Source organism: Perca fluviatilis, chromosome 14, assembly GCF_010015445.1.
Source record: "Perca fluviatilis chromosome 14, GENO_Pfluv_1.0, whole genome shotgun sequence".
In the NCBI taxonomy this organism is placed as follows: domain Eukaryota; kingdom Metazoa; phylum Chordata; class Actinopteri; order Perciformes; family Percidae; genus Perca; species Perca fluviatilis.
In genome coordinates, this window is record NC_053125.1 from 19,780,332 (window position 1) to 19,851,833 (window position 71,502).

At 38.9% G+C, this 71,502-nt stretch overlaps 7 protein-coding genes, 1 long non-coding RNA gene and 2 pseudogenes across 10 annotated transcripts in view; all 10 read left to right on the forward strand.

Annotated features, from left to right (window-relative positions):
* The first annotated feature begins 1,035 nt into the window (after positions 1-1,035).
* On the forward strand, positions 1,036-15,590 carry LOC120572306 (GTPase IMAP family member 7-like). The gene is made up of 3 exons (XM_039821568.1): positions 1,036-1,115; positions 1,761-2,709; positions 14,525-15,590. The coding sequence occupies exons 1-2, from the start codon at positions 1,109-1,111 to the stop codon at positions 2,669-2,671; spliced, it is 918 nt and encodes a 305-aa protein (XP_039677502.1). The 5' UTR covers positions 1,036-1,108; the 3' UTR covers positions 2,672-2,709; positions 14,525-15,590.
* On the forward strand, positions 5,989-15,590 carry LOC120572307 (GTPase IMAP family member 7-like). Its single transcript, XM_039821569.1, has 2 exons — positions 5,989-6,105; positions 13,552-15,590. Exons 1-2 carry the CDS (start codon positions 6,099-6,101, stop codon positions 14,436-14,438), a joined length of 894 nt encoding a protein of 297 aa, XP_039677503.1. The 5' UTR covers positions 5,989-6,098; the 3' UTR covers positions 14,439-15,590.
* Positions 15,591-19,127: 3,537 nt separating this feature from the next.
* Positions 19,128-20,687, forward strand: LOC120572305 (annotated as a pseudogene).
* A 1,894-nt stretch (positions 20,688-22,581) lies between these two features.
* On the forward strand, positions 22,582-23,738 carry LOC120572232. Its single transcript, XR_005641405.1, has 2 exons — positions 22,582-22,636; positions 23,509-23,738. It is a non-coding gene; the product is annotated as an uncharacterized LOC120572232 (long non-coding RNA).
* Positions 23,739-31,097: 7,359 nt separating this feature from the next.
* LOC120572335 (GTPase IMAP family member 7-like) lies at positions 31,098-34,524 on the forward strand. Its single transcript, XM_039821611.1, has 2 exons — positions 31,098-31,171; positions 33,396-34,524. Exons 1-2 carry the CDS (start codon positions 31,165-31,167, stop codon positions 34,439-34,441), a joined length of 1,053 nt encoding a protein of 350 aa, XP_039677545.1. The 5' UTR covers positions 31,098-31,164; the 3' UTR covers positions 34,442-34,524.
* Positions 34,525-37,070: 2,546 nt separating this feature from the next.
* LOC120573435 (GTPase IMAP family member 7-like) lies at positions 37,071-39,018 on the forward strand. The gene is made up of 2 exons (XM_039823162.1): positions 37,071-37,119; positions 37,851-39,018. The coding sequence occupies exons 1-2, from the start codon at positions 37,113-37,115 to the stop codon at positions 38,870-38,872; spliced, it is 1,029 nt and encodes a 342-aa protein (XP_039679096.1). The 5' UTR covers positions 37,071-37,112; the 3' UTR covers positions 38,873-39,018.
* Positions 39,019-42,109: 3,091 nt separating this feature from the next.
* LOC120573141 (tripartite motif-containing protein 65-like) lies at positions 42,110-47,976 on the forward strand. 2 transcript variants are annotated; one of them, XM_039822621.1, is made up of 7 exons: positions 42,110-42,468; positions 43,299-43,673; positions 43,849-43,944; positions 44,196-44,429; positions 44,737-44,902; positions 46,579-46,638; positions 46,758-47,976. In XM_039822621.1, exons 1-7 carry the CDS (start codon positions 42,235-42,237, stop codon positions 47,267-47,269), a joined length of 1,677 nt encoding a protein of 558 aa, XP_039678555.1. In that variant the 5' UTR covers positions 42,110-42,234; the 3' UTR covers positions 47,270-47,976. The 2 variants fall into 2 exon arrangements, with proteins under 2 accessions (XP_039678555.1, XP_039678556.1); XM_039822622.1 differs by having other exon boundaries at positions 43,855-43,944.
* A 1,572-nt stretch (positions 47,977-49,548) lies between these two features.
* LOC120573139 (protein mono-ADP-ribosyltransferase PARP14-like) lies at positions 49,549-59,053 on the forward strand. The gene is made up of 8 exons (XM_039822618.1): positions 49,549-49,743; positions 50,768-51,130; positions 51,684-51,802; positions 51,978-53,795; positions 54,171-54,410; positions 54,544-54,768; positions 55,045-55,114; positions 57,289-59,053. Exons 2-8 carry the CDS (start codon positions 50,953-50,955, stop codon positions 58,302-58,304), a joined length of 3,666 nt encoding a protein of 1,221 aa, XP_039678552.1. The 5' UTR covers positions 49,549-49,743; positions 50,768-50,952; the 3' UTR covers positions 58,305-59,053.
* Positions 59,054-61,270: 2,217 nt separating this feature from the next.
* Positions 61,271-69,684, forward strand: LOC120572525 (annotated as a pseudogene).
* LOC120573140 (protein mono-ADP-ribosyltransferase PARP14-like) overlaps positions 68,748-71,502 on the forward strand; it is a 7,500-nt gene continuing 4,745 nt past the window's right edge. Inside the window, exons 1-4 of one of the 2 annotated variants that reach the window (XM_039822620.1) lie at positions 68,748-68,866; positions 69,591-69,956; positions 70,506-70,624; positions 70,803-71,502. The exon at positions 70,803-71,502 is cut by the window's right edge and continues 1,112 nt beyond it. In XM_039822620.1, the coding sequence (XP_039678554.1) occupies positions 69,779-69,956; positions 70,506-70,624; positions 70,803-71,502 (997 nt within the window). In that variant the 5' untranslated portion in view covers positions 68,748-68,866; positions 69,591-69,778. The remainder of the gene's footprint in view (positions 68,867-69,590; positions 69,957-70,505; positions 70,625-70,802) is intronic. The other variant, XM_039822619.1, reaches the window with a different exon arrangement.

Genomic DNA, 71,502 nt, shown 5'->3' on the forward strand with positions numbered 1-71,502 from the left:
GCACCATATGAAAGGGAACTAAACAGGCTTTCCAACGGTATAAGATTTATTGCCAAAAATTATTGTTGCCACAGAAAAATAATCTACCAAACACAAATGTCCTTACTTTTTGTGCTACATTTAAATAAATGTTTGTCCTGTTTATTTTAAGTTATGTGATGGATTGTGTATGTACTGTGATTGTGATGGCACTGTGTTGTGGATTTCATGATGCAGTGATGCAGACAGTTGCAGCTCGCCTTTGTTGCACACTATTACCTTGTAAGGTAATAAAATGGGTAACAAAAAAGAGATGATGTGTTGGAGACACTTCCTGTGTCTCCAACACATCACAAAATACTCACAGGCCCTTGTAGAAGAATCAGGCAACTGTCATTCTGCACTTTTCTCTTAACATTATGAACTGTGAGTTAGGGTTACCTATCCTTTAAGTTTTTACCCTTTTAGACAGCATGACATCACAATTTTCCACTGAACGCTTGCCCAGATTTGTGTTCATGCCCTTACCCCGACAATCATAGCAACAGCTGTGTTAACCTATGCAGGGGTTGCTATGTTCATGTAAGCTACACAGAAGACGTTTCCCTTTTTGTCACTCCTACTCCGGAGAGATTGTGCAGACATCACTGTTATGTTTTATTACTGATTATATTCATGCAACAATGATTTCATGTTTTTTGGCAAATGTCATAGAAATGTGATTAAAAAAATTCAACATTTTCTGCAGTAGAGATACATTTGGAAATAATGCTGTGTGAATCTATTTTTAGCTGTCAGTGGTACTTTGTGTGGTACATGGTCATTATTTTCATGATATTAAGCTGTATACCAAGGCCTGCAAATGTATTTGATGGAAAAAAAGTCCAACAAGTCTTTCTGTTTTCATAATCAGATTATCACTGAACCAATAACGTGATGAAATATTACATGTAGTAACATGTAGTGAGACGTGCAAAATGGAGATGCGTGAAAACTCGTGCAGCATGTTTTTGTGTAATCAGGAAGTGAAAGCAGTGGCCAGACTCAGATACAGGAAACATATTTTACATTCTGGCAGTCTTTTCACTCTGACTTATAGTTGCTCCACAGTTACTTCACTTTTGACAACATGGACGGTAAGTTAATTTATTTCTGTTATTTCAGGACTGAACACATTAAGTTGCAAAATGTAGAATTTAAATAATAGCTGTTTTGTTTTAAATACTTTTTATAGTGCACAGGTGCTACACTTAGATGGCTGACATACTGTTTATGTTCTTTTTTGTTACAATCACACAATATGTACTAATACTTAAAATCAAGTGATGTACAGAACCGATCCTAAGTGTCATTATGAGGGGCTGTTCAAGTCAATTTGAATGAAATTATATCATCTTATTAAAGCGATAATTCAAGCTATGTGTTATTATTTATTTACATGTGTGTTGATATGCAACACTAATTTTAACTTAGATTAAAGGGGGGGAAGGGGCCAAAAAAAGAAAATTATAGCCTACTTGATCATCCCTAAAGCTGTTTACGAAATTGTCCTTAGTAGTGTTTCACACTACTTCCCTTTACATGTTAAAACGTCAAAAGACTTTAGAAACATAAGATATGCTTGTTGGCCTTTTTTAATGTATTGACATCATTATTCTAGTACTAACTACTTTTGAGCATTGATGATTTGTATTGTTATTGAGTTTATCTGTATTTTCATTTACAAGAAAACAACCAAAAGACAAAGGCATATTATTATTGATAAACATTATTCTTTTCAGTGTCAAACACAAGAATTGTCATCTTGGGAAAAACTGGATCTGGGAAAAGCAGCCTGGCTAACACCATATTTGGAGAGGAACAGTTTACAATCAGCCACAATCTCAACTCTAAAACAAGAGAATGTCAAGCAGAAACCAAATCTGTTAATGGAAGAAGCATCACTTTGATTGACACTCCTGCTTTCTATGACACAGAGAGGTCTGAGGAGGAGCTGAAGCCTGAGATAGTGAGGTGTATCACAGAGTGTGCTCCTGGTCCTCATGCTTTTCTCATTGTGCTTAAAGTGGAGAAATTCATAGTGCAGGAGCAGGCTGTCATCACTAAAATTAGCCAGTGCTTTTCTGATGAAGTCTTCAATTATGCAACAGTTCTCTTCACTCATGGTGACCAGCTTGAGGAAGGACAGACAATTGAGGATTTTGTCCACCAGAATAAGTCAATGAGTGATCTGGTGAAGAAGTGTGGCAGCCGCTGCCATGTCGTTGATAATAAATACTGGCAGAACAACCAGCAGGATAAATACAGGAGCAACCAGTTCCAGGTGAATGAGCTACTTAACACAATAGAGAAGATGGTTAAGTCAAACGAAGGAAGCTGCTACACCAATGAGATGCTACAAGCAGTGGAGGAAGTATTACAACAAGAGGTGGAGGCCATTAGACGGTCATCAGGAAACAAGTCAGAGAAAGAGATCATAGAGCAGGCTAGAATCAGCACATTTAAGCTTTTGATCAATTTTGCAGGTACTGCAAAAGATACATTGTTAGGGGCATTTACAGGGGCAGCTGCTGCAGTGGAAGCGATGATATGTCGTATTAAAGGATATAAAGTAGTTGAGGGAGCAGAGCCTCTTGTGACTTGTGGCACAGAAGACGCAAAAGAGGCTGTCGAGAATGTAACCGATTTGTGACTCTTCTCATGAAAAAGTCATATCTCCCTGTTTATTAAATAGAAATCATGTTCCAAGTTATCTTTAATCACTGAGCTGTTTAGGTATTCATATGTAATATGTTATAGCTTTACTTCTTGTCAGTCACTCATTCCTGTCAAAACCTATGTGTTGTCCTGTGCATGTACTGTACATTTTAACCACATATGGATACAACATTTTTAACAGCATTCATGGATAAGATCTTAAATTTTTTTTGAATGAAACCTGTGCATGCTGTTTAATGCATTTCTCACTGTTTCGTGTTGCAAAAGAACCATGAAATGTTACTTAATGTATTTACAACATTATTTTGTTGACAAGGTTGGTGCTTTTGGAAAAATAGTTATGGTTCTTGTGAATTAAAATGTATCACCAATGCAAACATAATTAAATTGAGATCTATTTTATTTAATATTATTATTACCGTTAATAAATGTTACTTGAACAAATTAAGTTTTTTACTTGGTAAAGTAGTATACCAAGTACCAACAAAGTACCACAAGCCTGGGTGGACAGAATGTTGTATTGACAATTGAAAAACAAAAAAACTGTAATACAAATCTCTTACAGAAGAAGTGCTACAGTGAAATGCCACAGAAGCTGCCTGTTGCAACACAGCCCAAACAGTGGGTTCAAACTAATGTCCCGCCTTCCCAATCCCTGGACACACCCCTGAGCCTCTTGTGCAAAACATTGGCACCTTCATCTCAAATCACATCACAACCTAACAATGATTTGTTCAATAATTATCTTTTGTTAATAAGTTACTGGAAAAAACTACTTTAGCTGTCCCTTTGTCTTGATAACAAAGTATCAGTATGGAAAGTGGTATGTGCTGTGATTGTGATTAGACAATGTGTTACACAATGTGTTGTGGCTTTCATGATGCAGTGATGAAGACATTTACAATGTTTTTGATTCTCCCTGTATTACTTTTTAGTCAGTAATGAAATGGGTGACAAAAATAAGATGTGGTGTCAGAGACAACAGGAAAAATACTCAGGAGATTCAGGCAACTGCAATCTCCACTTTTCTTTTTAATGACGTTGTGGACTCTTAGTTGAGGTTACCTCTTATCCATAAAAGAAGATATACATACAGATAAGAGAGTAGACATTCTGAATCACAAGTTTTGACCCTTTAGACAACTGCTACACTTAACATGCCTGAGTTTGTTGGAAAGGTTTTAATGAATAGTGATATTTTGAAACTCATATCTAAACCATCCAGAGAAAGTTCCTTTCAAGGGCAGATAAAACAACTGCTTATGGACAGTATCTGAATGTTAACATATATTATTAAATGTGAGCTTAATTGGTTTGGCAAAGAAAGGTGGATTTATTTGGACTTTCTTAAATTAAGAGAAGTCACTGCAATAGCAGCAGCAGCAGCTTAGCATCAACATGTGTGCTCCAGCCGCTGTTGTGTGGTTAGATCAGATTTGATTGTCAGCAGAAACATGAAGAAACAGTCCCACAAGTGTCATCCGACATTTATTCAAATATTGCTAAATTCTGATTAGTACGTACATGACTTTGTCACTCAAAGCAACAGCCTGCTTGAGAAAGTATACTCTTTACTTTATAGTTAACATATAGTTCATTAGGTAACTGTGCCCTGATGGGACACTTTATTTTTGCCAATAATTCACTATCCATGTTCTCCAACTACTCCTCAAGTCTGAGTACAGTAGTTGGACTTTTTGAAATAAGTTCATGTAGACTTACAGCTGAACTGTTTCTTGTTTGACAGAGTGCAGTATTTGTTGAGTTTTATTTTTAAATATACAGTTTCTGTTGAGTCTTAAAGGAAACATCTTCAGTATTTATTTGAGCAAAGAATTATAGCCAAGAAAACCACAGGGGCCTCATTTATAAAACTGTGCGTAGATTCTATTCTGAAAGATTTTGTGCGCAAAAAAGTCAGAATTTTCGTACGCAAAAACAATATTCTGATTTATAACACCTTGCGGCGCACACCGCACTCTTCTCGTTATAAATACGGACGTGCGTTACCTTATGCGGTCGTGCACGAGCCTCACGCTCCTCCCAAGGTCGTCCCATATTTGTCCTAATAAGGTCCATGTTAATCAATCAATGAATATTCCAGCCCTTGATCACCAATCACGAAACGGAAAAATGGGGAAAAAACACGATTCTGTGATTGTGAGATCGATGTGCTCCTAACAGAGGTAGAACATCAAAACAAAATCCTGTTTGGAAGCCGTAACTCTTGTGTAGTGTTCATATTGTTGTTACACAGCCTTAATACTTAACAGATTTAGCTCAATTACCAATGATATTCATCATTTATTGTTCCTATTTGCCATTTACCCCTGAGAGATCACATTTATGATCATATGATCATTTTCGTTTTTTGTGAGAAAGGAAATTCAATTATTAAAAAGGTAAAAAATAGAAACAAGATTTTGGATCATTATTGGTGCAAAACAGGTGAAAGTGCTTGAAATGTGACAATTTGGTAACTTGTATGGTAATTGTGTGGGAATAGCAGGTGCAGAAAGACAACATTCACACACAGACATCTACAATCAGACACGACCACATAAAGACGCACAGACAGACAACACACACACACACACACACACACACACACACACACACACACACACACACACACACACACACACACACACACACACACACACACACACACACACACACACACACACACACACACAGATACACATCAAACAAACAACGCATTTCCAGGAGCGGGAGCGGAGGAAAAGCGCATTTCCTCCGCTGCACGGTGTGGGAGGATCCCCTGCCTCTCCCCGTTGCTGGCAGCCCCTCGCCGGGCGCCGCGACCGGCTCTGGGTCGGTTTAGCAAGAACGGGATTGTTGGGTTCAGGAAAACAAAAACTGGGTTAGGTTCGGAAAACGGGCATACCATCGGAGTTCACTAAAACGCAGTCTACAAAACCTTGGGAGCATTACGCACGATCACACGTGTGGTCAAAAGTTTGCGGAAAACTGGGAACATTTTTACGCATGGAAAGTCTTTATAAATCCCGACAATTGCGAGGAATGTTGCGACGACAAATTTCACCCTGCTTCACGCAACTTTTTCTTGCGTAACAGGTTTTATAAATGAGGCCCCTGGTGTCAGCTGTCTGTCTTGCAGCTTTTTCGAAAATGTTTGAAAATGTTTGACTACTTCTTTTTTTTAAAAGGCCGTGCGCCTGTGAGCACCTATGGAGGAAAACATCAATTGGCGCCTTTGGTGGAAACTTTTATAGAATTTTTTTTGCACGTCGTGCATTGTGCAGGAAGTGAAAGCACGCAGGGCAGACTCAGATACAGGAAACATTTTTAAACACACTCTGATACAGTCTTGTCACTTTGACGTATTGTCGCTCCACAGTTACTTCACTTTTGAAAACATGGACGGTAAGTTAATTTCTTTCAGTTATAGCAGGACTGAACACTGCACATTATGTTGCAAGATGCAGAAATTTAAATAAAAGAAAGTTTTGTTTTAAATAGGCTACTTTTTATAGTGCACAGGTGCTACACTTATATGGCTGACATATGTCTTCTTTTTTTGTTACAATCCAACACAGTCTCACTCCCTACTCGTCAAATGTATGACGCATGGTCAAGGACCCTAGCGTCAAGTTTCAACGAAATAGGGGTACCCTTCACGTTATTTTTCGACGAGGGGGTCCGTCAGATAGACATTCATGTTATTCCCTCACCGTCAAATACCGACGAAAGAAAAAAACACGCCCCCCCGCCCCTTAACTCGAAATCTGTGACAGTTAGGCTATTATTGGTATTTTTAGCCAAATAACCACTGTTTTAATCAACATTATTCACGAGATATTATCATGGTTTATATGTATTTCTTTTAATGTTATTATTTCGGTCTATTTCGGCCAGGGAAGCTGGGTTGCTTTTTTGTTGATTTATATTTTTTAAACTATAATGCAACATCTATCAACATTTATTTAGATGTTATTATAGTATTCATTTCTTTACTTTAATAATATTATTTCGGTCTTATTACCGGTGAAATATCCTACATGAACATCCCGATAATATGACCCGAGCAGGACGCATTCAAAGCCGATGTCCCCCAATGCAATGCGGCCATTCATTTCAAAGAATCGGGCAGCGATCAGCTGGTCTTTAACGTCAGGATTGCTTTCAATATCCATATATACAGTCAGTGGTTGTGTCACCAGCAACAACACGATGCTCAGTTTTGTTCCAGTAAGTTATGAACCATAATAACGTTTAAACGAATCCGCGGAAAACTCCGGAAGTGACGTAGTACGTCCCGCTCAGCGGATACGAAGATAAAAATATATAATATTCGTAATATTGATTTTTTTTTCTAACGTTGTATTTGAGGAGTTAAACAATAAAGATAGTTATAATATTAAAATACAGTTTCATGTATTTGTCTACGTTTAAACGAATCCGCGGAAGTGACGTGGAAATTCCATATCTCGTCTGTGATAGAATGTTCCACGTTGTACGTGAGAATTTACACAATAAAATACTAATAATGAAAACATTGTGTTTTATATTTAGCACTTTGATTTGTCTTATATATACTATATAAAAAACCTACAGTTGAGTGTTTAGAACTACAGCCTAATGTAATGGCTTGTTTGACTAATTTGCATTTGTTTTGAATTGTAGGCTACTGTTGTGAAAAACAAACTATGTACAAAGAGAAGCATTTTTTATTTTATTTTCTATGCATAGTTATTTAAAAACGCAATTTTCAAATTTTGCAGTTGATGAATATTAATAGCAAAGACTAAAGGGAAAAAAACATGAATATATTTATGTGTGGGACTTAGTTTGATTTAAAATCACACTGCATTATTAGTTGTTTTAAATAAATTACTTTTTTGAAATATCAATTTATGGTAGGCCGAACATATTAATTATATTTAGAAGATGATGCTCATATCAATCACAGTGGTTACAGCTTGTAGCCATCCTAACCTTTGTAGCCTTTACTGAGACTACCTTTTTCAAAATTTATAAGGGACTAGTTTTAAGAAGCATTTTCAGGAAATTAAAAGGATAAGCAGATTGTTGCCGAGGTTTTTGTTCACAGATTAAGATGTATATAGCTTTGTTTGGGTATGTGTACATATACAACATGTGTTTTGGCATTTTTGGCACACTTCTACCTCAGCCCTACTGCACAAAGACAAAACTCACACATCTCATTCAACCATTTCACAAGCTGAGAAAAGGGTCATGACATGGGTCAGAGCAGTGGTTCCTAACCTTTTTTCCTTGGTGCCCCCCTACTCATGTCTAAGAAAACCCCTTTCCTGAAACTGAAGTTGAGGTAACTCTCGAGATAGAGCTGGGTCAGAGGATATCAGAGGTCATAAATGATGAACCAATCCATCAGCTACTCCTATAGGCCCAATGGTGTTCATATGGACAACATGCACCTTTGGCTGGAAGGCCCGTGTTGAAATTGTGTGTTATCATTTAGAGCAGACACCCACGGTGAATCAGAGGGTTTATGTTATACAAGGCTGCATTACAGAGCATTTTAATATGACTGTCATGAAGGTTGTGTAGAGGAATAGAAACCCGTCTCTCCAGGCAAGCACACAGAATATGGTCTGCTCTATCTTTATTCTCCATGCCAAGTATGAGCTCTTATCCTCTGGCAGAAGATGGTAAACTTAACATTTCTAAACTATAGGCCTAATTTGGACCTACCTCAATTAAAACTTTAAATAATGTTGCTTGAGGTTGAGGGTGTGCAATAGCTTCATGATATGACGCATGGTTGTGTTGCTCTTGTCACTGTTTGTGAAAGATGAGCAATAGATTGTTGCTGTGTGATGTGCTTCAGTCTAGCCTATATCACTTTTTTCATGTTGTTTTTTATCGTAAGTATGTCAGCTGTATGATAAAACAATATGTCAAGTCTTATTTGTGAAGCATTTGAACTCAAGGCAAATACCCTCTGGGAACAATAAAGTATCTCCTGCTAAGTGGTCTCCATGATGTGTAAAAATTAAAATCTTATCGTAGGACTATAGCAAACACATCGTTGGAAAGGTCTCAACCTGGAGAGTAACATATGTCAGTCTGGAGAGCATACATTACTCCTGCTTTGAAATATTGACCTCTGAACCTTGAACCCAGTCCATGTTTGAAGGCTTGTCATTTAGCAACAGAAGGTGCTACACACATAAAACCCCCTGTTATAAAAAGCTCTGGACCTCAGCTATCATGTAGATATGGTCACCAAATTGTACCTACTGTAAGCACTGTCAAATATGGTAATAAGCTATTTTCACCTATTTAACGATTTGATTTTTAAAATCTGATGACACCAGTGTGTTCTCCATACCAAAAAAACCCAGGGTGTATTCAAAATTATACACTGACAACTTATGAGAAATATACCAATATACTTTAAAACTACAACTCCCATAAGAAACGCCACAGAAGCTGTTACAAAGCTTGAGCAGTTGTAGTTCTTCCAGGGTGGGTGGGGGGACTCGTTCGGCTCCTGTTTCTGTCTGTCTGCCGTAAAATTGCTTGATTCCATTTCTGATAGATGCCGTCCGCCGGCCGGCCGAGCACACTTTACATGAGACAAACACATGAAACTGTATTTTATTATTATAACTATCTTTATTGTTTAACTCCTCAAATACAACGTAAAAAAAAAATCAATATTACGAATATTACAAAACTGAGCATCGTGTTGTTGCTGGTGACACAATCACTGACTGTATATATGGATATTGAAGCGATCCTGACGTTAAAGACCAGCTGATCGCTGCCCGATTCTTTGAAATGAATGGCCGCATTGCATTGGGGGACATCGGCTTTGAATGCGTCCTGCTCGGGTCATATTATCGTGATGTTCTGTATTACATATAGCCTACTGTAATATTTCACTGGTAATAAGACCGAAATAATATTATTAAAGTAAAGAAATGAATACTATAATAACATCTAAATAAATGTTGATAGATGTTGCATTATAGTTTAAAAAATATAAATCAACAAAAAAGCAACCAGCTTCCCTGGCCGAAATAGACCGAAATAATAACATTAAAAGAAATACATATAAACCATGATAATATCTCGTGAATAATGTTGATTAAAACAGTGGTTATTTGGCTAAATACCAATAATAACTGTCACAGATTACGAGTTAAGGGGCGGGGGGCGTGTTTTTTTCTTTCGTCGGTATTTGACGGTGAGGGAATAACATGAATGTCTATCTGACGGACCCCCTCGTCGAAAAATAACGTCAAGGGTACCCCTATTTTGTTGAAACTTGACGCCAAGGTCCTTGACCATGCGTCATACATTTGACGAGTAGGGAGTGAGACTGTACAATCACACAATGTGAATTGTAATGCTCTCATACTAAAAAGGTATCAGGCTGTTCTGGTCAGATTTTAATGGATCGTATCAGCTAATATAAAGCCGATCAAAACTGAAGTGTTTGGCCTGCTGGTGTCGTGGCACTGCACTCTTTACACTTTTTCATGATCGCTATGACACTTTACAATACTTTCCTAAACTCTTAACACACAGTTAGCACAACATCCGTCTGTGTAGGCTATACAATTAACACATTTCTTGTTGTTTTGACACAAAATGCACACAGTTAACACACATTTAAAATGCTTAAACTTCTTTTACACACAAGCTCCACCAAAACGAAAACAATGGATCTTTACTGCCAAATTTCCAAATGCTTTCACACTGTATGTCACAACAGATAACATCATGTTCTAAACCTAACTTATAGGCTAAAGTCAAAGTGAACAGCTGATCATATTGTAAATTGAAACCCAAATATATCCCCTGCATTTCATACATGCATTTATTGAGAAACAGTTGATTGAAGTTCTGCAAATAGATCAATCACAGCTGATTCCCTTCTAGGAAACACACTCAGGTGTTGAGGTTCTTTCAATTGCATGATCATATGGTAGTACAGTAAAAGAGGACCTATTTGAACAATAGACTGTAGATGAACACAGAAAATAAGAAAAATGCCTTCACAAGGAAGAGGAAGAGGAGTACCAGGACAATTTTGTCTCTGTCTCCTTTTTTCATAAACTGTACATTCTATAAAGCTACTCTGAGATGGGTCATTCATTTTTTATATTGAATCTCTGCAGCAAAAGAAACAAAATGGTGGGTGGGTTGGATCAGCGGGTAGAGCAGGCGCTCATACAGTACAGGCCAAAAGTTTGGACACACCTTCTCATTCAATGTGTTTCCTTATTATTTTCATGACTATTTACATTGTAGATTCTCACTGAAGGTATCAAAACTATGAATGAACACATGTGGAATTATGTACTTAACAAAAAAGTGTGAAATAACTGAAAACATGTCTTATATTTTAGATTCTTCAAAGTTGCCACCCTTTGCTTTTTTTTATTAATAAGGGAATAATTCCACTAATTAACCCTGACAGGGCACACCTGTGAAGTGAAAACCATTTCAGGTGACTACCTCATGAAGCTCATTGAGAGAACACCAAGGGTTTGCAGAGTTATCAAAAAAAGCAAAGGGTGGCTAGGAATCTAAAATATAAGACATGTTTTCAGTTATTTCACACTTTTTTGTTAAGTACATAATTCCATATGTGTTCATTCATAGTTTTGATGCCTTCAGTGAGAATCTACGAATGTCATGTCAACGTCATGAAAATAAAGAAACACACTGAATGAGAAGGTGTGTCCAAACTTTTGGCCTGTACTGTAGGTTTATGCCTTGAAGCAGAGGTCCAGGGTTCGTTCGTTTGTGACGATTTCCTGCATGTCTTCCCCCCCTCTCTCTCTCGCTCTCCCCTTTCTCAACTAGCTGTCCTGTCAAATAAAGGTGGAAAAACCCCAAAAAATAATCTTTACAGTAAAAAAATAGAAATATGCATGCATTTACTAAACCCAACAAAACAAAAATGTAGAGAGACTTCAAGAGAAACTGCAGTCCAAAACACAATCTATGATCAATACAATATACTATTGTCTGTTGTATAAGGGCAGACCTGACACATGTAAAATAATGCAGTTTCTGTAATTCCATCTGATGTTAGTGTTTTTTATGACATTGTGCTATGATTGACTAAATGTTCCTGTTGGGAGAGAACATGTGTTAGTGTTTTGAAGAATTATTTGATTTTGAGACATGTTTGCATTGTTTTGGTAAACACAGTGTATATGAATTATTGTATTTTGAAAATCAGTGTTGGAGTTTAGTTTACAATGTGTGATTTTGAGCATGAAATTAACTGTTTTGCCAATTGTGTGTTGTAGGTGTGTTGGTGCGTTAAGAGTTTAGGAAAGTTGTTAAAAGTATTGAAAAAATTGTCATAACAATATTGAAAAACTGTAATGACAGCCATGGTCTACACTGTGAGCATCTTTGCTCATTTAGCCTACAGCATGGGAATGCGAAAAATTATTTGATTGCATTTGCAAATTTAGTAATCTAAAGCTGTTTAGAAAATGAAGAAAATGATCCTCAGCTTTATACCGCAATGGATTATCTTATATAATTGAACAGTGATTGGTACGGTAAGAGAGAGTAGACACGTGATGTTCTTACAGTTTTTTTTGATTGCTAAGTGACAGTGGGCCCAACTGGAGTCACATGTGCAAATCTCTAACTACAGTCTGCACAGCAGCAGTTCATGTGGACCAAACTCTAGTTCGTTTTTCATTGCTTGAAAACAGTTTTCAAAACTCTACACTTATCCCATGACTTTAACCACAACATGTAAAACACTGTAGATTTACAGCACTTTGTTCAAATGCTAACACACTGCTGTCAAAACTGTTAACCACAGCCTATCAAACACTGCTGATTGTAATTTTAGCTGAAAGCCTAAGCAGGTGTCTGGTTTTAGACTAGTTAGTGAACATATATGGTATTTATACAGAGAAAGTTCAGAAAGCCTTTTTTTGTATACAAACACCAAATAAGAATGAAACAATTATACACTGTACAATTTGAGAGAAACATGTCAAAGAGCAAAGATACCAACATGTCCAGGTAAGATGTCTGAGGTTATATACACAGCTATAAAAAAAGTGAAAAACACTATATCTTTACAATAGTAAAACTGTGTTCTTACTGTTTATCAGAAAGTAATGGAGGTGAAAGCAATGGAATCACCACATTATTTTGTATTTAGAGATGATGCAGACATCCAATGTGATGAAAAAAACTTGCCACATGATGCTGGAGAGAGGCATAATTAGTCACACTATTCTTTATTGTTACATATGTACCTTTAGTTTTTTTCCCCAGTAATTCCATAAATTACTAGAGACAAAATATTATATTGAAGAAAACTACTGATTTTCATTCCTTCTTGTTTACCTTATGTAAAAATCGGTATATTATACAATCTATATATTTTCCTTAAATAATCTATTGAGTAGTGTCAAGTCACTCAAATTGTTCAAACTGTCAAGATGAGAAAGTTTGTAATTTCTGTATTGGTGTTTGACGCTAGTGTTTTTACCCTCAGTGTGTTCTGAGTGACAGTGTGTGTCATCTCAGTGAGGCTTGTGCATAGTGTTTGGCTGCACTGAGCCTGTTTTGAGACGTGTGTTAAGAGTTGTGTTGCTTTGAATGAGTTTTGCAGGTGATGTGAACTGTTTAGCTCAGGTGACTGTTGGTAATGCAGACTGGCTTGAGTTTTGCACATGTGACTCCAGTTGTGCCCACTGTCGTTTAGCAATTGAAAAAAACTGTAATAATTTATATGCTTATTGTTCTCTTATTATTTTTTTATCTTCTAGTTGAAAAAAGTCAAAAGACATATGTGAAATATTATTGATGGAACGTATTCTTTTTCAGTGTCAGACACAAGAAGAATTGTCATCTTGGGAAAAACTGGATCTGGGAAAAGCAGCGTGGCGAACACCATATTTGGAGAGAAACTGTTCACGATCAGCCACACTCTCAACTCTGAAACAAGAAAATGTGAAGCAAGAACTAAATCTGTCAATGGAAGAAGCATCACTTTGATCGACACTCCTGGTTTGTATGACACAGAGATATCTGAGGAGGAGATGAAACCTGAGATAGTGAGGTGTATCGTTGAGTGTGCTCCTGGGCCTCATGCTTTTCTCATTGTGATTAAAGTGGAGAGATTCACAGAGCACGAGCAGGCTGTCATCACTAAAATTAAAAATTACTTTTCTGATGAAGTCTTCACTTATGCAACAGTTCTCTTCACTCATGGTGACCAGCTCCCTGAAGGACAGACAATTAAGGATTGTGTCCGCGAGAATAAGCCAATGAGTGATCTGGTGAAGAAGTGCGGCGACCGCTGCCACGTCATTGATAATAAATACTGGAAGAACAACCAGCAGCATGAATACAGAAGTAACCAGTTCCAGGTGAAGGAGCTACTTAACACAATAGAGAAGATGGTTGAGGCAAACCAAGGAAGCTGCTACACCAATGAGATGCTACAAGCAGTGGAGGATGTAATACAAAAAGAGGTGGAGGACATTAGACGGTCATCAGGAAACATGTCAGAGGAAGAAATCAGAAAGCAGGCTAGATTCAGCACATTTATGAAGCTTTTGGTCAGTTGGGTAGGTATTGCAAAAGATACATTGTTAGGGGCATTTACAGGGGCAGCTGCTGCAGTGAAAGCGACGATATGTCGTATTAAAGGATATAAAGTAGTTGAGGGAGCAGAGCCTCTTGTGACTTGTGACACAGAAGAAGCATAAGAGGGTGTTGAGAATGAAACCCATTTGTGACTCTTAAAGAGGATGGGGGATTTCTCATTAAAAAGTCATATCTCCCTGTTTATTAAATAGAAATCATGTTCCAAGTTATCTTTAATCACTGAGCTGTTTATGTTTATTCAGATGTAATATGTTATAGCTTTACTTCTTGTCTGAGCTTAACACTTCAAGTTCAGTCACGTATTCCAGTTTCACAAGCTATGTGTTGTCCTGTGCATGTACTGTACATTTAACCACAAAGATAAAACTGTTTTAACAGCATTTATGGATAAGATCTTAGCAATAATTTAAATGAAACCAGTGCATGCTGTTGGCTGTTTTTCTGCCTGCCATTAAAACATTTCTGACTGTTTCAGGTCGCAAAAGCTAACCATTACATGTTACTTAATGCATTTACAAGATCATTTTGTTAAGACAGTAATTGTGGCTCTTTGTTGATTACTGTATCACAAGGCAAATCTAAGCAATTAATACATTGAAACCTATGAAAAATGTTACTTGAGTAAACAATTTATGAATTGCACTATGAAAAGTCAGAGGGTGATCAAAGTCAGTCAAATTCATTGTCTGGGGAACCATGGATGTTTTAGCATTTCATCATGTAGATATTGAGATATTTAACAGGACAGATGAAAACCTTTTCTGTATGCACCGTGTTCCAAACTGTTCTCTGAGCTGTGATAAGGATATGCAGTCAGAGGCCCATGTAGAGGTTTTGCTTACTGTGACAGGTGCAGGTACATTCCTAACTATAGGCTTGGGACCATTTATGGAAATCGGTATGTCAACTGAGTAAACATATTTAACAGCCTGTCATTGGTGAAGAAGACAGTATGTCTGAATGACCATTAAAGGAAAAGCTATATATGAAATTATACGGAGACATGCAAAAGCTTGTCATTGGTTATTGGCAACGGTTGTTGTAAAAAAAACCTTTTCACTGGTTTAGAAAAATATCCATTTGGCTGCTTTCCAATGAGCATAGACTTCTTGTTTTGTGACATGTACCACACTATGTTTCTCTGTGTTCTTAGGAAGCTGCCGGGTAAAACTGAACTGATAAGACCTTGTTACTTTTCCTCTGTAACTTCCCTGTGATTACTTACATAAAACATTTGCAATATTCACCTTTAACATCTCTGTGTTTCTCTGTGCTTTGTCTTTGATTATTGAGTATCTCTGGAGAGGTCACAGAATCTCTATAACAAGAGTTTGAGTGGCTTTGCAAAAAAGTGTAGCTGCAGTTGAACTTCTGATAAACTATACATGAATATTCACTTTTGGTGTCCAATTGTAAAATACTGAAATAAGTTAACATAAGTCAAACTTTATTGATCACACACCAGGGAAATTCACATGTTAAAGCAACTTCACAAAAGCAAAGAAAAAACAAAAATAATTGTCTGAGCGATACAAAGGAACCAAGATAGTTTCAAGTTTATTTCATTTATTTAGCTCTTTAAAATCCAACAAGTTTTGCACCAAAGTGCTTCACAAAGACAAATACATATGCATACAAGCATAAAACACTAATATATACATAAATACATAGATGTGGTGGAAAAATAACAAGATTTAAACCCCTGAAATCAGATAGAAACAGAAAAACGAAAAGAAAGAAAAAACAGGTAAATCACAATTAAAAGAAAATAAAAGTGCTTCTTAAGGTGTCTTAAAAACATCCACAGACTCAGTCTGTCTAATGGCTTCCAGCTATTCCAGAGCCGAGGAGCTGCTACAGAAAAGGCCCTGCCCCGGCCTTTTTTTTTTTCAACGAGCGGGGCACAGCCAGCACTGTCCTTGGAACAAAGGACCCTGGAAGTGCTTTTTAAGAAAAAGCTTTCTAAACTGTTTGTGTTGCAGTCTGTGACAGACAGACTGAGCAAATGCATTGGTTTGAAAGAAGTCCAACAAGTTTTTAAATGTTTTCACAATAATTATTGCTTTGAAACAATCCGATCACGGTTGTTTTGGCGAATCCTGTCTACTGACTTGACCTCTGTGAGTTGATTCTGAAAACAGTGGCGAGCGCTCGGAGAACAAAGCGACCCAAAGCACCGTTCAGTTCACAATCTTCTAAAGGTTTAATGACACACAAGGATATACTATACATATTTTCTAACAATCGCTACACTCCTTTTGATGACGTGTAAGATAAGAGAGTCAAGATGGGCAGAAGGATTGTTTCCTGCTACTACACAGATACATCTTTAGGGAGGAAAACAGTGTTACAATTGATGACACAAATAAACAGGTGAGAACAACTTTCTTCAGAGTTGAGTTGTGGTTATATTGTGCAGTGAGACACGCAAAATAGACATACGTGGAAACTTGTATAGAAGGTTTTTTTTTGCACGTTGTGCATTGTGCAGGAAGTGAAAACATGCAGGGCAGACTCAGATACAGGAAATATTAAACACACTGGGACACAGTCTTGTCACTTTGACTATAACTCCCAGAAACCTGTAGGTCCGCTGCAACTCTCAGTTCTTTTAAATCTAAGCTAAAGACCTATCTTTTTTATGCTGCTTTTCTTTAAATAATCTATTTTATTAACTTTATTTTCTTATTCTGCACTGTAACTTTTATTCTTATACTGCACTATCAATTTTATTCTTGTCTTTTAATGTTTTTAATTTGTTTATTAACCCTCGTATTATGTTGAAAAAAAATGACATTGATGATGTTACGGGTCAAAATGACCCGTACAGTGTAAATACACTCAAAACTAACTTTTTTTCCTCATCACAAACATTTTTTCCCCCAAAACTGTTTTTACCAATTATTTAGTGAAAATATTTCCGGTATACACTTGCATATTCCATGCATAGTAGCTAGATTTGGCATCCTAGGATGCCCATATTTTGATGCCATACTGCAGGCTTGTTGGGCATGTACTGTCAGAAGGGACAGCGCCCCCTGAATGGAACAAGGTGTTCATCTACAGTGACATGGGGACCAGGATTGTACAAGACAGGTACAATTTTGACCCATTCATCCCATACATCTCTGATCTCAGCTAGTTTGTCTCTTTCACTCGACCAGCTCTGGTGTTGCGGAACACCCAAGCTTTCGTATGAATTGACTCCAAAGACATTGTTGCTAGAAATATTGGCCTTCCACTCTCATCATTCCACAGACTGACAATTGCTTCTCCCTTTGACTTGTACACTCCAGCTAATACTATTCAATTTTATTTTATTTATAGTATCAAATCATAACAACAGTTATCTCGAGACACTTTACAGATAGAGTCGGTCTAGACCACACTCTATAAATTCCAAAACCCCAACAATTACAGTAATTCCCCCAAGAGCAAGCATTATCAGTGGCTGTTGCTACAGTGGCGAGGAAAAACTCCCTTTTAGGAAGAAACCTCGGCAGACCCAGACTCTTGGTAGGCGGTGTCTGACAGGGCCGGTTGGGGGTGTGATGAACAGTGGCGATAATAGTCACATTAGAGATAATGGAACAGTGACTTTGAGGTAGTCATGGAAGTTCATGTCATAGCAGGGCACATTGTGTCGTACTGAGTAGTGCAGTCTCCAATACCGGATCCTGACTACTTGCGGTCGTATGAACATCACAGCAGGGTGTTGCGGGATGTAACATAGCACTGCAGAGTTTGGGTGGATGCTGCGGACGGCGCAGGACTAGGATTTCAATGTATGCATGCAAGTCAATCTTATCCAGTGACTTCCATTTCTTTTGAAATACACAACTCCCCTGCAAGTTGGTCATGTCCACTATGATCCTATCTATTGGTTGGGATATGAAGAGATGAAATGGTGATTGAATATCATCAACTAGTGTGGCAGAAAATCTTGTGGGGCTTGGCGTCATCTTGATGACAGTCTGCCTTGGCGTCAGTGTTTTGATGTTGACCATTTTATGTTAGCATCTTTAGCTGTCCATGTTGAGGATGATTGCTGCCCATTGTTTTCAGCTAATGTATACTACACCAGACTGGTCCCCTGAATCCTCTTCATCATAGGAAAATTCACAATCCGGATCGTCAATAGCATCGCACACACACACACACACACACACACACACACACACACACACACACACACACACACACACACACACACACACACACACACACACACACACACACACACACACACACACACACGCACACACACACACACAAACACACACACACACACACAAACACACACACACACACACACACACACACACACACACACACACACACACACACACACACACACACACACACACACACACACACACACACACACACACACACACCTAAATGGGTGTTGAAAGTCTCCGGGTCAAAATGACCCGCAGCATCATCTTTGTATACAAACTCTGAACAGACATTCCACTACACATCAGTGTGTCCAGATTTTATGAACAAGTTCATGACCCTAAATGAGGAAATGTCATACAATTTCATGGAGAAAAAGATAGGTTAACCAGTATTTTGGTCAACACAAAAACGCAAATGGGTCAAATTGACCCTTAACATAATATGAGGGTTAATGTTTTTAAATTGTTTTTAATTGTCTTCTAACTGCTCTTTAATGTTTTATGTAAAGCACTTTGAATTGCCCTGTTGCTGAAATGTGCTATATAAATAAAGCTGCCTTGCCTTGACTTATTGTCGCTCCACAGTTAGCCTACTTCACTTCTAACAACATGGACGGTAAGTTCATTTCTTTCAGTTATTTCTACCAACACTGCACATAAAGTTCTTGTTAAAGTCTGTTTACACAGTGTAAATTGTAATACTCTCACATTGATGTCCCGAGACAATCTACAGTAAGTGTCCGTATAAGGCTGTTCTGGTCAGATTTTAATGGATTAGTATTGATTATTGATTTATGTAAATAGAGCCGAACAAACTCCTCTGTTGCCTTTAGGCTACTGAACTCTTATGTGTTTTGCCTGCTGGTGTCGCAGCGCTGATCTCTTAAATGACAGCCAGGCTCTACACTGTGAGCAATATGTTTCATGAAAGGGAAAATAAATAATTTGAAGAATTCTGTGATTGTATTTGCAAATTTAGTGATTGGTACTGTTGGTAATATTATAAGAGATTAGACACAATTTGTTCTTGATCTAAATATGCTTGTTGGTCTCTTTTTTTAAATCTTAAAAAAATGTCAAAATAAAAATGTGCAGTGCTATTGATAGACATAAATATCTTTCAGTGTCAAACACAAGGAGAATTGTCATCTTGGGAAAAACTGGATCTGGGAAAAGCAGCCTGGCTAACACCATATTTGGAGAGAAACTGTTCACAATCGGCCACACTCTCTTCTCTGAAACAAGAGAATGTCAAGTAAGAATCAAATCTGTCAACGGAAGAAGCATCAATTTGATCGACACTCTTGGTTTCTTCAACACAGAGAGATCTGAGGAGAAGATGAAGCCTGAGATAGTGAGGTGTATCACAGAGTGTGCTCCTGGTCCTCATGCTTTTCTCATTGTGCTTAAAGCGGAGAAATTCAAAGAGCAGGAGGAGGCTGTCATCACAAAAATAAACCAGTACTTTTCTGAAGGAGTTTTAAGATATGCCGGAATTGTCTTCACTCATGGTGACCAGCTTAAGGAAGGACAGAAAATTAATTCATCCAGAATAAGTCAATGAGTGATCTGATGAAGAAGTGTGGCGACGACCGCTGCCACGTCGTTGATAATAAACACTGGAAGAACAACCAACAGGATGAATACAGGACCAACCAGTTCCAGGTGAAGGAACTACTTAACACAATAGAGAACATAGTTGAGTCAAACAAAGGAAGCTACTACACCAATGAGATGCTACAAATAACGGGGGATGTAATACAACAAGAGGAGGAGGACATTAGACAGTCACCAGGAAACATGTCAGAGGAAGAGATCAGAGAGCAGGCTAAGGGCAATGTATTTGAGAAGCTTTTGAGCAAACTGGCAGGTACTGCAACAGGTGTAGTGTTAGGAGCTCTTTTTGGTGTTTTACTGATGGAAGGCGTTGCCGTTGTTAGCAAATTAGCAGCAGTTAGAGCACCAGCAGCAGTAGCAGCAGGAGGAGGAGTAGGCCTAACAGCAGCAGCAATGAACATAGTAACGATAGGCCTAAATGCTGCAGCAGGAGCGGTGAAAGGTTTTACCTGACACAAAGCAGCTAAGGGAGCAGGCATACCACTGGAAGCAATAAAGAGGACAGCAGACGCTTTCAAGGATGAAGCACTATCTGTCTTTAAAGCAAAACATATTACCGCCAAAGTTAAAACAGAGTCAGAACCTTTAATGAACCCTAATCCTTGAAGAAGTAATTTATCATTACAAATTCATGTGTCCCTGAAGATTGCATGAAAATTGAGTTCTAAACTATCTTTAACCATTAAGCTGATTATGCTAACTCATATATATTATAAATTGTAATCATCTGAGCTTAAAACTTTAGTTAATTGCTTATTCCTGTTTCACAAGTTATTTTCTTTCTGAAATACACACTTATACTTACCAATACTTGATATTGTAGATACACGTCTGATCTTTAATGTTAACATGTTTATACAGTATTTCATGATCCATACTGATAACCTGTTTTGGCATTGTATATATTTTGAATTTGTACCTTATTATTTTATATTTGCACTCTTTCCTACTTTGTTTTACAACTGCTGCACAGCAATTTCCCCTTGGGATAAAAAAAAATTCTATCTTTTCTTAGGTTACCACTGAGTGTCTGTATTATGTGTTGTTTAGGGCATATACTGTAAACCAGGGTTCTTCAACGTTTTTTTTAAGGATCCCTTAACTGAAAGAGAGTCGGAGCAGGGACCCCCTACTACATACAGTATATTGTATAAAATGAAGTTGCATAATAAACTGGGCCTACAATAAGGTGTAAGGCAGCATAAAGCTTTTATACTTACATTTTTTGCATGAAATACTAAGCTTTTAAAATAGCCTAATAATTGTTGGCATGATTTTATAAATCATGTTTTAGTGTTAAACATGGATGTAGCAGAGTGAATCCTTAGGGTTGACTGTATCTGTGGATGGCATTAGCAGAAATGTTACATATTGTACCTTTAACTATCAGACTACACTTGTAATGTTGACACACATTTTTGGTAGCAGACTTTAATCTAAATTTCTGAGGTTTTCCAAAAGTAGCAAACAACTGTAATATTTATGGTGCGACATTCTAAGAGACCAGAATGAATGGAAAGTAAAACCCTTTCTACATTTACAAGAAAGAAGTAATCTGGCTACAGGCCACACTTTAAACACAAAGGACTTTTTGTTTTCATTCTGTTTACTTGTACAGTTCATTCCCTGCAGTTGGGTGTGGATGATGCCAATAAAACATAACATTCCTTTCAACTTGTTCTGTCTCACTCAGATAAAATATTCTCCACCTGAAAAGGTATGAAAAGTATAAAAAGGTGCAGCTGCCATCCTCTCTCTTTGACAAGAAAAAGATAAAGCCTATGTAGCCTAATATTTTCATTTCATATGTATGATATTCTAAAGCATGTAACATGAAACCTACAGCTACAGAATACCATGCTATTCAAAATATAAATTGCACTCATATCACTGAGTTTCCTATTTAGTGGGAAATAGAGCTTTGAATGCCGTGAATGTAGCAGGTTGGATGGAGCCACTTCAGATAATGTCATGTTAGTCTGGTTATACAGCCTGTCAATACTCTCCAGCTCAATAAGACTGTTTCTATTCATCAAACAATCATAATAACATTATTTTCAACCTGTACGTTTCCAACCACAGCCACCAACCTAAACCCCTAAACAGCTGACGTGCAGTGGCCTCTGCTGAGCATCACACGAGGTTCAACTTCAACCTGCTCATCTGGAAACTGTCATTCATGCATTCAGGACCTTCTGTCTTACCTTCAGTAATGCCCTGTTTACTGGCATTAGTGAAACACTTGTTCCCTGTCAGAGGCTTCGCAATAGGCACGATCTGATATCACCAAGTAATTAACAGTCCAGGATCAATGACAAAGTTGTTTGCCCTGGATTAACATTTTAACCAACCAATCAGTGGCACGTTTTGCTTGTGATGTCATTAATAGTGCGACGTGATGGCAAATTCAAAAAAGAAAAAAAAAACGTCTGCCAGTTTCACTATCGTAACGGCCGCCCGTTCTAGAGCTGCCGGCGATGCTTCACTATCGTGCTTAAAAGGTAAGATTAGCCTACTTCCAAGAGTTTGAACGTCTTCAAAACATTATAGAGTTGATGTGTAGCTAGGCTAAACAAGTTAATAAGATAACTAGTATGACCAGCTAGTGTGCTAGCAGTAATTCAATTGGAAAGGGTTGAGCTACCAAATGTGATATTGATAAGAAATAAAATATAACTGTCCAGTTCTATCTCTTAACGAGATGGAATGTCTGTCATTAGGCTAACCACTTTAATCCTATGAAAACACGCTACCTAGCATGACCAGCTAGTGTGCTAGCAGACTTATGGTGGTATGAACTAGCCTAAAGGTAGCTTACTACTAAAATGTTCATGCTAAGCATGTGTGAGTCTGTAGACGTTTTTTGCATAACTAACATTACAGACAAAACACCTTAGCAATGTGTGTTTTAATCAAAGTTGATAGCATTAGCAACTTATATGTGCAATGCTACAATTAGCTGCAAGTGATTAAGTGTTGATCCTGGACCACTACAACATCACATTCATCCTGGACTGTTGTTTATTGTTTGTCCTGGACAATCAGTCAGTTATTCTGTGCTGTCATTAAGTGTTGATCCAGGACCACCACAGAGTGACATTTATCCTGGACTGTTAAGTGGTAGTCCAGGACAATCACAGCATTACAGCCCCAGAGTAATTGTTATTAAATCATAACTCCGGCATTATGCGATCTATAGCCCTGTTGTTCAAGGTCACCTAAGGCTAATCTATCAGGGCACATGGCTTAAGTTTTGGTTTGGTTTCAAATGCCCAGTTAGGTTAACTTTAGCTGCTGAGTTATTTATTAACTATAATGGAAAGTATTTTAAGTAAAGTCTGTGGAGGTAAAACCATGTGCTCTTTTCTTTCAGAAATGGAGGATATTTAAAAAGCTGTCATCAATGAAGAAAAAAGAATGTGGATCCAAGAAAGCCAAACTTGATGTTTTTGTGATGCCACATCAGCAAGGTTCACAGTATTCAAATGGAAAAACTGCAAAACCTGGACTCTTATTTTAACCTGCATTTTACCTTGACCTCAATTGCTGTCTTCCAGGAACACCACCCTTTGGAGTACATGACAATAAAGTACTTGAACTTGATTAGACAGTCTTCTTGTGTGTATTAATTTGCACATACATGAAAATGGATGAAATGATAAAAAACTCAGAATGTTTATTAAATGATTTTATTTATTATTTATTATTTTAAAACTAAAACTGTAATTGGTCCAATTTCCCGATTAGGCACTAAGTGTCCACAATCCACATCATAAAGTGTTCTCCAACATCTTCAACGGAGTTTGTCTGTGGAAAAAACACAGTAAAATTAGTTGGAACCTCATCTGAAATTTACAAGTCCTCGAATAGAGTCTTGAGAGAGGAAAATTGTGAGAGGTCCGCACGTTCCCACAAGGTAATCGAATAATAAAAAGGGAAAGGATATCTTTAAGATATACTTTGAAATGCACTAATGATTAATTACACTTTATTATGTAACCTTTCACACTTACCAGACAATCTGTTTTCTGAAACATAGATTTGAGTGATTAAAATAAGGCGTGGACAAGATAAGAATGAATGTCACTCTGTGTCGGTCCAGGATGTATGTGATGCTGTAGTGATCCTGGATCAACACTTAATGACAGCACAGAATAACTGACTGTGATTATCCAGGACAAACAATAAACAACAGTCCAGGATGAATGTGATGTTGTAGTGGTCCAGGATCAACACTTAATCACTTGCAGCTAATTGTAGCATTGCACATATAAGTTGCTAATGCTATCAACTTCGATTAAAACACACATTGCAAAAAACGTCTACAGACTCACACAGGCTTAGCATGAACATTTTAGTAGTAAGCTACCTTTAGGCTAGTTCATACCACCATAAGTCTGCTAGCACACTAGCTGGTCATGCTAGTTATCTGTATTAGCTTGTTTAGTCTACACGTTAGCTCTTTAGGCTAGCTAGATCATACCACCACAAGTCTGCTAGCACACTAGCTGGTCATGCTAGGTAGCGTGTTTTCATAGGATTAAAGGGGTTAGCCTAATGACAGACATTCCATCTCGTTAAGAGATAGAACTGGACAGTTATATTTTATTTCTTATCAGTATCACACTTGGTAGCTCAACCCTTTCCAATTGAATTACTGCTAGCACACTAGCTGGTCATGCTAGTTATCTGTATTAGCTTGTTTAGTCTACACGTTAGCTCTTTAGGCTAGCTAGATCATACCACCACAAGTCTGCTAGTACATTAGCTGGTCATGCTAGGTAGCGTGTTTTCATAGGATTAAAGTGGTTAGCCTAATGACAGACATTCCATCTCGTTAAGAGATAGAACTGGAACGTGATATTTTATTTCTTATCAATATCACATTTGGTAGCTCAACCCTTTCCAATTGAATTACTGCTAGCACACTAGCTGGTCATGCTAGTTATCTTATTAACTTGTTTAGCTTAGCTACACATCAACTCTATAATGTTTTGAAGACGTTCAAACTCTTGGAAGTAGGCTAATCTTACCTTTTAAGCACGATAGTGAAGCATCGGCGGCAGCTCTAGAACGGGCGGCCGTTACGATAGTGAAACTGGCAGACGTTTTTTTTTCTTTTTTGAATTTGCCATCACGTCGCACTATTAATGACATCACAAGCAAAACGTGCCACTGATTGGTTGGTTATAATGTTAATCCAGGGCAAACAACTTTGTCATTGATCCTGGACTGTTAATTACTTGGTGATATCAGATCGTGCTTCATAATAGTGTTTAAAAAAACACAACACAACACTGTTTTGACATAACAAATGTTTTTTTTTTTAAATCTTGAACAGGTTATATTGGCTAGCTGTTAACTCCCTTCTGTTTTAAACTCATCTTCATAAATGATTTGTCTTTAATCTGATGTAGTTTGTTTGTTTAATTCTTTGTGTTGTAATTCTTTTTTTATTATTATTTTTAGTGATAATTTATTTTAAATTACTTTTTTTAAAACCTTTGTCATGTTATGTTATAATTTCACAAAACTCAAATAGTACAAATAGTATAAATGACCCATAGAACTTTTGTTTATTGGGTCTGACTGGTGTTGTAGAAGTTTCTTTTGCAGCAGCAGTAAAGTTTTGAAAGTTTAGTAAAGTATAACAAATAAGACAGTCAAAGACTAAACCAAGTTAGGTTTTTGTATTTTATTAAAGGTATTGTGGAGGATTTTCTTTTTCCGGGTGGATCATCAAAATAATTGGTCCTCCTAGTTGTCAATCAGTCTGGTGATATGTATACGTATGGCCGTCGTACGTGCACGTCCCTAGGTAGTTTTCGCTTTCTGCGCATGAGTACTTTCAGGTGTGTATGTGTGGTGAGCTACGGTTTCAGCCGTTCATGGAAGCTCGCCGTTCTCAAGACAAGAGTGTTTTTGGGAGACCATTTCACACGCTGGCGTGCGCTAAAAGCACAGGTTGGGCTTCCCACTGATGCCTCAGTCGCGAAGTTTCTACTCGACAGGTAAAGTTTGGCATGCTATTTGGAGAAATCCTTTTAAAATCACTGCTACTAAAAGTTGATGTAGCTAAGCTATGATTAGCGATGCTAGCCCTGGTACAAGTCACGCACCGCGCACACACGGTAAACATATCAATTTGTGAAAAAGTGCAAATCTTCTTTTGGAAAGTAGGCTTGTATGAGCCATGCCGACAGCAACTTGTAAACAGTGCACTCAGAGTGCAGGCAGAGTGTTGCGCATGTGCATTTTTTCAAAAAGTACAGAGGGCGGTTCTTTTCTAAAATTCGGGAAAATCCTCCACAATACCTTTAAGATACATTTGCAAATATAGGAGGAACACAGTTTCACAAAAAGCACATCAGCTCAGTGTGGAAAAAGTTATTCAATGAGTGAAAAGAAACACTGAGCTTATATGCACAACAAGAAAAAGGGAGTGACAATCACACATCTTCGGATCTAATTGCAGTACTTGCCAGATGGTAGGTAAGCCTAATCAGCCTGTGCCCCCTGCTCCGCTGCGGCCTGTCCCTGCAGTTGGTGAGCCCTTTGAGCATGTTCTGGTTGACTGTGTGGGTCCATTGCCCAAAGCCAAGTCTGGGAATCAGTTTTTGCTCACCATGATGTGTATTTCTACCCGCTTTCCTGAGGCCATTCCTTTGCGCAAGATAACCGCTAAGGCGGTTACTAAAGCATTGATTAAGTTCTTTACGACTTATGGTCTGCCGAAGACCGTACAGACTGATCAGGGAACAAACTTCCTGTCCAGGATTTTCAAGCAGACTCTCCAGTCTCTCGGTATCTCCCACTCTGTGTCCAGTGCTTATCGTCCTGAGTCGCAGGGTGCGCTTGAGCGCTGGCACCAGACTTTCAAGTCAATGCTGAAGAAGTACTGTTACGAGACAGGGAATGACTGGGATGAGGGTGTGCCTTTTGTTCTCTTTGCTAACCGTGATGCAAAGCAGGAGTCCCTAGGGTTTAGCCCAGCAGAGCTAGTGTTTGGTCACAATATGCGTGGCCTGTTGAAAGTGTTGAAGGAGAAACTAGTGGGTGATACCTCCTGTGAAAATAATGTGTTGGACTTTGTATCCCGCTGTAGGGAGCGTCTGCACCACGCTACATGGTTGGCCAAGGAGTCACGGTCATCTCAGGTCAACATGAAGAGACGTTTTGACAAGAAGAAAGTTGTGCGGCAGTTCGACGCAGGCGATAAAGTGCTGGTCTTGCTGCCCACACCTGGCTCTGCTCTTGCCGCCAGGTTCTCAGGTCCGTACATGGTGGAAGGTAAAGTCTCAGACACAGACTATGTTATCCGTACGCCTGAGCGTAGACGGAAGACACGTTTGTGTCATTAACATGCTGAAATCTTCTTATCCCAGGGATGACCTGAGAGGGCCAGACAAGACCTCAGACATGGCTGTGGTAGGGGTTTCTTCTCTCGTCGGTACTCAGCCTGAGTTGGAGGTCGATTTGTTGACACCCCTTGAGGGTTATCTGTGTGGTAGGCTAGCTGACTCTGAGTTCTTGTCTACAATCGACCAGCAGCTGTCCTATCTTCCCGTGCCTCACAAACAGGATGTGATTAGCTTGCTTGGCAGGTATCCTGGTGTTTTACGCGTTGTACTATCACGTACAAGTGTGCTAGAGCACGACATTGATGTGGGCGATGCCGCTCCCATTAAACAGCATGCCTATCGCTCTCCGCTGGCTAAAAGGGAAGCCATGAGAAAAGAGGTTAGCTATCTGGTAGAGAATGGCCTTGCCAAGCCCAGCTATAGTCCATGGAGTTCTCCGTGCTTGTTGGCGCTGAAGTCTGATGTTAGTCCTCGCTTCTGTACTGATTTTCGCAAAGTGAATGCTGTTACTGTGTCAGACTCTTTCCCTTTGCCCCGAATGGAGTTTGGTAAGGCTACAGTTACCTACCTTGGTAAGCAGGTTGGTCAGGGGCAGGTCCGTCCAGTGGACGCTAAGGTAGCTGCTGTTGTGTCGCTACCAGTGCCCAGCACTAGGCGAGAACTGCAGCGTTTCTTAGGCATGACAGGTTACTATCGCTGTTTCTGTAAGAACTTCTCGGTAGTAGTCGCTCCTCTGACCAGATTGTGTAGTCCTGTGGTTCCTTTTGTGTGGAATGATGAGTGTGACCATGCTTTTAACTCTGCTAAGTCTCTCCTCTGTAGTGCTCCTGTGCTGACTGCGCCTGACATTTCTCTGACCTTTCCAGCTTGAGGTGGATGCCAGTGCCACTGGAGCTGGTGCGGTGTTGTTACAGGACGGTGATGGGAATGTGTGTCATCCTGTTTGTTTCTTCTCAACAAAGTTCAAGCGCCATCAGCTGAACTACTCCACTATCGAGAAGGAGACCTTAGCCATGCTCCTTGCATTCTACAGCATTTTGAAGTATACGTGGGATGCAGTTCCTTTCCTGTTACAGTGTTCACTGACCATAACCCGCTTGTGTTCTTAGCCCAGATGTATAACAGCAACCAGCGTTTGATGCGCTGGGCCCTCCTGGCTCAGCGCTACAACATATGCATCAAACACAAGATGGGATCTGACAACATCGTGGCTGATGCGCTGTCCCGTGGGTGAGACTACTTGGACAAACATGAGTGGGATTCCAGCTAGACCGGTGGGTCAGTGATGGTGATGTGAACATGATGGTGAACCTTGTTAGTGATGTGTTGATTTGTGATGATGTTGCATCAGCGTGCGTAAGAGAGGAGGGGTTTCCTCTTATGGGAGGGGGTGTTACGTGCCTTGTTTTGTGGTTGTGTGTGTGTGTGTGTGTGTGTGTGTGTGAGATTCCTTTCAGGTGTGAGCTGCAGCTGATCTGCTAATCAGCAAAAGGTGTTAAAGGTACCAGACAGAGTGTGTGGTGCGGGCAGTGGAAGCCAAAGAGTGAAGGCGCAGTGGAAGCCAGAGGACAGAGAGAGAAGTCTGCCGACTACCAGAGCCAGTGGTGTCCTATTTTGTTTGGTTGATTCGTCTTCTTTTTGAAGATCGTTTTGTTTAGTTTGTACAATAAATCCTTTGAGTTCTTGTTGAAAGCGTTGCCGGATATCTTTTGTTTCTCTACCGGGTTATTATTTTAACTGTTTACGTCCTCTGACCCCTAGACGGATTAGGGACGTAACACATGTTTGTATAATGTAACATTGCATCTTATTTCCATCCTATGTTTTGTTAAGCAACTAGAAAGTATTCTATATATGTCAGATAGATGTTGTGAAGTAAAAATATTTTACTCTGGAATGTAGAAGAGTTGAATTAGACATGAAATGAAAATACTTAACTCAAGTTCAATTATTTCAATGATGTGCTTTAGCTACAGTGTTGAAGTAAATGTAGATGGCAGCATTATATCAGCGTCAACACTGAGAAACATCCTGTACTTGATTCTGCCACTCACAGAACTTAAAAAGAAATAAATGGGTATGCCAGTTAAAAGCAAAGCTTGCAGGATGAATTATCCATAGAATACATTACTAACTTGACACAATGTTTTAATTATTAGGAGATATTTAGGCTTCATGATAATTATAAAGGAATTGTTCGATGATCCCTTAACCTTTCATCTGGCGCCATCCACAGGCAACAAATATTATTTGTGCAATACTTTGATTTATGAACAAATCCTCAGATGTACTCTGGATGATTTAAGGAACTGTTTGATGAAAATTATCTAAAATTATCATATTAATCTTAAAGATAGTCAACCTAGGAACAAGATCATTATTTTATGGCATGCGGCAATGCTGTTTAGACTTACTGTCAGATTCAAGGTACATGTTTACACATTATAAATTGAATTCTTACATGGATGTGCTTGTTGTTACAATATGAATCATTACAATAATTCAGCAAACTACTAAATCTGTTTCCAAGTGTCTATTTTCCATTAAACCCTCTTCGCTTGTCTCATCAGCTAAGGGCCCTCTCATGTTAATAAAAAGGCAGCTAGTCGAGCTGAACTTTGAACTGCCAGATGCGAGCCTCAGAAATGATTGAGTGGTGGAGGGATCTACTGCTGCCATTAACAACCAGACCAGTGATGGAAACTGGGTTGATGGACTATCACACATAAATACTACATTTTGTACCGACAGTTGGTGAACACAATTTCACATAACTTCATTGTAGCAACCAAATACTCTGTGGGATTGTACAGATTTGCTTTGAAGGCCTTGCCTATGCTGCCAGACTTATGAGTCAGAGTTTCATTTCTTGAGAAACAATGAATGCAAAAATAAATGAAGGCTGAAATATCTTCATCATGTACATTTCAACTTCTAAACATGAATGGAGATTTTGGGATAAACTAAGCGATTCCTGTATTAAAACTGAAATACATCCCTTTGTTGATTCTACAGAATTAAACATTGATAGATGTGCGTCATATTGTGACAGTGAAAATAAAGATTTAAATCAAAATTCGACATCATTTTCAGGGTTAATTATTATTTTCCTGGACAAAAAAGCTAGAAGTAGCCTATTAAAACATATGGAAGAATGGTCAGCAACTGCTAGATATTTTTGTCCTATATCATGACATATTTAGTGTTATGTAGCCATTTGTAGTAGACCATAGTTATTACTGTTGCTTATGCATAATACACTTTAAATGAAATCAAACGCAATGTGTGTTGCTCATTTAGCCTGCAGGAAACCAGTCAGATTATTTTCCTGGACAAAAAAGCTAGAAGTAGCCTATTAAAATATATGGAAGAATGGTCAGCAACTGCTAGATATTTTTGTCCTATATCATGACATATTTAGTGTTATGTAGCCATTTGTAGTAGACCATAGTTATTACTGTTGCTTATGCATAATACACTTTAAATGAAATCAAACGCAATGTGTGTTGCTCATTTAGCCTGCAGGAAACCAGTCAGACAAGTAGATAAAAACAAATCCAGAGGTGGAGCCTATTTTCTACAATCTATCGTCAGAGCGAGAACAAGAGGAAAGACTCAGAGACTTCTCGTGGATCTGACTAATTTTTTGCACTTCTACTTTTCACATTATGAACAGTAAGTGAAGATTATTTATTGATGCTATTGTGTAAACAATGAGCATTAAATATGTTTACATAAATACAAAATATTCAAAATTCTGTATTCTTTTGGGGCATTTTCAAAACTCACAACTAATTCTAATATCATATTAAAACATATTTTAGTTGACGTTATTTTATATTTTAGCAGAAATGGTGTTAATTTTTGTTTGTCACCTTTGCTAAGGAGGTATGTCTGTTGGACATGGTTTGTTTGCCTGAAAAACTACTGGCCTCATGTATAAACGTTGCGTACGCACGAAAAGCTTGCGTACGCTGGTTTTCACGGACACTTTTGTGATGTATAAAAAATGTAGGCTTACTTGACGTGAGAATGTGCGGGCCGTCACGCAAACTGTTGGGCAGTCGTGAGAATGTGCGGGCCGTCCGCAAAGTCTTTTCTGGCTTTGTAACGTGGCGAATTCTAACTGAAAAGTGCCGAAAATCACTAAACATTACAGAATAAAGATTCCACTGGCATAGCCTACGTCTGTGACGTTGTCTATGAAAACATAATAATATGCGCTGATAGGCTAGCCTACTCCATAAAAGTTTGATCATATTATGTCGAAATTGTTTCACATCTTTCACACTATCAACTGTTTAATTTGCAGGCTAGCCTACTTAATCTCTTTTATACATGAGGACGGGAAATTAATGATAAATCCACTTAGAAAATACTTTCAGTCATCCTCTGTAACCTCTCCTCCTCTGAGTCAGGTCTCCCTCGCGCTGGACTCAGTTTCACTGAGCCTGTTAACATTTAATAAATAAAATAAATGGCATGACATCAGTGAGTTCAAACTGCAATGCGTAATTTGGACTGACACTGAGATGCATTTGTTCTGTAACTGGTGTCGCGCTGCCGCTATTCTCTTCATTTCCACTTCGACATTAAACATTTCTTTTTATTATTTCTGCCACAGTTCGGTGCATTCACCGCCCGGTCACCATTTGTCATTCTGGGCTTTTTCTTTATTGCTTATCCAAGATGACAAACCGCCAAACTCGCCTCCACATCCGCGATCAGCACCTCAACCTCACAATCGCTGAAGTTTGTATCTTTTTCGTCTGCAGCGGGATAACCCATTGTGATTGGACAAAGAATGATGTCGGGGGCGCATTTATAGTAATTTCCATATTAATTTATGGGAGGAGGCAAGGCGGGGTCGGTCATTAATTCATGTGCGCTTAATTTCACGTTGATTGTGATGTATAAAGGAAAGGTGCGCAGGACCTGGCGTATGACCGGTTTTATACATGTGAATATTTCTCTGCGTAGGTACTTTTCAAGTTTTGTCCGTATGCCATCTTCTGGTATGAAAGCTGCGCAGTCTTTTATACATGAGGCTCCTGGCCTTTTCTGTGGTTAACAGCTAACGTTATGGATGTTGTCAGGGAGCAGGCAGTCAAAAATGACCTAGCTGTGTCCCAGAATTTAGTCGGGGATGGAGTCAACTAATTAAGATGAAAAGAATATTAAGGCAGGCCATGAATCGCTTTCTGGCTTCACAGTCTGAGCTCTCAGCAGAACTCTGTTACCAAAAACAAAGAAATAACAACACAGCTCTTCCAACCAAATGTACTGACAAAGTTCGATTCACATTCATTAAATTTTTTTCATTTGTTTAAGCATCTTTTGTAATAATCCACCAAATAGGAAGTGTTAAATTATTATTTGAATTACATAGACTAAAAATATATAAAGAATATATAAGTATTATACACCCCTCTTCTATTAACACCACCATGTTTCTTATTAACGTGAAATATACTTGTAAAAAGGAAGTGCAGTTTGGTGACAATGAAATTCTCTTCATAAATATCTGAAGTTAATGTTGTTAATGTTGATATATTGTTCATGATGTTAGATGTCATCATCTTCTCAAGGAACTTCATCTGAATTCGCAGATCTTTGCATCCCTAAAAAGGAATGTTTTGTAAAAAGCATCAGAATAGGTAACCTAACAGCATTCAAAAACAGAACGACCACACAATTCTCAACATTAGCTTAACTTATTTTTCATTTTGAATGGGCTGATCTCACTTTTTCCAATAAAACATTCTTCTGTTTCCTCAGCCTTATTTCCCACTGTGTAATAATTATTGTGGCACAATAAATGAATGGGAAAACATTTCTAGAACCAAGGGGCAAGATATTGACACTGATTTATTGATAAAGATTTATTATTCTCTTCTAGTGCTGAAAACAAGGAGGATTGTCCTACTGGGGAAAACTGGAGTTGGAAAGAGCAGCCTGGCGAACACCATATTTGGAGAGGCCACGTTCAAAATTAGGCAATTTGATGACTCGAAAACACATTGTTCTCCAGTCGAAACCAAATGTGTCAATGAAAGAAGCATCACTTTGATCGACGCTCCTGGTTTCTTTGATGCAGGCAGGTCTGAGGAGGAGATGAAGCGTGAGATACTGAGGTGTATCACAGAGTGCGCTCCTGGGCCTCATGCTTTTCTCATTGTGCTTAAAGTGGAGAGATTCACAGAGCACGAGAAGGATGTCATCACACAACTGTGTGAATATTTCTCTGAAGATGCTCTAAAATATGCTGTTATTGTCTTCACTCACGGTGACCAGCTCCCTGAAGGAAAGAAAATGAAGGAGTATGTTGAGCAAAATGAAGGTCTCAGTGATCTGGTGAAGAAGTGCGGCGGCCGGTGCCACGTCGTTGATAATAAATACTGGAAGACCAACGGAGAGGATGAATACAGAAGTAACCTGTTCCAGGTGGCAGAGCTGCTCAACACCATAGATAATATAGTGATGGAAAACAATGGAGAATACTACACAGATGAAAAGTTGCAAGAAGTAGAGAGAAGAATCCAGGAAGAGGAACGGCGTATTAGACACTCATTAGGAAACATGTCATATGAAGAGATCAGAAAACAGGCTATGAGCAACATCCTTAAGAAGCAGGTGAACAATGCAGGACGAACATGGATCAGAGGTTTAGTGGGGTTCGCAGTCATAGCTGGGTTAGTAGCAACTGTCTCAGCTGTGTTGTTACATTCAAAATCTCTGAATGTGTTAGCAGAAGAATTGGCAGAAGTGGTGGAACATCAAGCTGAGACAGCTTTAAACATGGCTCCGCCAGCTACTACAATAGAAAAGGGAGCTGAGATATTCATTACACCAGGGAGTGTAGTACAAAAGACATTTGAAGTGGTCTTGAACAAACTTAATGCTTTGTATGAAAGAACGTATAATCCTTGGAATCCATTTGAATGAATCAAATAAAAAAATAATAGGTTGACATTGACATGTAAGTTGTTGCAATCCTATACAGTTCATTTCAGATTCTTGTTTTTCTTCTAAAGGGGTATTCTGTGAATTGAGTTATTATTATCAGATTAGTTTAATGCTTAATTAATTTGTCCATTTAGGTCTCTTACCTTATGGAAGAACTTGCATCTGTGCTTTAAACTGTGTGCTGGTTCCTGTCACCTGAGAAGAGAACCACTGTGATTACTTTTCTTAAAATACTGAGCAAATAAACTGTAAATAGAGAAGGAAACAGTATATAGAAGATTTAACAAAATAGAAATACATGTGTTTCACATTCAAATTAACTAATGATCTGAAATCTATAAGTGGTTGTTGGGTCTATGACTTTGGGTTGTTATATATAGGAGCATGCCACCTATTTTACACAAGCAGTCCTGTTTTGAGGAGCTCTAATAGTCAAACTATAGTAAAAACTGCTGTAAAATGTCTCCTGTAGCTCTGATGGAAGTTTACAAAGTAAATCCACCAACCTTATGGAAATAAAATATTAAATCACACTGTGTAACCTTTTTGGTATTGATTTCTTTTTTATTCTTTCCATATATTTGTTATTATATATGTGTTGCTGTGTTGTGAATGTATTATGTAACAATAAAACAGCTGATTGGTCAAGTCCTTCAAGTTGTTTTATTCATATATCATTCAGTTTTTTACTAAAAAATATATATTTTATTGTTGTAGTTCATCAATTTGGAGCCAATTTTAAGTTCTTGGTGCACAGCTGGGTAGATCTTAGCACAGATCTGCATCACATCATATAAGCATATGTTTTTTATGTATCAAATACATGTAGTGAAGTAAAAAGTACAGTATACCTCTAAAATCTAGGGGAGTAGAAGTTTAAGTATAATGTAGCATTAATTAAAGTACAAGAATGTCAGAAATTTAAACAGAGTAAATTTACTTAGTTACATTCGACCACTGCTTAGTGCTAACAACTATTATCTGTGTAGCTCCTATGTTGTCCAAAAACTATGAAGAACACATCAGTGAGCCACTGATGGCTTTACTCCTTTATTGGGTTGGTTGATGACGTGCCAGCGTTATCTTTTGAGGCTGCTTTTCTACCAAATTACAGGAAAATTGCTGTGCCATTTAGCCTTACATCAGACTGCACTTGTAATGTTGACACACATTTTTGGGAGCAGAATCTGAATTTCAGTGGTTTTCCAAAAGTGGCAAACAACTGTTATGGTTATGGTGCGACATTCTAAGAGACCAGAATGAATGGAAAGTAAAACCCTTTCTACATTTACAAGAAAGAAGTAATCTGGCTACAGGCCACACTTTAAACACAAAGGACTTTTTGTTTTCATTCTGTTTACTTGTACAGTTCATTCCCTGCAGTTGGGTGTGGATGATGCCAATAAAAACATAACATTCCTTTCAACTTGTTCTGTCTCACTCAGATAAAATATTCTCCACCTGAAAAGGTATGAAAAGTATAAAAAGGTGCAGCTGCCATCCTCTCTCTTTGACAAGAAAAAGATAAAGCCTATGTAGCCTAATATTTTCATTTCATATATGATATTCTAAAGCATGTAACATGAAACCTACCGCTACAGAATACCATGCTATTCAAAATATAAATTGCACTCATATCACTGAGTTTCCTATTTAGTGGGAAATAGAGCTTTGAACGCCGTGAATGTAGCAGGGTGGGAGGAGCCACTTCAGATAATGTCATGTTAGTCTGGTTATACAGCCTGTCAATACTCTCCAGCTCAATAAGACTGTTTCTATTCATCAAACAATCATAATAACATTATTTTCAAACTGTACGTTTCCAACCACAGCCACCAACCTAAACCCCTAAACAGCCGACGTGCAGTGGCCTCTGCTGAGCATCACACGAGGTTCAACTTCAACCTGCTCATCTGGAAACTGTCATTCATGCATTCAGGACCTTCTGTCTTACCTTCAGTAATGTCCTGTTTACTGGCATTAGTGAAACACTTGTTCCCTGTCAGAGGCTTCAAAATAGTGTTACAAAGATTGTATTGGGATTAAAAAATAACCACATTTAACAGACTACTGCATCCTTACACTGGCTAATTGCCTCAAGAACTTATTCATAAAATGTTTTGATAACTTTTAAATCTTGAACTGGTTATATTGCCGAGCTGTTTTAAACTCATCTTCCCAAATGATTTGTCTTTAATCTGATGTAGTTTGTTTGTTTAATTCTTTGTGTTGTAATTCTCTTTTTATTTTATTTTTAGTATTTTATTTCAACTGCCTTTTTTTAAAACCTTTTTCATGTTATGTTATCATTTCACAAAACTCTTGTACAAATAGTAGTATAAAAAATGAGCCATAGAACTTTTGTTTTTGAGTCTGACTGGCGTTTAAAAAAAAAAAACCCTGTTCATTGCATTATATGATGATCTTATTTTCATGTGTGATATTTTCTTTGCTTATACTTTGATATGTTTTGAATAATTTGTATAGTGCAGCAGGAATTAATATGTAACACTTCGTTCCATTGTTCAGGTATGGCCAGTCAAGTTAAACTGGTGTGGTTGAAAAAGAAAGTATACAACACAGTCAGACCACAGCAAGATAACAGAAGGAAACACATCCAGCAGTCTGGGTGACTCGTTTTTTTTGCAACATGGATGGTGAGTTGACCTCGCTACACTGTAGTGGTGGAGGATGTATTCAGGTCTTAAGTCCTAAATTGTTCTTGGTGATGCATATGTGTGTAAACTGTTAGGTTGTTAAATCTTGAACACTGCATCCTATTTCCATCATATGTTTTGTTAAGTAACTAGAAAGTATTCCATATCTGTCAGATAAATACAAATATTTTCCTCTGAAATGTAGAAGAATAGAATTATAAATTAGTATTAAATTCAATTATTTCAATGATGTGCTTATGCTACAGTGTTGGAGTAAATGTACATGTCAGGATTGTATCAGCGTCCACACTGAGAAACATCCTGTACTTGATCCTGCCACACACAGAAGTTAAAAAGAAATTGATATGCCAGTTAAAAGCAAAGTTTGCAGGATGAATTATCCATATAATACATTACTAACTTGACACAATGTTTTAATTATTAGGAGATATTTGGGCTTCATGATAATTATAGAGGAATTGTTCGATGATCCCTTAACCTTTCATCTGGCGCCATCCACAGGCCACAAATATTATTTGTGCAATACTTTGATTTATGAACAAATCCTCAGATTTACTCTGGATGATTTAATGATTTAAAATACCAGAATAAATATAAATCAAGCCACAACAAAAAACAAGTGAAATGTGCATGCATTTATAAAGATAAAACCCTTTCAGTACGAAAAGGAAAGTGACATGTGCTAATACAGAATCATTGCTCTCTTTTAGTGCTGACTTCAAGAAGAATTGTCCTACTGGGAAAAACTGGAGCTGGGACAAGCAGTCTGGCTAACACCATATTAGGAGAGGATTTGTTCAAAATAGGCCATTCTGCCGTCTCTGAAACAAGTCTTTCTCATGCAGAAACCAAATCTGTCAATGGGAAAAACATCAAGTTGATCGACACACACAGTTTTTTTGACACGTGTGGATCCGAGACGATGCTCAAGGCTGAGATAGTGAGGTGTATCACAGAGTGTGCTCCTGGGCCTCATGCTTTTCTCATTGTGCTTAAAGTGGAGAAATTCACAGAGCAGGAGAAGGACGTCATCAAAAAAATATGCCAATATTTGTCTGAGGAAGCTTTAAAATATGCCGCCGTTGTCTTCACTCATGGTGACCAGCTCCAGGAAAAGATGAAGATTGAGGAGTTTTTCAGTCAGAATATAGATCTGAGTAATCTGGTGAAGAAGTGCGGAGGCCGGTGCCACGTTGTTGATAATAAGTATTGGAAGAACAACGGAGAGGACGACTACAGAAGTAACCAGTACCAGGTGGCAGAGCTGCTCAACACCATAGAGAAGATGGTTGAGGCAAACAAAGGAGGCTGCTACACCAATGAGATGCTACAAGCAGTGAAAAGAGGAATAAAGAGAGAGGAAGAGTGCATTAGACAGTCATCATCATCAGGCAACATGTCACAGGCAGATATTAGAGTAGAAGCTACAATTAGTGTTTTTAACAGCTTATTGATCAGATTGGCAGGTACTGCAACAGGGGCATTGTTAGGAGCTTTTCTTGGTGTGGCAAGGATGGTTGCAGCAAATGTAAGAAATGTTCAGGATCTTTCAGCACTGGTATCAACAAACAGAGGAATATTAGCAACTGATGCTCTGTGGGGGGGAGTGCAGGGTGGTCAGATAGGATATGATGCAGCTGAAGGAGCAGAAACTGCAAAGGAAGCCATGGACAAGATAATAAAGGCTGTATTGGGGTCATCTGGGGTTGCAAATGATCAAAACAAAAAATAGAGCATTGACAATAAAAAGAGTGGAGCAGGAGGTTGTTGTTTGTTATATAATTAGGGAACAATGGGCTACTAGGGTTACAGATGTGTGAGACATTGAAATTATTAGTTAGAAACCAGGATTTTGAGATCAAGCTGTAGTTACTTTCTAATAATACCTGTCAAATATGTCAGTGTGATTAGTGTTCTACCAATACAGGGTATAATAAGTATACATTTGGGAAATTATTAATGATGAAACAGTATTCCATTTTGAATAATTCTGAAGACTTTTAAATGCTGAGTAATGTATTTTTAGTTTGTTTTATTTTAACTCCTTATTGCAGTGTTTTTGCATTTACTTTTGAGTGATTCAATAGGTAAAAAGCTTGTTTAATAGGACTTTCTTCAGTCTCTCTTTTGTTGTGCCAACTATAATAAATGTAATGGCCATACATGATTCATTTTAACGTTTTAATAATTTAATAATAATTAATCTAACATCAATCTGGGAAAGATGAAGGACATGTGCTATTATACTGATGACAAGTATTTTTCAAAGATTTTACTCTTTATTTTACATTTCCATGCCTTTTGGATGCTGAAAGATGCTTTTCAATTTTCATTGTTTTTATTTTTAAAGTAGCAAGCAATAGATTGTAACACATTAGACAATTAAACAACTGTGCTTACACATTTTCCACTGTCTGTTTTGTTGTGCATCAGTAAATTAAAACCAGAAAAAAAAAATTCCAAAGACCAGATTAAATTTTATTCAGTTTTATTTTAACTCAAATGAATTCACGCACATTCTGAAAATATTGAGTGTTTGCACCGTTCACGCCAGAGAGAGAAAGAGCGCAACAGTGATCATGCAAGATGGATAGATAGATTTGAAACCAAATCCTACCAAACGATTCCAAAAGGAATCGTAATTTTGAAATGATTCCAAGTAGGAATCGGTTCTCGATGCCCAACCCTACTCCTTGCATTAGATGGGCTTTGTCATTAAGTTGAAAACGTGTCTTTCTGAACTCACAAACATGATATGTGAGACAGCCAAGCTACCAACACAATGCAACACACCATGATGTTTTGCCAGAGGTCGACTAGCTAATTAGTGATATCACCTGTTTAAGTGCATAAGTGGAATCAAAATGTGGCAGGACTAGCTACATGGCACATTTTTATTTTTCCACCTCTGTTGTATTATACTAGAGTATATAAACAAAATGAATAGTAACTGAAATTACTGAGAAATAGCATGTTCTGCACCAACAGTACTTTTATTTTTGATACTTGAGTATATTTTGCTTCTAACATAACATAAAATTACTCTTGTTTTAGCCACTTTCACTTAAGTAAGTTTTTGAACTAATCCGTAGTGCAGTATTTTCATAGTTATTATTACTTCTTCTACATAAGTAAGGCCTCCTTTACACTACCTGGTGCAAGTGGCCATTTTACCTGTAAGCAAAGACATTCTAGTTTGCAGGCTGTATACATTAATTTGAATTGAAGTTCATGTACTATAATTCAAACATCCATTTTAGATGCCTCATTCAATCATTCTATGTGGTGGAAAGCCTGCAGTGGAACGCTGACAACATGCTGCAGTCAGTTCCACTGCCCTCTTTGTCCCAAAGCCATGTTTAAACCAAGCCAACCAGTCAGACTTCAGCGGCATTTGGAGGTCCACGTAAAAATGCCATTGCATTTGAAGGTATGCCATTGCATTTTAGAGTGTGTCCATGTGACTTGTTTATCATTGTCTAATATAAACATGTTCTGGACTTACTCTTAGATAAGAAGATCTGCCGCTGCAATTTGAACTGCAGGAATGGGAGACATTATCATTGTCCTATTTGTGACAAAACCGTTATTAGAAGGACAGACATGGAAGCACACTTAAAGTCTTGTCCCATACAACAAAATTCCACCTCAGCTGCTGTCCAGTCCAAACCGAGTCAGGATTCATCCTTGCCTTCCCTGCAACCAAGTTCATCTGCTGCATCTATTCCTCTGCTTCCACCAACCATAATATCCCCATCTTCAGACCTTCTTGTGCAACGAGATACAACAATATGTACTAGTCCCTCTGCCCAATCAATTCAAACATCTACCAGTATGGGAGGGTGTGGAAAGATCAAGTGGATGACCATGAAAAGGAATCAATCATGGTGCCCTTCAAATTCACATTTTACAGCACTGAGGACATGTGGAAATTCTGTGAGGAAATAATGGACAAAAGAAATAATTTGGCCTATTGTGAATGTCACACAGATGAGTGAGTTTGTGTTTGAGGATAAAGGGCTACAGAACATTTGATCATGTTGTGACTTGGTGTTTTTTTATGTTTTTCTCATTGATCACTTAATAATTTTCTTGAATTATACTGTAGATATCAATAATTAGGGTTGTATCTAGTGGTACGTAGATGTTCCAGCAGCCCAAGAACATATAGCATAGACATAGAACCAAAAATGAAATTTATGGTAGTTAAGAATAAAAATACAGAATACAACAGAAAAACAAATTGAAAAAAATATAGAAAAAGAGCAGTGCAATAAAGTCAAAGTTAAATGATAATGAAAAGACAGCTGTATACTGTATAGTAGCTACACAATAAAATATATAGGCCTATGATGACATCTTATGAGATGTTGGCTTATGAATATGAGTAATAACTTAAAAGAAAAGTTGTGCACTGACCAATGTTATTCCCTACATTGTTTTCATTTATCAACTATTTGACCTTTTCTTTTCAAGATCCTCAGCTTTATAGTAGGCTACAAAGACAATTGAGCCCCGAGTCATATCACCCACCGTTTAATGACTATGTTGTAAAGTTACGCAGTGTATATTAGTCTACATATATGGCAATCATTAATGAGAAGTGTTTTTAAAAAGACAAAGGCTAATGTTTCAATTGTCCAAATCAATAGCTTTATTTTTTTCTTTGAAGTAATACAGGTTATGGATAGCTTTTTGTCCTAGATTTGGACAGAATAAATCAAAATGCCCAAGTTGTAGCTCATGCGCAACATAAAAGGAAAAACAGAACAAAAATGACAAACAAAACAAAAGTTTACTATATAAATAAAAACGGTATATACTTCAGACAAGGAATTGATTGATTTTACATCATTGTTTACTAATTAATGTATTTGTGAGGAAAACGATTCAAACGGAAGTGCATTCGCGATTTTATTTTGAAATGTATCCCGGGCATTTCCTGTCCGACAGGCTTGAGAGTGGAGGATCCTGCTGCGGTAGCGACCTCCTAGTGGACGCCTGCAGCAGCCAGGTGCCTCTCCTCCCGAGGGTCTTTTCCATAACAGAAAACGAAACTCATAAGTGCTTTCTCTGCTTGTAAAACTCATCAAAATGGCTGAGCAGCAGCAGCATGGCGTTGATTTGGACCAGAATCAGTTCTGCTGTTCAGTATGTCTGGAGCTGCTGAAAGAGCCAGTGACCATTCCCTGTGGACACAGTTACTGCAAAGGCTGTATTGAGGGTTGCTGGGAACATAAAGAGAAGAAGGGAAAGTACAGCTGCCCTCAGTGCAGGGAGACCTTCACCACGAGGCCTGTTCTGCGGAGGAACAACATGCTGGCTGAGGTGATGGCGTGGAAATAAGCCGTCTAGAAGTGGTGATAGAAAGATACCATTGATTGATAACATTTGTGTTAATGGACCTTTTTCTCAGCAGACATTTTGACTTGTCCTAGTAGGAAAAGCACAGCTGGAATTGATAACCTTAACGATGGCTCAATTCCATCAAGTGTCCCAGTAAGTTATTTCAGTGAGTCAGCATGCACAATACCAGGGCCTCTCCTAAGTGGAATGCGGCCATCATTAATGGTTTTGAATACACCTGAGCTTTTCCTACTATGACATGTCAACATGTCTGCTGTGAAAAAGGTCTATAAAGTGAATCTGCAAGGAAACTAGTAGGCTAACCAAAGTTTTCAAATAAATGTAGTGTAGTAAAAAAAGTGAATACTTGCCTCTTAAATGTAGCCAAGTGGAAGTGTAAAGTAGCAAACAATTTAAATACTTAAGTAAAACACAAGTACCTCAAAATTGTACACAAGTACAGTGCTTGAGTAAATGTTACTTTTCATCACTGCCTGTAGGTCCGACTACAGTCACCACATACATTTAGATAGCTGTAAGTGGTCATGAGTCTGACTGACTCACTTGAAGTTTGTACAATCCTTGTGTGAAGCCCTAATAACCCCATGAATTAGGTTCTCTAAAAATCCTTGTGCACTTAAAAAACAAAGAAAGTAATAAGAATAGAAATAAGAATAATTAATTCAGATGATTGTGAAGCCTTGCTAGACTCTGTATACACTGAGTGATTTCTGTTCTTATTCTGCTTTTCTCCTGTATGTCATGTAATTTACAATAATATTTATCTTTCTTTTTTATCATCCCTGCTGTAGCTTGTGGAGAAGCTGAAGAAGTCAGGCCTTCAGCCGGCTTCTCCCCCTGCTGCTGAGGCCTGTGCCGGCCCAGCAGATGTCGCCTGTGATTTCTGCCGTGGGACCAAACGACACAAAGCCACGATGTCTTGCCTGACGTGCTTGGTATCTTACTGTCCCGTTCACCTGGAGCCTCACCACAATGTTCCTGTGTTAAAGAAGCATCAGCTGGTCTCTGCTACAATCCCACTGCAGGAAAAGATGTGTAGGAAGCACAACAAGCTGATGGAGATCTACTGTCAGACAGACAAGAAGTGTATCTGCTATCTGTGCGTTATAGATGAGCATAGGAGCCATTATACAGTGTCCGCTGCAGCAGAGAGGGCTGTGGAACAGGTCGTAACAAAAAACACAAACAGAAAGATCTGCAGTCAAACACATTGATATAGCGTTTTAGTCAAATCTTTCTCACCAGTAGCAGTCGGATATGATTGAAGTGATAGAAAACATACTATATAAATATATCCATTCACAAAGAGCCATTGGCTGGTGTGCCAACAATTTCTTTCAGAAACAGCTGACCGTGAATCAAAAGAAAGTCCAGGAGAGACAAAAGGAAAGAGAAAATGAGCTGAATGAGCTGCTCCAAGCTCTGAAGGAGTTCAAGGTGTGGAATTTAGACTTTAGTATTTGAGTAATCCCGTGTTTTTGATAACTGGTCCTACGATATATGTATGGAGCCTTTCATTTTTCACCAACATAACCACTACAGATGCATGCATTAACTTGTAGATTCAGTTTGCCATGACAATGCATGTATAAAAATAACAGTGTCACAAAGTCGGAGCTTTGCCCCATATGTGAGTACATATTCTTAAAAGAAAACGCTTTTGTTTTTGTTTTTGTTTGTATGAACAGAGTTGCAGCGAGCCTGCAGTTAAGATCTGTGATAAGGTCGTTGATGAGCTGATCTCCTCCATTAAGAAAAAACGCACTTTGGTGAAGCAGCTGATCAAAGCCCAGGAGCACACTGCAGTCTGTCAGGCTGAAGAGCTGCAGCTGAAGCTAAAGGACGAGATCACCAAGCTGAAGATAAGAGACACCGACCTGGAACAGCTTTGTCAGACCGACGACCACATCCATTTCATTCAGGTAGCAGACACCTGTGTGGCGTGGAGCAATTTTATAAAAATTATACACTTTGTATAATAGTATAATATAAAAGTTACTGGATGTAAATTCCACATTATCAGTGCTGTACAGCCAAAGCACACACCGTATTAGAAGCTTAAAACATGCAAAACTCGGCTCAGTTCATTTTTCTTGAGGACACGGCAAATGTGACATCTGCTGGCCAGATTTGACAGTGAAACACGTGATACGCTGATGGTGATATTGGACTATCTATTTTATTTTTTTTATTTTTTTTTTGGTCTCTGGCTTATTGAATTCCCTCCAGACTTTCCAGTCCCTCTCCACCCCCTGCGAATCTCCAGACTGGCCAACTGGCCCTGTTGTTCATCCTCAACGTTCCACTTTCAAACCTGTGACTGACTGCGTGTCTAAGCTGAGGGATGACATAGAGGGCCTCCTGAAGGACACATCTCACAGCATCTCTGCCACAGGTACCTGGTAGAAGTATAAGAATCCAGAGTAATACAGTGGATTTGATTCATGTCCAGTGGCAGGGCATAAAGTTAACTTTTTTGACCACCAGACACTTTTTTTTTTTTTTTGCCTCATAAAGGTGAAAAACAGGATTTGCTGTTTGTATATGATCCTATTCATGGTAGCCTACTCGTGGACATTGCACCGTCATCACGTGCTGTAGTAGGGGGGCCAGCCTTGATAATACTGCATAGGGGTCCGGTGTTGGCTCGTTACGCTACTGTATATAAGAGATGAGATGACTGACAAAATCAGGAGTCGCCTACGCGCACCACAACAACAAAAACACTGGTGAATGTGGACCATAACACATGAGTTTGTATAGTTCTTAAAAATAAATAAAAAGGAAACTTGTTTTGGGGAGAATAATAATTAGTACAATTAATTAATTAATTAATTAATTAATTAATTAATTAATTAATTAATTAATTAATTAATTACTCTGGGCTGAGATTTTCTAGGAACCTTACCAAAAAGGCTCAGGATGATGATGTTGGTATAATATGAAAACGGCTGGTGGATTTAAGACACAAAATAATAATTTATTGAATGAATCAAATATGAACATATCTGTCAGTGGCTTGTTGATCTTTACATTGTTAGTTAATTTCCTATCCTGGGCTGGGACACACATTCATACGGTTTAATAATGTACTTATTGGACTTTAACTTGTCATTGCAATTACAATAAAGTAGCTGTCCTCAATTTAGGTCATCCTGTAGGTCTCATCTGCATTTTTTCCTGCATCCATAGTGTGTGATTGTGTGTGTGTGTGTGTGCGCGCGCGTCAGTCGCGGGGGAAACGGAGCAACAGGCCCGCCCGCTGCAGACAGCTGACAAGATTGAAACAGCAGCAACTTTCAGAGACTTAAGAGTGAAAAATCGTTACAGCGTCCATTGATGTTACAATGTATACATGTTGGCAGGACTGTCTGAAATGTTTTGCACGGTCTTTCGCTGTACGTTTTGTTGGTAATGTGAGATGTTCGAGTCACACACACGTCTCGTCTTCATAACAGAAACAAGGAAATACATTTTACCCGTTCTCACTCCCGCTTGGTCAGCGGCTGCAAGTGGGACTGCTGGGATTGAGTTAGTAATGAAAATGCGATTGGGAGCCCCGGCTGTCAATCAATGTCTTCCAGTGATGCGGGCCCCTGATAGGACCAGGCCTGTAAGCAACCGCGTGCCCTGCTTACCGATAGTTACGCATCTGAATCACTCAATTCTCATTGGCTACCTGCCAAAGTGGCAGGTAGATTGACAGAGATAGATAGAGTCGCTACTCGCTCCGATCGCCGGCACTCTCTCACTTCTCCCTCTACCACACACTCCCCACACACACGCACACATGCGGCTCGACGCACACACCAGCGCACAAGTATAAACATCAGGCCACTTACATAGTCTACGGCGAGAGCTCTGCGTAGAGCCTCCGCACAACTGTAAAACTGCCTTAAGATGGGCACAATGAGGAGAGAAGCTAAAATAAGCCCGAGTCCGACCCAAGCCCGATCTGTTAAAAAAAAAAACGGCCCGAGCCCGGCCCGAATGGGCTTAGCCTGTCGGGCCCCGACGGGCTTGCAGGGCTCTACTGTCCAGTGGTATTTAGGGTCTGTTTGTTTTTGTTAGTTTCTACTATAGATGTTGTGCTGCCACCTGTGCCAAAGACCAGAGAGGAGTTTTTACGCTGTGAGTGAAACCTTTAATTCCCTGCAGTTCCACAATATATCAGTGCATTAGTAATTAAATAAATATTTAAAAGTTGATGATAATATTGCCTTATTTTTACTGCTTTGTTCTTTCATCAGATTGCCGTCATCTAACCCTGGATGAAAACTCAGCCTCCCAATGTTTGTCCATTTCACAAGAACACCGGAGTGTGACGTATGCACCCTATGAGATATATTATTCTACTCGCTCAGGGCAGGTGTTGTGCAGAGAGGGTTTGTCAGAGCGCTGTTACTGGGAGGTCACTTTAAGTGGTTATACTTGGTCTGTGGCAGTGTCTTACAAAGACATCAGCAGATCGTCGTCAAATGAATCCAAGTTTGGAAAGAACAACGAGTCGTGGAGTTTAGAGTGCTCCCCAGATGGTTACACTTTCGAACACAACACTAGAGGCATGGCAGTGTCCGGCCCTCAGTCCTCCAGGATTGGAGTGTTCCTGGATTATAAATCAGGGACTCTGTCCTTTTACAACGTGTCTGACTCGATGACTTTACTCCACAAAGAGCACACCACGTTCACTCAGCCTCTCTATCCTGGCCTTGGGCTGAAGAATGGAAGCAGTGGACATTATGCAGAACTGGTGAAGTTATAGTGATAAAGTTTATATTGGGGTGGCTAATGTGTGCCACTGTTGAGCAGGCTGTAATTGGCTTTCCAATATAACTGAATACCACATGGTATATGAGAGGATGTCATTTTACAAGAGTGAAGAATAAAAAGAAAAAGAAGAAGCATTGAATACCACTTCACTCTAACTTTAAGGTCCTGCTAAGTAGGTTATTTTTAGCCTTGTCTTTGTTGCAGAGTTTTTGTGCCAATCTTCTCTGTAGCTGTTCGCGCTAACAAGAAATGCTGCAAAAATTGGCAACTATTTTGATGATAATTTGTAAAACATTTCTATATAATATTATTTTAAAACACATTTGTGCAACTTTAGGCCATATAAGTAGTTCCATAATTGCAAAACAGTTAAGGTAAAATGGTAGAGTGCCCTCAGTCGTTATGGCTGATTTATTGCATTAATGTGACATGGTGTTTTTGGCTTTCTCTTGTTCTGGTTGGATTGTCAATTTCTTGGAATACTTCTTTGCATGAAGAAGGCTGCTCAGAAAAGTTTTTCGTCAGTTACTTGAAACCATATCAGCCTCGGCACAGTTTTATTGGTTTTTGTGTTTATATAAATATGACTGTTTGGTTAGGATGAGCGGCCATTGCTACACATTGGAGGATTTATATGCAGAAGAATATGCTGTAAATCATTTGGATTATTTAGTTCAATAAATAAATGTACCCACAGCCCATTGTTTCTGAGTGTCATGCATCTTGCCAGAACATGTATAGGTGGTGAATTTGTTTGGTGTACGGAGATACTGTCGTTTCTAAAATCATTAACTAATTCAAACTATTGTATTTAGGGAACTACACAGTGTCTCAAGATGGCAAAAAAAATAATCTCGGACACTACTCGGGTCAGTCCTTAATAGTAAACATAATATGTTGTATCATGAGATGATTTGAGTTCATTAAATGGACTTTAAGAATTCTTACAAGACATTTAGATAATAGTACAAACCAAATGACAAACAACTGGAGTGATTATTTTTGGACACAGGCTGTGCCTCTGCCTGTTCCACAGAGAGGTCATGGGGGGGTCACAGTCAGCTGCTGTCGTGCATTTCTGCAGCTAAAGAGAGAAACTAACAGTGTCTGAAACATTAGCAGGGTGGATGCTTGCTAACACAGGTGTGTGAAATCTGCTCTTCCTTTCTCAGGTTAACTCTTGCTCTGTGATACACTCAGTTTCCAGTTTCCACCCAAAATGAATGAAATATAATGCTCCAGTACTGTAATAAAGGCAACCTTCATGAAGGGAAGGACACAGAACATTTATTGTTTTCATGAACCATTGTGTGATACTGAGAGGTGTAACTATTATTTACTGAACCTGATGTAAATGGGGTGAACAAAGTTGAAAGAAAATATTTGAAATTTTAGAATACCCAAAGAATGACTTTGAAAGCACTGTGACATGGACAGAGGGCACCTGTATCCCACTATGTAGGCTAGTCCCTAATGTTTGGATAAACAACTCAGATATCAGTTTGACTTGCCAAAGTATAAAGACACACCTACAGTACAGTATAGCATTAGTCACAACTCAAACAGCCAGGCGTGGTTCTATAAGGTTGTTTTTATGCTCAAGGCTATTTTGATTTGATTCAGTGTACAGAAGTTCACATGGTTTAAAGCGTTTGTTAGTTTTGCTCTATTTCAACATATTATTTCATGAAGGAGATGAAAGCATTTTTAGTATGACCTTTCAGTCCATTCAAAGAATATTAACAGTCCCATTCACCTAAGTTCAAAGTAACAGCTCCAATGCACTTAATAATACTTAATAAGAGTTGATTTCATCACCTAGTCTCTGTTTGTCCTAGATGGATATTGAGCACTAAAGGAGATTAACTTCTTGTTCATGTTTTGTGTCATGCATTGTTAAAAACATAGGGCTGTATCATCATTGTTATTAGCAGTACTGGTCTCATTGTGTTGTTTAGTTTAGTGGTTCTCTGCCTACCATATTTTTTTGTAATTGTGTACAACAAAATATACATACAGTACATACAAATACAAAATGTACTTTTGTATATGTACTGTGCCTTAGGAGTGTAAAAGTTGCTAATGAAATGAAAGCAGCATTTTAGAGAGAATAAAGAGATAATAGAGGGAAAACTGGAGTATATAAAAAGATAGAATGTTCCACTGGCAACATAGCACTTTATAGTATGATGAGTAGAGAGGGTAAGAGGTAAGAATATCACGCTATAAATAACTCATCCGACATAGCAGATCTTAGCTCTGCGTGTTGTACGCAGCAGGCATGAGGCTGATATGACTTGAAAGGTGGCATTCCTGAGCCATTGGTGTGCTCTTCAGTATTTGGTGGCAGCAAAGTATACTGAAGCTCAAACCTAAAACAAAAGAGCTGAGTAGCAGCTCTGTCACAGGACTTTGCCACTCAGCCCGTCATAACCAACAGGTCAGCCAGTGAAACCTGAGATAACTGTAACTATAACTATAACTATACTACTACTATAACTGTAACTATACTATACTATACTACTACTATACTACTACTATAACTGTAACTATAACTATAACTATAACGTAAGTACTTATTCTTGGATGGTAAACTTTGTTTCTGTGTTAACATTGTTGATGTTTTCAAGAAACATTACTTAACTATGTTCTGTTCTTCTGATAGTTTAATTGTCAATAATTTGTCTAATTACCTTGACTTTTTTTCTGGAATTTTATGAGAACTGCTTTAAAACACAATTTTAAACAGTTTAAAATCATGTTTTAAAGCAGTTATGACACATTTCATAGGTCTGCAGAAAGAAAGCATTACTTGACACTTTGGGATCGCTAGGTATTAAACATGGTTAAATAAAATATATTTGCATAGATATACACAATACAGAAGAGATACAATATATATCTGGAGTCATTGACCCCAAACTGTATTCATGTTTTAAACTTAACTTTTATTCTATAACTTAACTTATTATGCTATTACTCATGTGATAGCACCGTTGGAGTGGAGTCAGGAATTCATTTCACTGCTTCTTGTAAGTGTATAGTGTATACATGTGACAAATAAAGAAACTTGAAACACAAAGAACATCATTTTGTAAGATAACATATGGTACATTTGTAGGCTTTTGTCTGGGAATGACTTTTGGCAAACAAAAGGCATACTTTCATGCACATCCTCATATAACTCACAAACATGTATCTCCTTACTTGGTGTAATGGCAATGCTTTATGATCCAGTCTTTGGCAAAGGGAAGGGACTTCAATACTTATCCAGATATAGTGTTTTAACAGGGTCAAATGAAATAAAAATATTTAAAGGAAAAAGTTGGTTAATTTTGCAATTAGCTTATTATTTTTTTAAATATTTTTTTCATTTATTATTATCAGTTATTTTTTATTGGGGTTATTGAGGTGTGTTGGACCTCCCAAAATCTACCCTGTGACACTATTCCCTATAAAGTAGGTTAAATTATTTTTTCTTCTGTTTCAGCTTTAGCAGTAACGACATACTGCATGGTACATCTCCGTTGTATGAAGTCACCATGGTGATATTTGACTTTGCTCTGCTTTCACAGCACTAGCAGGATCACACGGGCGACTGTAAACACACTGCTCCTTCAATCGGACGCTGCATATGATTGTCTTTCTTCGTCTCTTCACAAGAAGAGCGACACTATGGATGGTGTTTACCAGTACTCGGTTTTCTTTGAGTGGAACAGCAGCCTGCTCGGGGAGCAGGCGAAGAGAATCGAAACATATTTCCGTGTTCGGCGCAGATCCGGCGGAGGAGACTGTGGACCAGTGAGCAGGGTGAAGGATGACGTCTACAGCGTTGCTTTCAAATATCAAAAAGGTAGCCAATAAGATAAGACACCGTACATTAGCCTGCTGATCAACTCATGTTCTAAATGATGTCGTCTGTCTTATGTTGGTTAAAGAAGTAGCCTACCCTATGTTTGAACTACAAGGCTCACTGCATAGCCTACTTTAAGTTTCACTTTCCCGAAAATGAAACCTAAATCTATTCTGCCACAGATGAGCTTTTGATTTCGCCGAATATCTCAGATAAGTAGCGTTAGTCTACAGCCTAAGTATAGACTACCCTGTAGAAAAGAATATAACAATAATCCAATGCAAAAGATTAGTAGATTTCCAGTTTTCAGTCACTGCACCAGCTAACTGAAATATAAAGTAGGCCTACTTCAGTAGAATCAGTTGTCTATAAAACATGATTGAATGAGAAACAACAAAGGAGGTCATCATGCCTACTGTATGAGTGTGTACATTGTGGGAGAGGGGGATTGAAACAACAACGTTGCTCTGTTTAGTGACAAAAAATGTTTTGTCAGATGAGCAGCAAGTCCATGATTTAAAACACAATAAATAATGTCACATGCTTTTAATAGATCAGCTGGCAGTCCTGCAGAAATCTGAGCATGTTGTGGATGGTGTGGTGTTCGCTGTCCGAGGCACCATGGAACACATCATCTCCTCTCCAAGCCAGGATCCTACAGCTCCAGTACAGGTTAGCACAACATTTCTGTCATTCAATCAAGATTGTGTAGTCAAAAAATACATTTCTATTAACATTTTCCCATTTCATGTCGTTATATAACACCAAAGAGGTTGTATACTGCATCATAAACCAGTAAAGCTGTTGTTGTTGTTGTTGTCATTACTTGTTTATCTCTTTTCATCAGAGCCCACAGTCCATTCCTGCCTCAACTCCTCCACCAAGTGGTGAAGAATATGAACTACAAGTTGATGCTTACCTTCTTCGTTACCTTAAGGAATGTCCCAAGGCTGGGGAGAAACTAGAGAAAGAATTTGCCTCTGTGGCCTGCTCTGCTCAGCTTTACCCAGAGGAGGAGAGGGTTTCAGTTAGGCGTTTAGCTCAACCTGGTGCTGCAGGCGATGATAGAAACTGGAATGCCGAGGTAGACAAACTTTTTGATGGCTACCTGTGCCACTATGAGTTTGACGCTCATAAAGTTAAAGCTTTGCTTCAGTCCTGCAGCTCTCGTCAGAGCACAGATGAGGTGAAGGTGTACAGCGAGGTTGGGATGGCTGTTGTTGTCGGGGAGCCTTCTCAGGTGAACGCCAGGTTGATGAATGTAGAGAACAGGTCAGGTGTGAGTGAGAAACAAACCAGCATTCGGCGACTGGGCGAGGCCAAGCTCCGCCTCCTCTGGAAAGAGATCAAGCACAGTTTGGGACGAGATTGTCCAGGAGTGAAGGTAACGCAGGGAGCTGCCGGTCAGTTAGTTTTGGAAGGTTCTGCAGAGGAGATTCTTAAGGCAGACGATTGGATCTCTGGTCAGGAGAATTTGGTGTTGGAAAAGACGGTTTCTGACATGAGCCCACATTTGTTGGCCTTTCTAAGGAAGGCATACAGAGGTCCAGGGGTGCTAGGCCACTTTTTAGGTGTCAGTGACAAGGTGGAAGTAGAGTTACGAGACACAGAGCTACGTTTGGTCTCCCTTTCCACTGATAATCTTGATGAAACAGAAAATGCACTGCAAGCTGAGATAAAGGAAGTAAAGATTGATGTTCCTTACTGCTCCGCTGTGCCGTCTGAGCTTCAGGAAAAGCTTAAGTCCAAGACAAATGAGATGAACCAAGGGCAATACAGGGCTCAGATCGTGTTTGGCTCAGACAGCTCGGTGTGCTTACTGGGCCACACCAAAGAGGTTGAAGAGCTGAGTGAAGCTGTCACACAGTTTATTTTGGACCAGTCTAGTGTGCAAAACAAAGCACAAGAGATTTCACCAAGTGTTGCTCATAATTTGGAATCTCTGAGTTTGAGTGAAGTAAACACAACAGTTGCGCGCTATAGACTCCGTGATGGGTTCCAGGTGCTGGTGTGTCAGGGTGACATCACCAAACAGGATGCTGATGCCCTGGTGAATGCTGCCAACGAAGATCTGGACCACGGTGGAGGGGTTGCTGCTGCGCTGAGTAAAGCAGGTGGCCCTAAAGTACAGAGTGAGAGCACTGCCTTAGTAAAGTATAATGGGAAAATCCCCACAGGTGAAGTGGTAGTGACCACAGGGGGGAACTTAAAGTGCAAGAAACTGCTGCATGCTGTTGGGCCAGGTGGGAAATCAGGTGGTAGAGAGGGGGTGTTACTGGAAAAAACTGTCCAGTCTGCTCTGAATTTAGCAGAGATGATGGAGTTCAAGTCCATAGCCATTCCCTGTATCAGCTCAGGGACATTCGGTGTCCCTGTTACTGTGTGCTCTGAGGCTATTGTTACTGCTGTTAAGAAGTTTGGCAGTTACGGGGAGAGAAGTCTGAGCAGAGTCATCCTGATTGATAACAGAGGAGAGGCGGTGAGGGCAATGCAGGAAGCATGTGATCGTCTTCTCCAAGGGATAAGTACTGGAAACAGTGCACCGAGAGATCTGGGCTTCCAGGTGGATGCTTCTGCCCAAGACACAGCAGGAGGAGCCACAGCTGGAGCTCCTGCAGGTGGTGTCCATGTAGAGATCATTCAGGGAACCATCGAGACCCAGCAGGTAAGAAAGATACGTTTCTGTGATTTTTAAGAAAATGTATCAAACCTGCTCATTAGAAGATTAGAACCACTCTCCGCAGAATGACTTGTGTTCAGGATACTTCCACAAGGGCTTTTCTATATGACAGGCATGAAAATATAAATGACTTTGCTTACCTTGATGATGCCTATTTCTGTGTGTTTAGTCTTTGTAAATATGTCTGGTACTTTAGGCTCCATGTTAAAATTACCAGAAGTTCCTGTTAACAAGGGCTTTGGATTTAGGAAGACGCTGATGAGAGGGAACTTTTATTTCTTTAAGTAGGACTAATATGAGAAAATAAATAAGCTATATAGTTGTGTGAAACCTCCATCACATATCCTGTTGTCCTCCTAGGTGGATGCGCTGGTATCGCCCATGGTTGGCCATGAGCCTCTCTCTACCCGTGTCGGAAACATTTTGTTTGAAATGGTTGGATCCCAGCTGACTGCAAAGTTTAGAAAGGAAGCAGGAGAAGAAGAAACACTGCCTGGTGACCCAGTCCTGGTGGAGGGCTTGCCTGAACTCCCATCTAATGCAGTGTTCTTCCTCAACCTCATTCCCTGGGATGATGACCATGATGGAACTGCAGTCCAGGTGAAATTTTGGAGGAGTATTTTCAGTTGTGTCTTATCTTCTTGTTTAAGGAACTGTTTTTCAGTTTTCTGCACCATAATACAGCATTTATTTTGTCTAGCCTTAAAAACTATTGAATTTTGACCTTTTACAGGTTTTGAGAATGGGCATCAACAAAATCCTAACTTCCTGTGTGAAAAGAGGGTTTGGATCCGTTGCCTTTCCTGTACTTGGAGCTGGGATTGCCCTGCGTTTTCCTGACAGCGTGGTAGCCAGGGTTCTACTGGAGGAAGTTCATGCGTTTGGACAGAACCGAGCCAGAGGAACGCCATTACTGGTCCACATCGTCATCCACCCCAACGACGAGGAGTCTAGTGAGGTAATGGAAATGCATTGTACCATAAACGCTGATATTCGCAAGTTCCACAAAATACAGTAAGCAGTAGAAAAAATTCATTTTCTAAATGTATTTGTATTTCTTTATGTGCAAACAACAGTGAAGGCTTCAGAGGTTCAAATATCTTGGTAATGATATTGAGTGCAATTAATTTAGTGTGTCAAAAATAACTCTATTATATTAATGCCAGATCAATTTATACAAATAAATGGCAATCTTGAGCAATAAACATATTCTTCATTTTCCTTTTCTCTACAGGCTTTCAAGTCTGTGCAGGAAGCTTTCCAACCCAAAGGATTCACAAAAGATGTTCACCAACCAGACCAAGGTGGGTATAGGTATTATGTGTCAGCAATAGGGGTGCACGATATTGAAAAAAATGTGATATTGCGATATCGATAATGAATATTTCGATATCGATATTAATTTCGATATTTTTAAACATATGTAGAATTACCAAAGTTATGGGAAAACACATCAAAAATAGATTTCATATTTACCAGTGTTAAAATACATTTAAAATGTTGCCTGAATTGAAAGAATTATAATATATATATATTCAAAATGTAATGATTTATTAAAAATGTAATAACAATAACTTATAACAATATCTTATTCACCAATAAATTCCTGTTAACGACAAAAAAAATGGAAAAGGGTATTTTACAATTACTTTGAATGCAGCACGAGGCTGGCGAGGCCAAACCTTATGCGTCAATGGGCCAAACACTGTAAGGGAAAGCGTATTTTACAATTTCTTTGAATGCAGCATGAGGCTGGCGAGGCTTAGGCCGGTTACACACTGCACGCGTCTCGTGAGCGTGTCAGCCGCGTGGCGTGTCTGTTTATATTTCGGCTCCCATGTTAACAGGTTCGAGCTTACACACTGCCGGCGTGAGACGCGGCTCGAGGCGCGGCTCGAGACGCGCCTGAGATGCGTGCCTTCTAGAAATAGAACCGATGCCTATTTTTCACGCGAGACGCGAGCGTGTTGGAAGCGTTTCCAGGCAAAATAGAATAGGAAAATATGTTTATATGTCATTTAGACACAAATTCATATTAATAAATGACATCTTGATGTTTGAAAGTCTAGGTTTTGACATCAATGTAGATATGATTGTAATACAAAATTTCAGAGAAAATATTTTCAAATGTTGCACTGGTCATACAGAGCGAAATAATAATATAAAGGGTAGTAGGATATGCTACGATAACAACGTGAGTGACGGTCCAACATCAGATAGGCTGTATAGGCTCTTTACAGCTACAGACAGCCCACTTACCCATTTTTCAGAGTTTGAATCTGTCGGCGCTATGTCCCGAGATCAGCCCTCCCTGTACCTAGCAGCAGGAGCAGCGCCGCGTCAGACACGCTTCTGGTGTGTAGGACACAGAAAAATCCACGCAGCTGACACGCAGCTGAGACGCAACAGAAACGCCACGCTCAAGAGACACGTGCAGTGTGTAACTGGCCTTAGTCTGTGCTGTTTTTCAGACAACGGCAGCTACAGTCTGGTGTTACAGTTCTCTCAAGTGAAATACAGACACACTCTTCGCGGTTTAGCTGTCAGCATTTTAACCTCATTTTTTACTCTGTTAAAATGCTCGGTTAAATGCTTGCTAACGATAGGCTAACGTTACCTGCTGTCAGGTGTAGCGCTAACTAGCTAACCCTAATGCCAAGTAGCCTCCCGTGCGGTGATGTTTCAGTTCCCTCTAACGTCCGTTTTCGGATCATCAGAGAGAAGCGCAGGCATTTAAGTGGCACCTCAATAAGGCGCTCCACGCAGCTGATGTTTGTTTATACTTCTCCGCTGGTGTGTGCGTCGAGCCAGCCGGTGTGTGTGTGTGGTAGAGCGAGGAAGAAGTGAGAGAGTGACGGCGTTTTTCTTCGGAGTGAAAACGTTATAGTGAGAGAACCAAAGTGTCTCCCCTATTCTTTCTGAACACGGTGGGAAATCTGGAGCAGGAGAAGTTAACCCTCTCCTTGATTTCATGGTGTTTATGGAGAAGGAGAACCAGGAAATGAGTTGGGGAATTGCAACGCTACCAAGTGATGTGTATTTTTCGAGAGGTGCATCAAAGAGTGTAGACGTAACAAGAGGCTAAACTCAATAGTTGTGCTGCAGCTTGCAATGTAACAGTCTATTGAGTGCAGCTCCGCCATCTTGGACCGAATGCAACACAATGTTCTATTGAGTTTCTCCTCTTGTTGCTTCTATACTCTTTGGTTACATGTCGGGCGGGATGCAACGTAAACAAAATATCGCGTAATTATCGCGAGACTTCCGGTATAATATCGGGCAACGTGATATCGCGATAACGATATTGAGTCGATATATTGTGCACCCCTAGTCAGCAAAGAATTATAATTCAGTACTGGGTTACCTTAACTGAGTTACTTGTTCTCAAAAAGCATTAGAAAACTAAGCTTAAAAGCTAAAAAAAAGCAATCAAGCTAGAGACAAGCATGCTTAACAGAGTCATTATTCTCTTTTCTAGTGTCAGCTACAAGGAGGATCGTCCTGCTCGGGAAAACTGGTTCTGGGAAAAGCAACCTAGCCAACACCATATTTGAAGAGACATTGTTCACCACAAACCATACTCCCAACTCTGGAACAAGTGAATGTCAAGCTGAAACCAGATGTGTCAATGAAAGAAGCATCACTTTGATTGACACTCCTGGTTTCTTTGATGCAGGCAGGTCTGAGGAGGAGATGAAGCCTAAGATTCTGAGGTGTATCACAGAGTGTGCTCCTGGGCCTCATGCTTTTCTCATTGTGCTTAAAGTGGAGAAATTCACAGAGCAGGAGAAGGATGTCATCAAAAAAATATGCCAATATTTGTCTGAGGAAGCTTTAAAATATGCCGCCGTTGTCTTCACTCATGGTGACCAGCTCCAGGAAAAGATGAAGATTGAGGAGTTTGTCAGTCAGAATATAGATCTAAGTAATCTGGTGAAGATGTGCGGAGGCCGGTGCCACGTTGTTGATAATAAGTACTGGATGAGCAGCGGAGAGGACGACTACAGAAGTAACCAGTTCCAGGTGGCAGAGCTGCTCAACACCATAGAGAAGATGGTTGAGGCAAACAAAGGAGGCTGCTACACCAATGAGATGCTACAAGCAATCAACAGAGAAATACAGAGAGAGGAAGAGTGCATTAGACAGTCATCATCATCAGGCAACATGTCACAGGCAGAAATTAGAGATAAAGCTACAACTAGTGTTTTTAACAGCTTATTGATCAGATTGGCAGGTACTGCAACAGGGGCATTGTTAGGAGTTTTTCTTGGTGTGGCAAGGATGGTTGCAGCAAATGTTAGAAATGTTCAGGATCTTTCAGCACTGGTATCAACAAACAGAGGAATGTTAGCAACTGATGCTCTGTGGGGGGGAGTACAGGGTGGTCAGATAGGATATGATGTAGCTGAAGGAGCAGAAACTGCAATGGAAGCCATAGACAAGACAGTAAAGGCTGTCTGGGAGTCATCTGGGGTTGCAAATGATCAAAACTAAAAATAGAGCATTGACAATAAAAAGAGTGGAGCAGGAGGTTGGTGTTTGTTATATAATTAGGGAACAATGGGCTACTAGGGTTACAGATGTGTGAGACAATAAAATTATTAGTTAGAAACCAGGATTTTGAGATCAAGCTGTAGTTACTTTCTAATAATACCTGTCAAATATGTCTGTGCGATTAGTGTTCTACCAATACAGGGTACAATAAGTATACATTTGGGAAATTATTAATGATGACACAGTATTCCATTTTGAATAATTCTGAAGACTTTGAAATGCTGAATAATGTATTTTTAGTTGGTTTTATTTTAACTCCTTATTGTAGTGTTTTGCATTTAGTTTTGAGTGATTCAATAAGTAAAAAGCTGGTTTAATAGGACTTTCTTCAGTCTCTCATCAATCTAACATCAAAGATGAAGGACATGTGTGATTATACTAATGACTTAAGTATTTTTCAAAGATTTTACTCTTCATTTTACATTTCCATTCCTTTTGGATGCTGAAAGATGCTTTTTTTTTTTAAGTAGCAAGCAATAGCTTGTAACACGTTAGACAATTAAACAACTGTGCTTACACATTTTCCACTGTCCGTTTTGTTGTGCGACAGTAAATTAAAATGAATCGTCATATTAAAAAAATCCCAAAGACCAGATTAAATTTTATTCAGTTTTATTTTAACTCACATGAATTCACGCAAATTCCGAAAATATTGAGCGTTGTCACTGTTTACGCCAGAGAGAGAGAGAGAGAGCACAACAGTGATCATGCAAGATAATCCAAAATTGGTAAATTACTCTGTTACAAGCAGAAAGTTACAGTGCCCTCCACAATTACTGGCACCCCTGTTTAAGATGGGGTCATGGACTTCTAAAAATTCTCCTTTTTTTAAACAACATATAACTCAAATGCAAAAAAAGAAAAAAATCCAACCTTTTATTTAAGTACATCACTTTGGTGGTGAAAAAATAAATCACACATTTAGAAAAAAAAAACTTGAAATCATGTGTCCCACAATTATTGGAACCCCTAAAAATTCCGCTGAAAAATTTAATAGATTTTTTTTTAAGTATATTTTTCTGTAGTTGCTAAAGTTGGTCAGGGTATCTAGGAACTTTTAAATAGTAATTCATGACTACCTGTTTCCCTGGGGTATAAATATGACGTGACACAGAGTCCTAATTCTCTTACCCATTTGTCAACATGGCAAAGACAAGAGAACACACAATTCAAGTAAGGCAGATGTGTGTCGACCTTCATAAGTCAGGCAATGGCTACAAGAAAATAGCCACTCGCCTTAACTTGCCTGTATCTACAGTCAGAGGAATCATTAAGAAGTTTAAAACAACTGGAACAGTGACAAACAAGGCTGGAAGAAGTCCCAAGTTTATCTTGCCACAACGCACAGTGAGGAGGATGGTAAGAGAAGTAAAAAAAGGTCCTAAGCTCACTGTCACAGAATTGCATCAAAGAGTGGCATCTTGGGGTCACGAAGTCTCAAAAAAACCCATCAGACGCTCTCTACATGCCAACAAGCTGTTTGGGAGGCATGCAAGGAAAAAGCCTTTTCTCACTAACACTCACAAACGTAAACGTCTGGAGTTTGCTAAGCGGCACTGGGACTTCAACTGGGATTGTGTGCTTTGGTCAGATGAGACTAAGATTGAGCTTTTTGGCAACAAACACTCTAAGTGGGTCTGGAGTAAAACAAAAGATGACTATGCCGAAAAGCACCTTCACCACCGTGAAGTATGGTGGAGGATCTGTGATGCTTTGGGGCTGTTTCTCTTCCAAAGGCCCTGGGAACCTTGTTAGGGTGCATGGCATTATGAATGCTTTGAACTACCAGGACATTTTAAATAAAAACCTGATGGCCTCTGCCAGAAAGCTGAAGATGGGTCGTCACTGGGTCTTTCAGCAAGATAATGATCCTAAACATGTGGCAAAATCTACACAAAAATGGTTCAGCAGTCACAAACTCAAGGTCCTCCCATGGCCATCTCAGTCCCCAGACATCAACCCAATCGAAAACCTGTGGGGTGAGCTAAAGAGGAGAGTGCATGAGAGAGGACCCAGGACTCTGGATGATCTAGAAAGATTGTGCAAAGAAGAATGGTCAAAGATCCCTCTCTCTGTGTTCTCCAATCTTGTGAAATGTTATAGAAGGAGATTAAGTGCTGTCTTGCTGGCAAAAGGGGGTTGTACAAAGTATTAACATCAGGAGTGCCAATGATTGTGGGACACATGATTTCAAGTTTTCTTTTTCTAAATGCGTTTTTTCTTTTTTTTACCACCAAAGTAATGTACTTACATAAAAGGTTGGATTTTTCTCTTTTTTTGCATTTGAGTTCTATGTTGTTTTAAAAAAAGGAGAATTTTTAGAAGTCCATGACCCCATCTTAAACAGGGGTGTCAGTAATTGTGGAGGGCACTGTACATACAAACCTACTCACTCACACACGTAAAGAAAAAAGAAAAAAAACAAGAATTATACTAGAAACAATAAGATCAAAATAATTTAACATAAAGAGTGAATTAAGAGAGGGAGTGCCATAGAACGCAGTGAATCAGAGGACAACGGTCAGGGTACTAGACCTACCCTGACCTTGTTCGCTATATCAAACGCTGAGGAACAAAGCAGCGGTTGAGAATGAGCGGGCTGCCCAACCTGAACGCTGTAATTTGCTGGGGGTCACACGTGGGTTCACAAGTGTCTTTACTGACGACCATAAATCATAAGAAGAGAGAATCAAGGCAGAAGGTAGGGTGTTGACAGATACACACACTTCTAGTGGGTCATATATGATAACTGAAAGGGATTATTATAGGATTATTTTTGTATTATTCTATGCCTCGTTTTTTCGGATAACACTGCATATTAAACCTTTAATGTATTGACTAGTTTTAGCTAGGTAGCCCCTAGCTAAAGGTAAACTAACATGATATTATAGCCTAGGCCTACTCTTAGCTGGCAAAAAAGGCCATAAACTGGTACACTTTGTTCTAGTTACAGTCTAATACAAAACTAATGCAGTCAACAAAATAATGTTCCTTTTCAGCTCAAACTAACATAGTGGAGTTTGGCAAGGCACAGGTTAACCTTGACGACGTTGGAGGTGTGCAGCTCCCGAGGGTCTTTTCCATAACAGAAAACAAAACTGATGAGTGCTTTATCTGCTTCTAAAACTCATCAAAATGGCTGAGCAGCAGCAGGAGCATGGCGTTGATTTGGACCAGAATCAGTTCTGCTGTTCAGTATGTCTGGAGCTGCTGAAAGAGCCAGTCACCATTCCCTGTGGACATAATTACTGCAAAGGCTGTATTGAGGGTTGCTGGGAACATAAAGAAAAGAAGGGAAAGTACAACTGCCCTCAGTGCAGGGAGACCTTCACCACGAGGCCTTTTCTGAGGAGGAACAACATGCTGGCTGAGGTGATGGCGTGGAAATAGGCCGTCTGGAAGTGGTGATAGAAAGATAGGCATTGATTGCAGTGATTGATAACATTTGTGTTAATAATGTGAATTTGCAAGGAAACTAGTAGGCTAACTAAAGTTTTCAAATAAATGTTGTGCAGTAAAAAAGTGAATACTTGCCTCGATCTTAAATGTAGCCAAGTAGAAGTGTAAAGTAGCAAACAATTTAAATACTTAAGTAAATCACAAGTACCTCAAAATTGTACATAAGTACATTGCTTGAGTAAATGTTACTTTTCATCACTGCCTGTAGGTCCGACTACAGTCACCACATACATTTTTGGCTGTAAGTGGTCATGAGTCTGACTGACTCACTTGAAGTTTGTACAATCCTTGTGTGAAGCCCTAATAACCCCATGAATTAGGTTCTCTAAAAATCCTTGTGCACTTAAAAAACAAAGATAGATCTAAAATAAGAATAATTAATTCAGATGATTGTGAAGCCTTGCTAGACGTACTGTATACTCTGAGTGAATTATGTTCTTATTCTGCTTTTCTCCTGTATGTCATGTAATTTACAATAATATTTATCTTTCTTTTTTATCATCCCTGCTGTAGCTTGTGGAGAAGCTGAAGAAGTCAGGCCTTCAGCCGGCTTCTCCCCCTGCTGCTGAGGCCTGTGCCGGCCCAACAGATGTCGCCTGTGATTTCTGCCGTGGGACCAAACGACACAAAGCCACGATGTCTTGCCTGACGTGCTTGGTATCTTACTGTCCTGTTCACCTGTAGCCTCACCACAGTGTTCCTTTGTTGAAGAAGCACCAGCTGTTCTCTGCTACAATCCCACTGCAGGAAAAGACGTGTAGGAAGCACAACAAGCTGATGGAGGTCTACTGTCAGACAGACAAGAAGTGTATCTGCTATCTGTGCGTTATAGATGAGCATAAGAGCCATTATACAGTGTCCGCTGCAGCAGAGAGGGCTGTGGAACAGGTCGTAACAAAAAACACAAACAGAAAGGTCTGCAGTCAAACACATTGATATTAATGTTACTTTAGCGTTTTAGTCAAATCTTTCTCACCAGTAGCAGTCGGATGTGATCGAAGTGATAGAAAACATACTATATAAATATATCCATTCACAAAAGCCATTGGCTGTTGTGCCAACAATTTCTTTCAGAAACAGCTGACCGTGAATCAAAAGAAAGTCCAGGAGAGACAAAAGGAGAGAGAAAATGAGCTGAATGAGCTGCTCCAAGCTCTGAAGGCGTTCAAGGTATTTGGAATTGGAATTTAGACTTTAGTATTTGAGTAATACTGTGTTTTTGACAGCTGGCCCTACGATATATGTATGGAGCCTTTCATTTCCCACCAACCTAACCTCATTAACCACTACAGATGCATGCATTAACTTGTAGATTCCGTTTGCCATGACAATGCATGTATTAAAACAACAGTGTCACAAAGTCGGAACTTTGCCACATATTTGAGTACATATTTTTAAAAGGAAAACCCTTTTGTTTTTGTTTTTGTTTGTATGAACAGAGTTGTAGCCAGCCTGCAGGTAAGATCTGTGATAAGGTCTTTGATGAGCTGATCTCCTCCATTAAGAAAAAATGCACTTTGGTGAAGCAGCTGATCAAAGCCCAGGAGCACACTGCAGTCTGTCAGGCTGAAGAGCTGCAGCTGAAGCTAAAGGACGAGATCACCAAGCTGAAGATAAGAGACACCGACCTGGAACAGCTTTGTCTGACCGACGACCACATCCATTTCATTCAGGTAGCAGAGACCCGGTGTGGTGTGAAGCAATTTTATCAGTTTTGGGGTATTTTTATCACTTTGTATAATTCTTATGTTACTGTATATATTCCACATTATCAGTGCTGTACAGCCAAAGCACACACCGTCTGTATTAGAAACTTAAAACATGCAAAACTTTTTTTTGAGGAAATGGCAAAAGTGACATCTGCTGGCCACATTTGACAGTGAAACACGCGATACGCTGATGGTGATATTGGACTCTTTTTTTTTTTTTTTTTGGTCTCTGGCTTATTGAATTCCCTCCAGACTTTCCAGTCCCTCTCCACCCCCTGCGAATCTCCAGACTGGCCAACTGGCCCTGTTGTTCAACCTCAACGTTCCACTTTCAAACCTGTGACTGACTGCGTGTCTAAGCTGAGGGATGACATAGAGGGCCTCCTGAAGGACACATCTCACAGGATCTCTGCCACAGGTACCTGGTAGAAGTATAAGAATCCAGAGTAATACAGTGGATTTGATTCATGTCCAGTGGTATTTAGGATCTGTTTGTTTTTGTTAGTTTCTACTATAGATGTTGTGCTGCCACCTGTGCCAAAGACCAGAGAGGAGTTTTTACGCTGTAAGTGAAACATTTAATTCCCCGCAGTTCCACAATATACCAGTGCATTAGTAATTAACTAAATATTTAAAGGTTGATGTTAATATTGCCTTATTTTTACTGCTTTGTTCTTTCATCAGATTGCCGTCCTCTAACCCTTGATGGGAACTCAGTCTCCCGAAATTTGTCCATTTCACAAGAGCGAGTGACGTATGCAGCCTATGAGATATATTATTCTACTCATTCAGACAGGTTTACATATTGCAGGCAGGTGTTGTGCAGAGAGGGTTTGTCAGAGCGCTGTTACTGGGAGGTCACTTTGAGTGGTTATACTTGGTCTGTGGCAGTGTCCTACAAAGACATCAGCAGATCGTCGTCAAATGAATCAGAGTTTGGAAAGAACTCCCGACCGTCCGTCTGCGGCTGCAGGACCTGGAGCTCACCGCCAGTGTTTCAGTTTGACTGTTAAAAAGTGTTAAGATAATTAAAAGGTATTTATTTAGAATCAGGCTGGTTGGTTAGTTAGCTAACGCTAGCTTGCTATTCAACCAGGCTTCCATGCGACATAGCTAAATAAGCCGGACAGAGTTGTCCCTCATCTGGCGATAGAAACCCTGCTTTCCCCGTTCTGTTGGATCAGAGCTCCACAGCCTAAGTCCACAGGTACAAATTAGTTTTGCACCAAATGTATCGCAACAAGTGTTGCAAAAGTCGAGGCGCAGATTCGCCTCTTGGTGATGCGAGAGAGCGCATACAGTGACAGATTCGAGAGGTTGTAATCACTGAGTTGTGGTTGTGATGGAAAATCAACCTGAGTTAAAAAAAAAAAGTACATGAGTAAATGTTGCATTACAAGTTTGCAGCTGTCATTGTGTTCATGCAAATATCAATCTACACATTTGTGAATATTTTTTCTACAAGTGCAAATTTCAATTTACAAGTTCAGATTTTTTTTACAAGCTCTCATGTTTTTTTTCTTTTTGTGACTTCAAATGTGAATAATTTTTACAAGTGCAAATTTTTATTTTACAAGTGCAAATTTTTATTTTACAAGTGCACATTTTTATTTTACAAGTGCAAATTTTTATTTTACAAGTGCAAATTTTTATTTTACAAGTGCAAATTTTTATTTTACAAGTGCAAATTTTAACATACAAGTTAAATTTTTTTGTTCTGCAAGTTCTCACATTGTATTCTACAAGCTCTCACGTTTTGCACCATATTTACCTTTTGCACCATATTTACCTTCATACAGCAGCAGCAGAGAGCAGAAGCCAGCAGGCAAGTGTTATTTACATAAACTTCTGGTGTACTTACAAATTTTACAATCCATCGTTTTATGAGTGCATAACCTATTTGTACTACTGTAGACGTTTGGTATCATTTCGGGCATTATTAGTGGGGTAATGTTAAGAGACACTTCGGATCCATTAGCCTCTGCGCTAAGCTATTCAGCTGATAACGCTACGCTACGCTAACGCTCCCAATGTTCGACCCAGGTGAAAAAAGCTTCTGGGGGGGTGTTTGGCTCGAGATCATGGTGCAAAGGACCTTAGGGTGAAATTACTCCGAACCATCACTTTAAGGTAAAAAGGTAGAGTGCCCTCAGTTGTTATGGCTGATTTATTGCATTACAGTTTTTTACGATCGCTATGACACTTTTTTCAATACTTTTAACAACTTTCCTAAACTCTTAACACAGTTAGCACAACATCTGTCTGTGTAGGCTATACAATTAACACATTTCTTGTTGCTTTGACACAAAATGCATACAGTTAAAACAAATTTAAAATGCTTGAACTTCTTTTACACACAAGCTCCACCAAAAGCAAAACAATGGATCTTTACTGCCAAATTTACAAATGCTTTCACACTGTATTTCAGAACAGATAACATCATGTTCTAAACCTAACTTATAGGCTAAAGTCAAAGTGAACAGCTGATCATATTGTAAGTTGAAACACAAATATATCCCCTGCATTTTATACATGCATTTATTGAGAAACAGCTGATTGAAGTTATGCAAATAGATCAATCATAGCTGATTCCCTTCTAGGAAACACACTCAGGTGTTGAGGTTCTTTCAATCGCATGATCATATGGTAGTACAGTAAAAGAGGACCTATTTGAACAATATACTGTAGATGAACACAGAAAATAAGAAAAATGCCTTCACGAGGGAGAGGAAGAGGAGTACCAGGACAATTCTGTCTTTGTCTCCTTTTTTTCAAAAACCCCACATTCTAATAAAGCTACTCTGAGATGGGTCAATCATTTTTTGTATTGAATCTCTGCAGCAAAAGAAACCAAATGGTGGCCGGGTTGGCTCAGTGGGTAGAGCAGGCACACATATACTTGGAGGTTTATTCCTCAACACAGAGATCCAGGGTTCAAATCCGACTTGTGACGATTTACTGAATGTCTTTCCCCTTTCTCAACTAGCAGTCCTGTCAAATAAAGGCAGAAAAGCCCAAAAAATATTCTTTGAAAAAAATTTACTAAACCCAACAAAACAAAAATGTAGAGAGGCTTCAAGAGAAACTGCAGTGCAAAACACAATCTATGATCAATACAATCACTATTGTCTATTCTATAAGGGCAGACCTGACTGACACATATAGAATAATGCAGTTTCTGTAATTCCATAGGATGTTAGTGTTTTGTATGACATTGTGCTATGATTGACTAAATGTTCCTGTTGGGAGAGAACATGTGTTAGTGTTTTGCAAGAATTATTTGATTTTGAGACATGATTGCATTGTTTTGGTAAACATAGTGTATTGTGTTAGTGAATTATTGTATTTTGAAAATTAGTGTTTAGTTTAGTTTAGTTTACAATGTGTGATTTTGAACATGAAATTAACTGTTTTGCCAATCGTGTGTTGTAGGTGTGTTGGTGCGTTAACAGTTTAGGAAAGTTGTTAAAAGTATTGAAAAAATTGTCATAGCGATCGTGAAAAACTGTAATGTGACATGCTTGTTAAATGTTTTATTTTTTTTGTGGCTTTCTCTTGTTCTGTTTGGATCACCAATTTCTTGGAATACTTCTTTGCATGAAAAAGGCTGCTCAGAAAAGTTTGTCGTCAGTTACTTTAAACCATATCAGCCTCGGCACAGTTTTATTTGTTTTAGTGTTTATATAAATATGACTGTTTGATTATGCTCCGCATTGGAGCATTTATATGCAGAAGAATATGCTGTAAATCATTTGGATTATTTTTTACAATAAATAAATAAAGGTACCCACAGCCCATTGTTTCTGAGTGTCATGCATCTTGCCAGAACATGTATAGGTGGTGAATTGTTTTGGTGTCTGGAGATACTTGCCGTTTCTAAAATCGTTAACTAATTCACACTATTGTATTTAGGGAACTACACAGTGTCTGACGTGTAGATAGCAAAAAAATAATAATCTCGAACACTACTCAGGTCAGTCCTTAATAGTAAACATAGTATGTTGTATCGTGAGATGATTTGAGTTCATTAAATAGACTATAATAATTCTTACAAGACATTTAGATGATGGTACAAACTAAATGACAGACAACTGGAGTGAATATTTTTGCTTGCCAACACAGGTGTGTGAAATCTGCTCTTCCTTTCTCAGGTTAACCACTCTTGCTCTGTGATACACTCAGTTTCCAGTTTCCACCCAAAATGAATGAAATATAATGATATAGTGCTGTTATAAAGGCAACCTTCATGAAGGCAAGGACACAGAACATGTATTGTCTTCATGAATAATTGTGCGATACTGAGAGGTGTAACTATTATTTACTGAATGGGGTGAACAAAATTGTAGAAAATATTTCAAATTTTAGAATACCCAAAGAATGACTTTGAAAGCACTGTGACATGGACACTAGAGGGCACCTATATCCCACTATGTAGGCTATTACCTAATGTTTGGACAAACAACTCAGAGATCAGTTTGAGTTGCCAAGGTACAAAGACACACCTACAGTACAGTATAGCATTAGTCACAACTCAAACAGCCAGGCGTGGTTCTATAAGGTTGTTTTTATGCTCAAGGATATTTTTTTTAGTATGACCTTTCAGTCCATTCAAAGAATATTAACAGTCCCATTCACCTAAGTTCAAAGTAACAGCTCCACTGCACTTAATAATACTTGATAGGAGTTTTTTTCATCACAGTTTGTCCTAGATGGATATTGAGCACTAAAGGAGATTAACTTCTTGTTCATGTTTTGTGTCATGCATTTAAAAAAAAAAAGGAAGGCCTGTATCATCATTGTTATTATCAGTATTGGTCTCATTGTGTTGTTTAGGTTAGTGGTTCTCTGCCATCCATATTTTGTTGTAACTGTGTACAACGAAATATACATACAGTACATACAAATACAGTATAAAGTACATATACAAAATGTACTTGTGTGTGCCTTAAAGTTGCTAATAAAATGAAAGCAGCATTTTAGAGGTGAAAGTGGAAAAAAAAGTTAAATAAAGCGATAATAGAGGGAGAACTGGTGTATACAAATAAGATAGAATAGACATGTTCCACTGGCAATATGACACTTCATAGTATGATGAGTAGAGAGGGTAAGAGGTAAGAATATCACGCTATAAATAACTCATCTGACAAAGCAGATCTTAGCTCTGCGTGTGGTATGACACAGACATGAGGTTGACATTACTTGAAAGGTGTGACTACCTGGGCCATTTGTGCTCAAACCTAGTAAAACAAAAGAGCTGAGTAGCAGCTCTGTCACAGGACTTTGCCACTCAGCCCGTCATAACCAACAGGTCAGCCAGTGAAACCTGAGATAACCGTAAGTACTTATTCTTAGATGTTTAAATTTGTTTCTGTGTTAACGTTGTTTATGTTTTCAAGAAACATATTACTTATGTTCTGTTCTTCTGATAGTTTAATTGTCAATTATTTGTCTAATTACCTTGACTGTTTTTCCCTCCAATTTTATGAGAACTGCTTCAAAACATGATTTTAAACTGATGACACATTTCATAGGTCTGCAGAAAAGAAAGCATTACTTGACACTTTGGGATCCCTAGCTATAAAACATGGTTTAATAAAATATATTTGCCTTAGATATACACAATACAGAAGAGATACAATATATATCTCTGGGGTCATTGACCCCAAACACAAAGACCATCATTGTGTAAGATAACACATGGTACATTTGTAGGGCTATGGCAAACAAAAGGCATACTTTCATGCACATCCTCATATAACTCACAAACATGTATCTCCTTACTTGGTGTAATGGCAATGCTTTATGATCCAGTCTGTGGCAAAGGGAGGCTACTTCAATACTTATCCAGATATAGTGTTTTAACAGGGTCAAATGAAATAAAAATATTTAATGGAAAAAGTTGGTTAATTTTGCAATTAGCCTACATTTTTATTATATTTTTTTTCATGTATTATTATCATGGTTATTTTTTTATTGGGGTTTGTGGGACCCTCCCAAAATCTATCCTGTGACACTATTCCCTATGAAGTAGGCTACGTTGTTTTTTCTTCTGTTTCAGCTTTAGCAGTAACGACGTACTGCACGGTACCTCCCAGCTGTTGTATGAAGTCACCATGGTGATATTTGACTTTGCTCTGCTTTCACAGCACTAGCAGGATCACACGGGCGACTGTAAACACACTGCTCCTTCAATCGGACGCTGCATATGATTGTCTTTCTTCGTCTCTTCACAAGAAAAGCGACACTATGGATGGTGTTTACCAGTATTCGGTTTTCTTTGAGTGGCACAGCAGCCTGCTCGGGGAGCAGGCGAAGAGAATCGAAACATATTTCCGTGTTCGGCGCAGATCCGGCGGAGGAGACTGTGGCCCAGTGAGCAGGGTGAAGGATGACGTCTACAGCGTTGCTTTCAAATATCAAAAAGGTAGCCAATAAGACCGTACATTACTGATCAACTCATGTTGTAAATGATGTAATGTCGTCTGTCTTATGTTGGTTAAAGAAGTAGCCTACCCTATGTTTGAACTACAAGGCTCACTGCATAGCCCACTTTAAGTTTCACTTTCCCGAAAATGAAACCTAAATCAATTCTGCCACAGATGAGCTTTTGATTTCGCCGAATATCTCAAATAAGTAGCGTTAGTCTACAGCCTAAGTATAAACTACCCTGTAGAAAAGAATATAACAATAAAAAAATGCAAAAGATTAGTAGATTTCCAGTTTTCAGTCACTGCACCAGCTAACTGAAATATACAGTAGGCCTACTTCAGTAGAATCAGTTGTCTATAAAACATGAGAAACAACAAAGGAGGTCATTATCACTCATGTCGAAGTACTGTGTGAGTGTGTACACTGTGGGAGAGGGGGATTGAAACAACAACGTTGCTCTGTTTAGTGACAAAAAATGTTTTGTCAAATGAGCAGCAAGTCCATGATTTAAAACACAGTAAATAATGTCACATGCTTTTAATAGATCAGCTGGCAGTCCTGCAGAAATCTGAGCATGTTGTGGATGGTGTGGTGTTCGCTGTCCGAGGCACCATGGAACACATCATCTCCTCTCCAAGCCAGGATCCTACAGCTCCAGTACAGGTTAGCACAACATTTCTGTCATTCAATCAAGATTGTGTAGTCAAAAGATAAATTTCTATTAACATTTTCCCATTTCATATCGTTATATAACACCAAAGAGGTTGTATACTGCATCATAAACCAGTAAAGCTGTTGTTGTTGTTGTTGTTGTCATTACTTGTTTATCTCTTTTCATCAGAGCCCACAGTCCATTCCTGCCTCAACTCCTCCACCAAGTGGTGAAGAATATGAACTACAAGTTGATGCTTACCTTCTTCGTTACCTTAAGGAATGTCCCAAGGCTGGGGAGAAACTAGAGAAAGAATTTGCCTCTGTGGCCTGCTCTGCTCAGCTTTACCCAGAGGAGGAGAGGGTTTCAGTTAGGCGTTTAGCTCAACCTGGTGCTGCAGGTGATGATAGAAACTGGAATGCCGAGGTAGACAAACTTTTTGATGGCTACCTGTGCCACTATGAGTTTGACGCTCATAAAGTTAAAGCTTTGCTTCAGTCCTGCAGCTCTCGTCAGAGCACAGATGAGGTGAAGGTGTACAGCGAGGTTGGGATGGCTGTTGTTGTCGGGGAGCCTTCTCAGGTGAACGCCAGGTTGATGAATGTAGAGGACAGGTCAGGTGTGAGTGAGAAGCAAACCAGCATTCGGCGACTGGGCGAGGCCAAGCTCCGCCTCCTCTGGAAAGAGATCGAGCACAGTTTAGGACGAGATTGTCCAGGAGTGAAGGTAACGCAGGGAGCTGCCGGTCAGTTAGTTTTGGAAGGTACTGTGGAGGAGATTCTTAAGGCAGACGATTGGATCTCTGGTCAGGAGAATTTGGTGTTGGAAAAGACGGTTTCTGACATGAGCCCACATTTGTTGGCCTTTCTAAGGAAGGCATACAGAGGTC

Excerpts from the sequence above, each read along its gene's own strand:
- LOC120573141 (XM_039822621.1), top strand. The coding sequence starts at position 42,235 with ATGGCTGAGCAGCAGCAGCATGGCGTTGATTTGGACCAGAATCAGTTC. Across the intron at positions 43,674-43,848 it reads CAGAGAGGGCTGTGGAACAG|AAACAGCTGACCGTGAATCA; the intron begins GTCGTAACAAAA and ends AATTTCTTTCAG. Across the intron at positions 46,639-46,757 it reads CAGAGAGGAGTTTTTACGCT|ATTGCCGTCATCTAACCCTG; the intron begins GTGAGTGAAACC and ends TTCTTTCATCAG.
- LOC120573139 (XM_039822618.1), top strand. The coding sequence starts at position 50,953 with ATGGATGGTGTTTACCAGTACTCGGTTTTCTTTGAGTGGAACAGCAGC. Across the intron at positions 54,411-54,543 it reads ATGATGGAACTGCAGTCCAG|GTTTTGAGAATGGGCATCAA; the intron begins GTGAAATTTTGG and ends GACCTTTTACAG. Across the intron at positions 55,115-57,288 it reads TGTTCACCAACCAGACCAAG|TGTCAGCTACAAGGAGGATC; the intron begins GTGGGTATAGGT and ends TCTCTTTTCTAG.